General features: G+C 38.0%; 2 protein-coding genes across 14 annotated transcripts; one reads left to right on the top strand and one right to left on the bottom strand.

Moving 5' to 3' along the window:
- Positions 1-26,433: 26,433 nt before the first annotated feature.
- LOC110724399 (mitochondrial import receptor subunit TOM6 homolog) lies at positions 26,434-33,951 on the top strand. 13 transcript variants are annotated; one of them, XR_002511966.1, is made up of 5 exons: positions 26,434-26,977; positions 27,167-27,351; positions 27,819-27,929; positions 28,606-28,680; positions 28,959-33,951. XR_002511966.1 is itself a non-coding variant. In XM_021903819.1 (3 exons), the coding sequence occupies exon 2, from the start codon at positions 27,172-27,174 to the stop codon at positions 27,328-27,330; it is 159 nt and encodes a 52-aa protein (XP_021759511.1). In that variant the 5' UTR covers positions 26,445-26,977; positions 27,137-27,171; the 3' UTR covers positions 27,331-27,351; positions 29,524-33,951. The 13 variants fall into 13 exon arrangements, 1 of the variants encoding a protein (XP_021759511.1); XR_002511967.1 differs by having other exon boundaries at positions 26,436-26,977; positions 27,172-27,351; XR_002511964.1 differs by having other exon boundaries at positions 26,446-26,977; positions 27,137-27,351.
- A 3,777-nt stretch (positions 33,952-37,728) lies between these two features.
- Positions 37,729-44,408, bottom strand: LOC110724398 (U-box domain-containing protein 4-like). Its single transcript, XM_021903818.1, has 2 exons — positions 43,028-44,408; positions 37,729-38,366 (listed from the first exon to the last, which is right to left on the bottom strand). The coding sequence occupies exons 1-2, from the start codon at positions 44,024-44,026 to the stop codon at positions 38,301-38,303; spliced, it is 1,065 nt and encodes a 354-aa protein (XP_021759510.1). The 5' UTR covers positions 44,027-44,408; the 3' UTR covers positions 37,729-38,300.
- Positions 44,409-72,089: the final 27,681 nt, after the last annotated feature.

Below are 72,089 nucleotides of genomic sequence, written 5' to 3'. Positions count from 1 at the left end.
CTTACATCGACAATGTCCTCAAGTGCTTTGAGGAACATGTCCGGGAGATAGGAGGTAAGACTTTCCTTCCAATCTTCCGGGATGGAATTTGCCATAAGTCGTGAGACTTTCTTGCAGCTGGAGGATCATTCTTCATGAGCCTCATTGGTCATGATTCCTTTAGAGTAGAAGCTTGGAATGGGAGTGTCTAGAGTGTACTCCAAGGAACAATTCCAGAGAGTTTTCCTGAGTTCCTCCTCCCATTCCTTGAAGTTGACCAAGTTTAAGGAAAAGGCTAACTTCTCGAGGAGTACCGGGCACATATGGTAGTTGTTTGAGTTACTTGCAGACATTGTTCTACAATTGAAAGAATTTGAAGTGAAAAACTATTCATGTACTCAATAAATTAAAACATTCGAGCATATTTTAAACTTATTGAGCATTTTATCCACGCATTTATAAAATTGTCCCTTTTAGGCGAGAATAAAATGATTCTGAGATCCCAAAGATCAAGAAATGGTTAAGCATGCTTTGGCTTGTCTTAATCATTAAATATCTTAAGGTAAGCAATCCAATTCCTAATAGCTCCAAGCTACTCTCGATTTGATAAAATGTCGCATCTAATGCATCCTTGACATTTTATCTCTTTTGCCACGACATCTAAGGACTCCTTACTGATATCGTTGAGCTTAACCAAGACAACTCGTATACCTAGTATACCTTACGTTCCTAGGGAAGTAGTGATGTCTCGCTTTGGCGTAGTCCATCACGTACGCGCATTAGTTCGGTAAGTGTTGTTCTTGGAACGGAAAATGTTAGCTCAATATTATTAAAGGACCTAGGGTTTCTATGTTGGTTGATTTAAGTGAACTTAACTAATCATCACAACATAATAGAAATCCTAGACATGCATCTAGCAATAATATATAATAACAAAATATATAAGGCATAAAATGATGCATTTGGCAACTAGCATGACCCCTTGAAATCTTCAATTTCCATGGGTCTTCATCTTGGCTCGTCTTCATCGAAACGCCGTCTTGAGACATCTTGGTCAAAATAAAATAAACTAGCTAGAACGACTAAGATTAATCTAATAGTACAAAAATGCTTAACGGCTCGCAGACCATATTTAGATTTACAAAAATACATAACGGAATGCAGTCCGTATTTTCTATCCTAGTCGGGCCCCACTAGTTGCCATTTCAAAGACCTGTTTTGAATAACAATCTTCCATTCATCCATTCACTATGTGTGAATGGCCCATGCAATTTTACGAAATACATAATTAAACACACAAAACTAGTAACTAACTTAGGTGGTTCATCCGATTAACGCGCCTAATTAAAACTAGTCAAAGTTGTTTAATCCATTATTTCTAAAAGGCTCAAGTAATCTACTAAGCTCCCACTAAATTCCGCATCCATACTTAATTAATCCGATTAATTAAGTTGGCATAACCCAAAATTTGTCAAAAATTTTGCAAAACCGAAAATTGAGGTTTTTAACCTCGTTAAAATAATTACTCAAAATATTTTAAAGACGGGATAATGCAAAAATCATAGCCCAAGTTTTAAGCAAAAACGCCCCAACATAACCCTTTGAGGATGCGCACCATGGCTGCTAGGCAGCCCATGGCATGGCGCCATGGTGCGTGGGCGAGGCATGCTATGCCCAGCAAGCATCGCTGCTAGCGCCAGCTGCCTGCTAGCATGCTGGTGCTTGCGAGCAACTTGCGTGCTCGGCTGCCGCCTACTAATGCTAGCCAGCATGCGCTCATCACAGCCCTGGCCAAGCCTACGCAGCTGCGCGTAGCTACCTTCCCTGCCACACGCAACAGTGCATTGCCCTTGCGTCCACCATAGGCAGCCTACATGCGGGCTGCTAGGCAGCCTGGCTGGCCTTGGTGACGCTTGCGGTTTTGCATCGATTTGCGTGCATTTGCTCAGAATTTTAATTCCGATTTGTGTGTGACATGATTAATTCTAAATTACATTTTAGAATCAACTTGAGGGAAATTAAAACTAAAACTAAGTCCAACTAAATAAATTTAAATTTATTGGTGCACAAGTCTAAATTATCCAAAAATTTTATTTTTGAACAAAATTAGGTCTTTCTTTATGTTTAAAATAAAATAAGCTTTGTGCATAATTAATCTTGCCAATATGCAAATTAATAATGGATATGACAAATGGGAGTTGGAAAAATAAACTGATCATCTAATGATAAAAATTTCCAACTTTCATACTTGTGTAAAATACCAAGATTACATCTTCCAGTATGAAGATTAATCAAATTTTACTCACAAGTATTCGAACTTGATGGCTTTTAATCAACCAAACATGAAAAATCTAAACTTTGTTCAATATGGAATTTAGGGTTAGGGTTCCAATCATTTAAACCTTTAAAGATTAGAACTTTAACATTTTAGGAACTTAAACTTACAAGTTCACAACAAGCTTTCACATTTTGTTGAAATTTATTTGCAAAATTTGTGAAAAACAAGTTTATGTTAAAAATGGTATATCAACTTAAGCACTAATAAAAACTCCATTATTATGCTTAAGGATATTTTTAAAACCAGTAGATTAGTGATGCAAATGTTCATTTAATCTAACCTTGTAATGCTTGCATTAATCAAGGCTTAAAAAGAATTAAAATTTTCGTTGAAAAATGAAAAACCCCAGAAAAAATGGGTTTCTGGTTCGAATTTGGCTTCTAGACAGCCCTGAAATAGGGTTGAAACTGTTTCAGAAGGTCAATTCCACCCAAAATTCACTATTTTTGAGCCAAAATCTGGGTTTGACAGCCAAATCAAGAATAAAACCGAGTTTTAAAAACGAGCTTCTAATCTAATTAGAAGAACATGAACCAGAAAAATAAACTCTTTTAAAACACCTTAATTAATAAGTAATTGCAAAAATTAAAAGGAGCATGGCTCCGATACCGCGATAGGGTTTCGTAGTGACCCGACACTACGCGGAAGGAAACCCCCCCAGGACCCGCCCCTTAATTAAAGCAATTAACAAGCATAATAAACATAATTAAGCAAGACTAAGAACAAGAATTATACCTTTTTTGCGTGCTTCGCTCCCAAAGAGCTCTTACTTCAAAATCCCGAAACTACGAGATCTCCAAGGCCAAGGCTAGGTGGGGGGGACCATTTGCCTTGCTAATGAGTGATGGCCAAGGCTAGGTGGATGGACCATTTGCCTTGTTCCCCAAGGCCCTTGATTGGTCCCCACAAGCAAGCACAAAACCGGCTCAAGGAGGGCTGGCTGGATGCCAGCTAGCGTGCAACCTAGCACTGCCAGCTAGCACCAGCCAGCAGCCTTGCATCCCCAGCCAGGCAGTGCGTGCTGGTGCTGGGCGATGCTTGGCACAGCTGCGTGCTAGTGCTGGGCTGTGCTAGCGTGCTGGCACTGGCCCAGCACTCCCACACATTGCCTCGCACACACTCGCATCCCTCACACAGGCTCTACGCATAGCCATGCCTGCCAGCCCCTCACACACGCAAGGCCTAACATGCGTGCTGCTAGCGAGCCACGCATGCTGGGCTTGGTGCTGCTTGCTAGCTTGCTGTGCTTGGTGCTTCCATGCGAAGGCACGAACGCAAGCACACAGCTATGCGAATGCTTGGTGCTGCATTGCGATGCCCTCCACGCACACGCACACACGCACTGGCCTAGCTATGCGATAGTGTTGTGCTTGTGCGAGGGGCCTGCGATGGTGCATAGCACTCAGCCACGCATGATGCGGTGCAGTGCCATGCGAAAGCACGCATATGCGCAGCCATGTTGCTACGATGCTGCGATAGGCTAAGGCACAAGCACACGCACACACGCAATGGCCTAGTCATGCGATGGTGATGTGCTTGTGCTGCGATGGTGCACCTTGCACACCTAGTGTGCTCAGGTTTGCGCCTAGCCATGCTAGGTGCATGCTAGCTCGGACTAGCCTAGCATTCACATGGTTAGACCATTGTGGTGCTACGGCTACGCTCGTACTGGTCACTTGTGATTTTGCGACGCTCGGCCTCGACGCCCTAGGCTCAATATCCGACGTCTGTATTCGTAAAACTCTGTCGACTCATTAAATCCTTTCAGATTAATTCGTCGTCTCGGATCGGTGATTCGATTGGGTTCGACCCAAAGGGTTTAGTTAAGATTAAGTTGTAATATCAATTGTACCTTGATATTACTGATCGGAAGCGGCCTCCACCTAGGCATTCCGATCACTTGATCTTACTGAAGAATTAACTCTGTAATAATTCTGAACCCTCTATCGGAATAATACACTTGTTGGAAGGACATTCCTTTCAAGTCATTAAAGTATTACGAACAAAGACGTCAGATATCGAGCTTAGAGCATCGAAACCAAGCGCCATAAGTTGAGTCGAATTTAGAATTCGACAAAACGATAAATCAAGCAAGCGACAAGTACGATATAAGCCGTAGCCATGCGAGTACTAGGCTAGCCTACGCCACCAAACACACCACAAGGCATGCCGCAAGCCAAGCATGCATGTGCGTGCTAGGCCGAGAATGCTTGCGGGGCTAGTGCTCATGGTCGTAACCAGGATAGCAGATGGCACGCCATGCATACTAGCGTGCTAGCAATATAGGCCTCGCACCCAGCCACTCGCAGAATGCAGCATCTGGGCATCGCCCAGCACTCGCATAGCACAGCACACGCATCGCAACAGCAGCAGCCCGCATTGCATGCATGGCTTGCTTGTTGGGCGTATGCAAAGGCAGGCTAGCCAGCTAGCCCAGCCTTAGTCCTAGGCGCTAGCTGGACAGCCTTGGCAGCTAAGGCAGGCTGCTAGCCTGCTGTGTGTGGGCTAGCATCCGGTCAAAGTGGGGACCTGTCATGGTGGCTTGCCTAGGGAGTAAGTGGTGTTTCCCCCCCCCCCTCCTAGTGGTCCTCACCTACCCTTGCTCACCATTTGCCACTTGGTGCTGTTAATTCATTTGCATTTTAATTTGTTTTTGGATTAAAACAAATTGAGCAAAATGCAATTCTCCCACATTGATGGGAAATGTGAAATCAAGACTCCCTTCCCTATAAATACCCATGTTTTGGGTTTGGGACCGCTCGAGTAGGGGTCGAGCGTGCGAGGCATCGTAGGCTTACGCACTTGCAAAGCTAGAGCTTTCAATTAAGAGCTCGTAAGCGAGCGAAGCATGCGTGAGGGTAAGATCATCTTTTCTCTTTCTCTCTCTTTTGTTGTTTAGTTATGTGATTGCATGTTTAGTTACATTAATTAGTGTGCGGGTCTTGGGCGGGTTTCATTCCGCGTAGTGTCGGACACTACGAAACCCAACAGCGGTATCGGAGTCACACTCATTTTAATTATTGTAACTAATAATTAATTAAGGTGATTTAAAATGGATTTAAATTTCTGGTCTTGCTTTCCTATTACATTAGAAACTCCTTTTTAATTAGTTTTAATCTCGTATTTATACTAAATTTTGTTCACGAACCCAGATTTTGACCCAAGAATAGTGCATTTAGGGTGGAATTGATGTTCTAAATCGTTTTTGATCTTTTTCTAAGGTTGTCCAGTAGCCAAAATCCACCCAGAAACATGTTTTTTGAGGGGTTTTTCGTTTTATACAAAAATTTTAAATCTTTAAACCTTGATTAATTATGACATGTTAAAGGTAGATTATATGTATGGTTGCATCACTAATCTACTGCATAATAAACCTTGTTAAGCAAGTTTATGAAGTCATATTTGGTGCTTAATTTGGTAAGCTCATTTTTCACATAAACTTGAAATTTCACATTTTTGCAAATCAATTGCTTCAAGTGTGAATGTTTATGGTGAATTTGTAATTTTGAAGTCCCTTTAAAATGTTAAAGATCCAATCTTTAATTGTTTATTTGGTTGGAACTTTACTTTCGAAATTCCATGTTGAACTAATTTTTGAATTTAATCATTTTTGAGTTGATTAAAGTCCTAAGAGGTCAAAACTTGTGATTGAAATTTAATTAATCTTCATATTGGAAGATGTAATTTTTCAAGTTTACAAAAGTTATTGTTGGAAATTTTTCATTGAATGAATATGTTCATTTTCCAACCCATTTAATTTATTTGTCAAATATCATTATTAATTTATGTTTGATTAAATTAATTATGAGTATAGCCCTTCAATTTTGAAGCATCAAGATGAACCAAAAATAATTTAAAGAACGGTTCTTGAATAATTTTGGTTTGTGCACTAAAATTGAATTTATTTAAGTTAGACTTGTTTTATTTTCATTCTTGCTCAATGTTGGCTCTCAAATAAATTTAGAATCAATTTTATGTCACACATATATCGAAATTAAATCCTGAGATAAAAGCACGCAAATCGAGGTAAAGATCGCCCAAGCACAACCTACGGCTAGCCGGGCTACTCACGCAGCCCACATGTGGCTGCCGAGGTGCGCATGAGGCTACTGCTGTGTGGCATGTTAGGCTAGGTGCACGCTTGTTGCTACACTCATAGTGCGGTGTGTGCGTGTTTGGTGCATCGAGGATGCGAGGGTGATGCGCACAAGATGCTACGATAGGGGTGCGTTGGTGCTACGATGTGTTGTTAGGCAGCATAAGCTCGCATGATTTAGGACCTTTGAGGCCATGTTTTGTGTGTGTGCAAGTCCGCTGATGTAGTCGGTGTTACACGTATGCGGCATTGGACTCACTCCTACGTGCTTGAGCCACAAGTGGTTATACGGGTGCGGCCACGCAAGGCACCTCGAGCCTTGGAGCTAAGCACTTAGGCATCGTAAAGCATCGTTGGGCTATGTGTTATGCGATTTTTCCGTTTTAGTTATTTCATTATTTTAATGAGGCTAGGCCTCGATTTTTCCGGAAAAATAATTTAGCAAAATTTGGGTTAACCGGCTTAATTAATTGGATTAATTAAGTTGGATGTGAATTTAATGGGAGCTTCGTTAATTACTTGAGCTAATTTTATTACGTTTTAATCACATAATCGGTTAACAACTTTGACTAGTTTTAATTAGGCGCGTTTATCGGATTAACCACCTAAATTAGTTACTAGTTTGCGCGTGTTATGAATTGTTACTTGTTTTTCGTTGTAAAATGTATGGGCCATTCACACATAGTGAATGAATGAGTGGAATGTATATTGTATCACAGGTTTTGTGAAAATGGCAACTAGTTGGGATTGATTAGGATAGTAAATACGGACTACGATCCGTTATGTATTTTTGTAAATCTAAATATAGTCTGTGTACTTGTGTATTTTTGTACCTTAATTTTTAGATTAGTCCTAATTATAATAACTAGTAGTTGCATATTTGGTGGAGATGTCTAAAAGAAGGCTTTTCTAAGAAGACAAGCCAAGAGGATGCATCGAAGACCCTTGGAGGCTTGAAGACTCAAGGGGCCATGCTAGTTGCCAAATGCATCTTTTACTTATGTTTTTAATATATAATTATGTTTATATATGAATGAATGGTATGATAGATGCATGTTTAGGATTTCAAATGTTGCAATGATTAATTAAGTTCACTTAAATCAACCAACATAGAAACCATAGGTCCCTATAAAATTGAGCCCAATTTGTAATTCCATGAACAACACTTACTGAACTAATGCGCATAGTGATGCGCTTCGCCAAAGCGAGGCATCACTACTTCCCTAGGAACGTAAGGTATACTAGGTATACAAGTTGGTCTTGGTTAAGCTCAACGATATCAGTAAGGAGTCCTTAGATGTCGTGGCAATGAAGATAAAACGTCAAGAAAGCATTATATGCGACGTTTTATCGAACCAAGAGTAGCTTAGAGCTATTAGCAATTGAATTGCTTACCTCAAAATATTAAGTGTTAAGACAAGCCAAAGCATGCTTAATCACTTTTTGATTTTTGGGATCTTGGAATCGTTTTATTCTAGTCTAAAAGGGACTAATATTAATGCGTGGATAAAACGCTCAATAAGATTGAATATTTGCATGTATGCTATAAAATTCAAACTTATTGGTTTTATGAATGGTTTTTCATTTCAAATTCTTTCAATTGTAGAATCATGTCTGCATCTAACAACAACAACTCAATGTGCCCGGAACTCCCCGACAAGTTGGCTCTTAACCTAAACTTGGTCAACTTCAAGGAGTAGGAAAAGGAACTCTGGACAACTCTTCGGAATTGTTCCATGGAGTACATTCTTGATATTTCCATTCCAAGCTTCTTCTCTAAGGGAATCATGAGTGATGAAGCTCATGATGAATGGTCTTCTAATTGCAAGAAAGTCTCACGACTAATGGCTAATTCCATCCCAAAAAGAATGGAAGGAAAAGTTCTCCTCCTATTTTCCGGACATGTTCCTCAAAGCACTTGGGGACGTTGTTAATGTGAGAGTCACTAGGAGTCTCAATGGCAACTATGATGGACTCGTGTTTGATGTGACTAGGTCACTCTCAAACATGAAGATTAAGCCACCGGAAGAGGGTGGCCTTGCTAAAGAGAGGTACTGGCTTTGGTCAAGGGTTTACAATACCAAGTTGAGACCCGGTATGCCCCTCCAACCTCATGTGCTTAAAATCACTAGGCTCTTCAAGCACATAGAGCTTCTCGGAATCCCATTGGAGGATGAGATGGCGGGTCATATCTTGCTTGCATCACTCCACTTGGGCTATGATGCACTTAGGATGCATATAGATGTGGGAAAGGAGATACACTCTTTAAGAGATGTAGTATAACTACTACGCCAAGCCACCTCCTATGGAGCAACCAAAAGGCCCTTGAGAGCAAAGAAGATGGAGTTCAAGAACAAAGTGAAGATGCGATGCTTCTATTGTTGTGGGCAAGGCCACTACAAAAGGGAATGCAAGATCTTCCAAAGGGATGAGGAGGAAAGTAATGTTTCATCTACTTCAAGTATCTTCATTAACACTTGTGTATAAAGCTAATCATAGGTATTGGATACCATGTTTAACTCACTTTATGCTCCCATTTTCAGGGACCAAGTGAGAGGGCTTCACAAGTGGATGTGCAACTACGAGCGGACAATGAAGATAGTCTTTCCTTCATGCTTGTACGCACATTATTTGTCTTTAGCTTGTAATGAACTAATTCTTGTTTTATCATGTCGTTAAACATATTTTGATCTATGGCGTTAGACGCCGGGTTATTTAATCACAAGACTATAACAATGATTGTTTTTCGAATGTCTTGCTTATATGTTCAATGAAAATTGCATATGTTATATGTAACTAGACAAACAAGTTTATAATGTTAATGATACCACCAAAAGAGCTAAGACCATTGAGTCGAATCAAACCTACTTGTGGCATTGTCGTCTTGGCCACATTAACATCAAACACATTCGACTTAAAGTCGTTTGAAAATTGCGAAGGATGTCTATTAGGCAAGATAAATAAAGCAACCATTCTCCAAGTTAGGAGAAAGGGCAAGTTACTTATTAGGTCTCAAACATACGGATGTATGTGGACCAATGAGTACACTCGCAAGGCAAGGTTATCGATATTTCATTACCTTCACCGACGACTATAGTAGATATGGTTATGTCTACCTTATGTCGAAAAAATGTGAATCTTTTGAAAAATTCAAAGAGTTTCAGAGTGAAGTGGAAAATTAGCTTGGCAAGAAAATCAAAGCACTTCGATTGGATCAAGGTGGCGAGTATTTGAGCCACGAATTTGACAATCATCTAAAAGAAAATGGCATTCTCTTAGAGGTAACACCTCCCGGAACTCCACAATGGAACGGAGTGTCCGAAAGGAGGAATCGAACCTTGTGAGACATGGTCCGATCAATGATGGGTCTTAGTGATCTTCCTATCTCTTTCTGGGGACACGCACTTCTAACCGCGACACTAACACTGATCTGAGCTCCGTCAAAAGCTGTCGAAAAGACTCCATATGAATTATGGACGAAGAAACCTCCACAGGTGTCTTTACTAAAGATTTGGGGTTGCGAAGCATATGTCAAGAGATTAATTTCTGACAAACTTCACCCAAACTCAGACAAGTGTTTCTTTTTGGGATACCCAAAAGAAACTAAAGGGTATTACATCTACAATAAATCCGAGAACAAAGTGTTTGTTGCTCGTGATGGTGTCTTTTTGGAGCAGGAACACCTTTCCAAAATGACAAGTGGGAGGAAAATCGAAGTCGATGAAGTTCGCGAGGACGAGCAACAAAGTCAACCTGACAAAACTGACAATCAAAGTGCTTTAAAAGCAGCTGTTGACAATGGTCAGAGTCAAATCGACAATGCAAGTGCTCAACTTATTACCCTACGTAGGTCGCAACGGCTAAGATCTCAACTAGTCAGATACCTCGGTGTTGTCTTAACTGAAGATCAAGACATCCTAACTATGGATGGAGATGAGTCAACGTCGTACAAACAAGCTATGACGAGCCACAACTCTGCAAAATGGCAAGAGGCCATGAAATCCGAGATGGACTCCATGTTTGAAAATCAAGTCTAGGACTTGGTTGATTTGCCTGAAGGTTACACACCTATCGGTTGCAAATTGATTTTCAAGTTGAAAATTGACAAAGAAGGAAATGTATTTATATACAAAGCTAGATTGGTGGCATAAGGTTACAGGAAAATTTACGGCGTTGATTATGATGATACATTTTCGCCAGCTGCCATGCTTAAGTCCATCTCGATTATCCTAGCAATTGCCGCATATTATGATTATGAAATATGGAAAATGGATGTCTAAACCGCCTTCCTTAATGGGATTTTGGAAGAAAACTGTGTACATGACACAGCAAGAAGGTTTTGTTGATTCAAGCAATGCTAGGAAGTATGCAAGCTTAAGAAGTCCATTTATGGACTAAAGCTGGCAAGCAGAAGTTGGAATATGCGATTTGATGAAGCCATTTGTAAGTTTGGATTTATCAAGAATCCAGATGAGTCTTGTGTTTACAAGAAGGTCACTGGGAGTGACATCTCATTCCTCGTCTTATATATCAATGACATATTGCTCATTGGAAACAGCATTCCAATGTTGGAGTTTGTAAAGACTTGTCTTGGAAAGTGTTTTTCAATGAAGGACTTGGGAGAGGAACTGTACATATAAGGCATCAAGATCTATTGGGATAGATCTAAAAGGATGATTGGATTGAGCCAAAGTACTTATATTGATAAGGTACTGGCATGATTCAACATGGAAGGGGCCAAAAGAGGGCACCTACCCATGTCACATGGCATAACTCTCAACAAGAAGCAGTGTCCACAGACACCAGATGAGCGAGAGAGGATCAATCATGTATGCCATGATATGTACTAGGCCGGATATATTGTATGCCTTGAGTGCTACGAGCCGATACCAATCAGACCCAAGAGAGGCGCATTGGACTGCGGCCAAGAAAATCCTAAAGTACCTGAAAAGGAACAAGGATAAGTTTCTGGTCTATGGTGGTAGTAATGATTTGGTTGTTGAAGGATATACCGACATGAGCTTCCAGACTGACAGAAACGACTCTAAGACACATTCAAGGTACATATTCTGCCTAAATGGAGGAGCATCTAGTTGGAACAATGCTAAGCAAAGCACCACTGCAGATTCTACAACTGAAACCGAGTACTTAGCAGCTTCGGAAGCAGCTAAGAAGGCAGTTTGGATTCATAAGTTCATTAGTGAACTTGATGTTATACCCTCCATAAAGGGTCCGATAGATCTTTATTGTGATAACAATGGCGCTATTGCTCAGGCCAGGGAGCCAAGGGAACATAAGAAGGTCAAACATGTCAAGAGGCGATTTGACATGATAAGGGAATGGAAATCCGACGGTGAAATCAGAATTTGTAAGATTGGAACGGACGACAATGTAGCCGATCCACTCACTAAACCTTTGCCTCAAGTGAAGCACAACAAGAACATTGAGGCAATGGGAATCAGGCACGTTGGAGATTGGCTTTGATTTTCCTGTTATGTGTTTTAATTAATTGTGAGGTTTTAATGTAAAACACTATGTTGAACCATTCGGTTTTAGAGCAATTAAATTTTTTGCAAATTTATTATTACTCCATTTCTATTTAATTGTGGTTTAAAATTAAATAATGAGTCCATTCGATTTGTGAGAATATTCAAAAAAGGGTATCAAGACCATGTCTTGGATAAAGAAACACCTGTTAAGTGAACATTGAAAATTTCAATCAAAATCATCCCTAATCAAGGTCATTTAAACAATAGACGATTAATGACCACTTGATATTAGTGTGTAGTATGATTTATAGCACCATTTCTTGTGCTACAAGGACATGATTGTCATAAATCATTTGTACAAGTATTGGTTTCGAACTATACCGGATCAACCTATGAGAATACTTTAAGAGATTTAAAATCGTCAAAAGTATATTTCTCATTATAGCTATCGGAACCTTTTTCCTCGACCATGATTATTGTAAGTTCTCTTGTTTGAGTACTAATCCGTTTTGATGGTGTCAAACATCTGCCGTAAATGGGGATTATAACGGCAACACTCGGGCGGCTAGGTCCTCTTAGTAAGGGAAGCTAACAATACAAGACTGGGAATGTCCCCCTTTTTAATAATAGGGAACATGTCTTTGTTCTTTACTAGGCCTCTCGAAGAGCGAGACTGTGAAAATGCATGGCCATGCTCAGATGGATTTTAGAAATCATCTGCTAATTGGCGATTGAACTCGGAAATCGAGAAACACTTCTAGACGTAATAAGGATAACGAAGAATCTTACCTCATAGTTTATGAAGAGACATTAAGTGACATAAGAAATGGGCTATACACTAACTGTGAACTTGTCGGGAAGGACAAGTGGGAGATTGAAAGGAATGGTGTCCTTCCAATAAGTGTATTATTCCGATAGAGGGTTCGGAATTATTAGAAAGCTAATTCTTCAGTGAGGTCAAGTGATCGGATTGCCTAGGTGGAGGCCATCTTTCGATCGGTAATATTAATGTATAATTAATATTACAGCTTAATCTTGACTGAACCCTTCGGGTCGCACCCCAATCGAGTAACCGATCAGAGACGACGAATCAATCCGAAGGATTAGATGAGTCATTAGAGTATTACGAACAAAGACGTCGGATATCGACCTTAGAGCGTCAAAACCGAGCGTCAGAAGTCAATTCAAATTTTGAATTCGACGAGACGGAAAATCAAGCAAGCAAAAAGTACGAGCTAAGCCGTAGCCATGCGAGGGCTAGGCTAGCCTAGGCCACCAACCGCACCGCAAGGCATGCTGCAAGCCAAGCATGCATGTGTGTGCTAGGGCGAGCATACTTGTGGGGATGGTGCTCATGGCCGCAAGCAGGCTAGAAGCTGTGCTAGCATGAAGGGCCTCGCACCTAGCCACTCGCAGCACGCAACAGCTTGGCATCGCCCGCATTTGCACAGCATAGCACACGCATCGCAATAGCAACAGCCCGCATTGCGTTCATGGCTTGCTTGCTGCGCGCATGCGAAGGCAGGCTGGCCAACTAGCCCAGCCTTGGTGCTAGGCGCCAGCTAGGCAGCCTTGGCAGCTAAGGCAGGCTGCCAGCTAGTTGTGCGTGGGCTAGCATCCGATCAAAGTGGGGACCGGTCTTGGTGGCTTGCTTGGGGAATAAGTGGTGTTTGGTCCCCCCCTCCTTAGTGGTCCTCACCTACCCTTGCTCACCATTTGCCACTTGGAACTTGTTGATTCATTTGCATTTTAATTTGTTTTTGGATTAAAATAAATTGATCAAATGTAATTCTCCCACATTGATAGGAAATGGGAAATCATGACTCCCTTCCCTATAGTACCCATATTTTGGGTTTAGGAAGAAGCACTTGAGTTGAACTCAATAAGACATCTCCTTATAAGTAAAAAAACCTTTAAGTTCGTAATACTCTAGTATTTCCTTGGTCTAGCCCTGACTAATCTTTGGGGTATTAACCGCTCGGGTCGGGTCGAGGGTGCGAGCCGTCAGAGGCTTACGCACTTGCAAAGCTAGAGCTTTCAAGTAAGAGCTCGTAAGCGAGCGAAGCATGCGTCGAGGGTAAGATTGTCTTTTCTCTTTCTCTCTCTTTTGTTGTTTAATTATGTGATTGGATGTTTAGTTACATTAATTAGTGTGCGGGTCTTGAGCGGGTTTCATTCCGCGTAGTGTTGGACACTACAAAACCCAACAAATAAGACTATCTAATTTCTGGCAAATAGAAGTTAATTGAGCTTGCACAAAGGATACAGAGTCGACATGATGTTTCTCTTTGTTTGCAAAACCTTTAGGATTCTCATATTGGGAATTATGAATTACCATCTCTTCAATAATAGTGTCTGCTACATCCTCTTGAAGATTCATAAATCTTTCTTTTGCTGCAGAGTCTAGGATTGATCTTGAAGAATTTCCAAGCCCGTTGTAAAAGGCTTAGGTCAACTGCCACTGTAAATCCCATGGTGAGGGCATTCTCTCTGCATTTCCTTAAATCTTTCCCAAGCTTCATATAAAGACTCATCAGCTTCTTGGGCAAAATTAAGGCTTGAGCTCCTTAATAAAGTTGTCTCTCTGTAGGATAATACTTATTGTAGATAGCTAAAGCAAAAGAATTCCAATCAGTAATACCAAGTGCAGTTTTATTCAATCCATTATACCACAATTTAGCTTTACCGCACAAAGAAAAGAGGAAAAGAATCTCCCTGATTTGGTCCTGCATGATCCCAACTTGTCTGATGATATTGCAATATTGAAAAAAATCCAAAATATGAAGATTAGGGTCTTCATGATTAGCTTCGCCAAATTGCTTCCTTTCAATCATAGTAATAAACTTGGGTTTGATTTCAAATTATACACCTTCGAGATCTAGTGGAGGAGCAAGATGTGGAAGATCCGTCAGGGACGGCTGCAAATAATCGCTTAGCTTGCGAGGTGGATGAGCAATCATCTCTAATTTTGGTTCAAAAGATACTTCTGTGTCACTAGAATCAGATGGAGGGTCCACAGGAATGTTACTCTCGAAACCTGCCAGAATTTGTTTGTAGAGATTCTTTTGTCTATGAAAAGAGCGCTCGATCTTAGGATTAAATGGAATATAACCTGATCTTAAACACCTGGGCATAAGCAATGAACTAAACAACAAATATGAGAAACTGTCCCAAAGAACTTACATTCTCTAAGACAAAGGAAAGTAATCTAGACTACAAATATAATTAGAAATAAAAATAAAATTGTTTCCCCGGCAACGGCCCCAAATTTTGATAGGCTAAAGTCGTATCACCTAATCAAAAGTAATTTCTAAAACCACTAGCAAAAATAGATACGGAAGTAGGGTCGAATCCACAAGGAAACGGCTTTCTTCTACTCCTAAATAAATATTATAATCTAAATTATCGAGAAACAAATAAGGTTTGTATAAATTAATCTAAGGGAATATTCAATAATAAAAAACCTAGGGTCACAGGTTCACCAATAATTAATATTCTGGGATAAAACAAAACAATCAACGATTGACATTGCAAAAAATAACATGATTAACAGGCTCTTGCAATTTATTAATCGACATAGATCTTACAGGCTCTCGCAATTTACTAGACCTAAGTTCATATTGAAAATAGCCTTTAATATCAAATTAACATCTGCTCAATTCATCAATTCATATTGATATACATTCACAATCAAATCATATCTGCTCGATTCATAATCCAATTGCAAAGAATTAAAATAATTCAATAAGAAATTATCATGGAATATCAATAGCCAACCAAAATAAATTATCCCTTCATATTAATTATGTATCCCCCAAGAACCCTAGAAATAAACTACTCACACATATTTAGATCTAAACTAAACAAAGAAATTAAAGAAGACATGATTGAAATCAAAGCAAAAATAAAATAACAATTAAAATCAAAGCGATAAACTAAGCAATAAAAGAGACGAGAAATAATACCGAATGAAGGAAAATTGAAGTTGCATTAAAAGGGAAAACTTGAGTTCAACAATAATCTCTCAATAAAATCTTTCTAAAAGCTTAAGAAAAAAAATTGTAATCTTAAAACGTAACTAATAAAATCTTACAAAAGTGTTTTTATATTAAAACCCCAAATTACCAAAAACGACAAGTCTTAAAACACTTAGGAAAAACATGCGCCCGATCGGGCGAACGCCCGATCGAGCTCGCCTTTTTCTTTTCTCTACTTCGTTGAGCATCCGCCCAATCGACCCGGTCTTTTCTTGGCCAAGTTTTCCTTTTCTTTTTTTCCTTTTGGGCTTCAATTGCTTGTGGCACAATTTCTTCTTCCTTGGTCCATTACTTGGACCAATTTCACGAACCAAGCCCTTGATCTCCGAAATCCTCGATCTTGGGCTACAAAAAACGGTCATGAATGTGATCATAAGCTCTAATATCTCGTTGTGGCCGGAAAACCATAAAACTCACCAACAATCGAGGAAATTCCTACAAAAGAAATGTCAACTCTACAAAGCACTCGAAACCACATATTAGTTTACTAAAAATAGCTCCGCAAAGCTCAAATATGCATAAAAATGACTGTGGACGGGGGATAAATTACCAAATAAAACACATATATCAGCGCGCGCCACCTGATGCGGCAGAATCTTAGAAACCCTAAATCTCACCCATTCCCTACAAATATAGGTTCATTAAGAGCTTTAAAGAGACAGAAAAATAGCCTAAAAGTCAGCAATAACATCTTTGTGAACTTATGTAATAATCAACCCTCTTGTCCTAAACACTCACCCTTTAATGGTTTTGTTATTACGGTGGAGGTTTCCCAACAAGAAGGTGTCCATAAGCATTCTAAACGATGATCTATTAAGGAAAAGTGGTAATTCCCGAGCACTTAGATAAATCACATTACTTTTCTTGTCCTAAATCACTTAAGTTAATTAATTAGTGTTGTTTGATCACGTTAAAATAAACATTTAAATAATTAATTTGACATAGTATACTTTCGTTTAACAAGACTAGAATTGGACAAATTAATTGATTGTTTTATCACCTAAGCTAAAGCGAATCTTGTTTATTATTGTTCTTTCACGAATTTGGATAAATAAGACTAACGACATTCGTTGTAATGTAATCTTTATGTGATTGATGCGTGTAAATAAAATCAACTAACTTAGTTTTAGGTACCACGTTGCATATATTGTTTGGTGATGAAATTATGAAAAAGGAAGAGTTAGTAGAGGCCGCACTTGGGCTAGGATAGCGATACCCCCCTAAAGGGAACGTTATTTTAGTCCCCTCACTCCCGAACTTATTTCTGGTACAAGTAGACCAATTTGGGCATGGGTAAACATATGATTCGTGTTAAATATCCCTTGAACTCCACTAGGGAGAAAGGCATGAACGAGGTTTATGAGTCGACTTCCTATTAGTTTCTTACAAAAAAGCGTAAAGATTGAATCAATTCTAAATTCAAGGTCCCCCAAACAATCATGAATTCGAATCCTAACACACCTTCAAAAGCGTAAATTCCAATGCTTTTAAAGGGCCATGGGCAAAGAGGAAGTGGGATCACCAACGAAGGGCTACCCTCCTCACAAATGGAAAAATTGAAATGAATAACTCACTTTTGCCTCATCTTCTCAATACAATCCCACCTTTTCAAAATCTGGAAACAATTCCACCTTTAACCATCATCTGCTAAAATAAGTCCCTTGACCAGTTTGTGAGATTGGTAACCGGTTTTAGAGGTGACTTGCCACGTGTCACCTTCTAATTGGTTCTTTTTTACAAATTTAAAAAAAAAACAAATTAGTAAAAAAGAACAGCCACCCCTCCCTGTTTCCTTCATTCTTCCCCTCTTCCCCAAGTGAACCACCTCCTCCCTAGGTACCTCTTCATCACCGAAGCCAGCCCCTACCACACTCTACACCATCCGACTCATCCCCACACACTTCCATGCCGGCCAACCCATCCCCAGCCCCTCGAGTTCTTTCTTTTCCTCTATTGAAAGCGGGAAGGGTAGAGGTGGGGTTTCGGCGGATTTTGGGGTGAGGTTTAGGGGCAGGGTTTCAGGGTGTGGTTTAGGGGCGGAATTTTGGGGTCATGGTGAGGATGAGGTATGAATTTAATGCCTTGTTGCTGTTGTAGGTGGGGCCAGAGATGTGAGAGAAGGGCGGTAAGGAGGGCAAGCTGCTTTATTCGTGACTCAAATTGTTGTTGTAGGCAACGGTCGAAGATATGGGAATAGGGTGAATAATGGTTGTGGTATGTGGAGGTGGCTTCTTTGGAGATGCTAGTACGCGTGGTTGTAGTGAAGGCAGAGGTATGATGATGTGATTGGTGATGTCGTGATGGTTGTTACGTGGCCACGGTGGAGAGGTTGGGCGGTGGTAATATTTGGTGGTTGTTGTGTTGATTCACTTGATTATTGCTTCTATTAGAGATGCGTGAATGAGGGAGTTGTGAGAATGATGGTGGGGTCAAGTGGTGGTATGGTGGTTATGATATGGTGGTGGTGGTTATGGTGGGCTGTCGTGGTCCATGGAAGAAGGTGATGAACATGGAGAAGAGAAATTAAAAAAAAATATGTAATTTGGTAAGCAAGTTGTAGGTAAAATAGACTGTTATAGAGTAGATTGAGGTTAAAGCTAGAATTGTTTTTAGATTTCGAAAATGTGAGATAGTTTTGAAAAGATGCGGCAAAGGTGGAACTATTTGTTTCAATTTTTCCAAGTTTAATTGACTTTCAACATGTCAAGACTCAATCTATAAACCTTAAGAAAGATGGGAAGTTGGCCACTGTTCTTAGTAATAGTAACTCGTGGAGCTATTACATTAACACCCCCATTGATTAATAAGAGTTAGAAAAATGGAGAGCACCTAAGAGCGAGAGAAAAACTTATCGAGTGAGGAAAATGATATTTTACAAAGATCTAACAAGAAATTTAAGCGGAATTTTGAAGGGGATATCAATAATAATGTATCTCATTCTATGGAGAACAATAGTGAAGACATGGAAACAGATTCCTTTGTGAAGGAAACGCCGGGAATTGGGGTGAAAAACCCTAATGCCATTTCCTATAGCCAAGTTGCTAGTAGTGCAAATTGTCGCGTAAATCCTATGTTTGGAGGTGAGGAATTTGAGGATAATATTTTTGATGATGATATTCCACAACCGGAATATGATGATGAGGAAGGTTGCCTTACAATTCTGCTTACTAGAGAAGAGAAAAAATGGCTTCGTAGCCCATGGCAGAATGCCCTAATCCTCAAGTTGTTTGATAGGAAATTAGGGTATGAAATGCTAATGAGAAGATTGAAGGCAAAATGGAGTTTGAAAAGAGAGACTGCGCTGACTGATGTTGGCCATTCCTTCTATGTAGTGCGGTTCAGTAGCATGGATGATTATGAATTTGTTATGAAAAATGGTCCTTGGATGATTGGAGATAGTTATTTGACCATTAAAAAGTAGGTTCCTAATTTTTTTCTCTGATGAGGAACAGATCAAAACTCTCACAGCTTGGGTGAGAATTCCCCAATTATCTGTTGAGTACTTTGACAAGGCCTTTCTATTCAAAATAGGGTCGAAAATTAGAAGGGTGATCACGATTGATAAGAATACTGAATCAATTGATCGAGGCCAATATGTTCGCTTTTGCATAGAGGTTGATTTAACCAAGCCACTGTTGTCAAAATTTTGACTAAACGGTAGAGTTTAGAGAATTCAATAAGAGGGGCTGCACATGATTTGCTTTAAGTGTGGTAGACTAGGGCATAAAGAGGAGAGTTGTGGTGCCTTTCAAGACCCTAAAGTTGACGAGCAAAAAGAACCTGCTAAAATTAGCAGTGACCGTGGCATCTTTGATCGCAGCCAAGTGATTATGGAGAAACCAGAGATGCAGGACAAGTATGGGGCATGGATGCTTGTGTAAAGGAACACGAGAAGGAATGCACCCAGGCCAAAGGTTCAAAACCTGGAAAAAGTTGCTATTGTTCAACAAGGGCAAATTCAAGAGAATGTCCCAAGAATCAAGCTACTCAAGTGTGGAGGCCACGCAAAGATGGTACATAATCAACTGATTCTAGGAAAAAATCAGGGGAAAATCAGGGGTCTCAATTTGCTGCGTTGGAAGTTGAGGATATCGATTAAGGAGATGTGATTTCCAGGATGAACGTAATGTCATAGCGGTTAAAGTTGTTGTCCCTTCTCATGGTGAGAATTCTTTGTTGCATAATGCTATTTGGGTGCTACTGATTTGCATAAGGAAACTGCTCAAAGCGAAGATGATATTATAGAAAGTAATGATTCTATAGTGAATTTGGGAACTCCTAATGTGGGAAAAGATACTATAATGGAAGAGAATTTTGTTAATTTAGGTAATCCTGAGCATTCGATTGGTAAGGAGATTAGGATGGAAAAAGATAATTTTTTATCTAAGGAAAATAATATAAAAAAAAGATATGATAAACGTGGCAGAAAAGATTTGAGGGTTCCTTTATCAAATCATATCTCTTAAGCCTATGAAACCGCTTGGAAAAAAGAGGAGAATAGAAAGCTTCATTAAATTCCAAGTGAGCGATAGTGATAAAGAAAATTCCCTTGAGATTGCATCGCATACTCCTTCAGCTCTAATGCAAGCCACAGAAAGGAGTATAGGTGAATTTGGTGAGGTGAGACATTATGAATCCAGTGAGAGTCCCAATCACTATGGAGACAAGAGTACCTCCGAAATACAAGTCCTTCAAAGATTACCAAACGGAGGGACCTACGATGGTGACAGTCCATCCCCTAGAAAACAAGATAAATCTTGTGGTGTCCACGTTTCTCCCCCCGGCTCACAGAGTCCCAGAGATGATGATGTTGTTCCAGATTCCGTTCGAGACAAAAAGGCCAATGAAAGCACTAAGGGAGGTGTACCTCCGCATGTTGCTTAATGTTCTTGTGAACGTGTTTGATAGTTACCCCATTTTTCCAGAATTTAATATGTCAATTAAAGTTCTAAAATGGAATGCGTAGGGTGTGGGTAATAAATTGACGATTATTCGTGAATTGGTAAGAATTAACGACCCGACGGTGTTGGTTCTAGTTTAAACTCATATGAGTGGCAACCAAGCTACTCAAATTTGTAATTGAATTGGGTTCTCAGGTCAATTAAGAGTCGAAGATCAAGGGTTTCAAGGTGGGATTTTGTTATTTTGGCGTGTAGAGAAGGTAGAAATTACCCCCAATGGAAAACACTCTCAGCATCTTACAGTTGAAATTTCAAAAGTAGGTGACACACCATGGCTTTTCTCATCAATATATGCGAGTCTGGATAGTACGATTCGTAGGGAGTTGTGGGAAGAGTTGGAAAAAATCAAAGAAAGATATTCTGGCTCGTGGCTCTTGGGAGGAGATTTTAGTGAAACCATGAACATGGATGAAATGAATAGAGTAGGTGGATCGGAGATACAACGTAGATGCAGAGACTTTTCGAATTGGATTGAAGATAACGAATTAATCGATTTGGGATGCTTGGGGCCTAGTCACACTTGGTTTCGTGGTACTTCTCCAAAGACTTTCAAGTTAGCTAGATTGGATAGGGGGATTGCAAATGAAGCTTGGAGGATGAAATTCGATGAAGCAGCTGTCCGTAATTCACTTAAGTCCTAATCTGACCATTGCCCTATCTTAATTAGTAATACAGGTTTTTCTGCCCTTCCTACGGCCTTGATACCCTTCAAATTTCAAGCGACATGGTTTAATCATCAAAAAAAATTTGAGTTTGTGCAAAAGAATTAGGATGGCAGTGCGCCTCTTGTTTCTTTTTTGAAGAATTTTGTTGAGAAGTTGAGTAATTGGAATAAGGAGGAATTTTATAACATTTTTCGAAAGAAATTTGACCTTTGGGCGCGGCTCGAGGGTATTCAAGTTGAGTTATCTTATGGTCAACAACGTCATCTTGTTAGACTTAAAGAAAAATTGAGGAAAGAGCTTGATGATGTCTTGAAAGATGAGGAAATGTTTTGGTTCCAGAAGTCCCGTGTCGAGGCTATTTATGATTGTGACCACAACACTAGATATTTTCATATATCTACCATTATTAGGCGAAAGAAGAATAGAATCAAAACGCTTCAAGATAGTGAAGGGAATTGGGTGTCCGAGTGCATGACGTGAAAAAGTTGGTGGTGGATTACTGGGAGAGATTGTTCCAAGAAGAGGGAAATTTGTATGGGAGAGTTCACTTGTTGTGGGATTACTTCCCAGAGCTTGATAAGGATGATATGGAGCACGTGAAAAGGCCTTTTAGTTCGTGTGAATTGGTGGCTTCCCTCAAGAGTATGAAGTCCTTCAAGGCGCCAGGTCCCGACGGCTTTCAACCAATATTTTATAAAAATTTCTAGAATTTAGTCGAGCCAAATGTGGTGCGATTGGTTCGAGAAATTTTAGAAGGAAACGAGTTTCATAGTGGCTACAATGATGCATTCTTGGTTTTGATTCCAAAGGTCAAGGTCCCTCAAAAAACAAACCAATTTCGGCCTATAGGTTTGTGTAACATTATTTATAAATTGGTTACGAAGGTTATTGTTAATAGTTTAAATCCAGTATTGCCGAAGCTTATTTTTCGAACTCAATGTTCATTTGTTCCTAAGAGGCAAATCACAGACAATGTGATAATAGTTCAGGAGATGCTACATACAATGCAGAATAAACAAGGAAGAGATGGATATATGGCTTAAAGATTGATTTTGAGAAGGCTTATGATCGCCTCCGGTCGTCATTTATTAAAGAATCTTTGAGTGAACTTCGGCTGTCGATTCATATTGTGGAAGTTGTGATGAAATGCATTTCTTCTACTAATCTTTAGATTTTGTGGAATGGTGAACCAACGGAGTCTTTTAAGCCGACTCGTGGTATTCGTCAAGGCGATCCTTTATCTCCCTGTTTATATGTGATTTATATGGATCGATTAGCTCATTTGATTGAAAGGGAGGTAAAGTTGGGTGCGTGGATTCCAGTTCGAGCTAGTAGAAATGGACCCCCAATTTCTGATGAGTGCCATTTATGGAACTCATTTGATGAGTTTTTAGGTTGTTTTACCTTCTTTTTGTAGCTTTCTTTCTTAATAAATGCTTAGTTATATTCATTTTCTCTTTAGTTTCCTTATTCTTTCTTATTTTGTGCTTTTGTCCACTTTTGTGGATTTTCTAATGTTTTCTCCTTTACTTGTTCTCTTTTCATGGTTATAGGTATTGTACGAGGTTAGGGTCTTGATATTGGTGGTTTACAAAGTTGTAAGATGCCTTTGCAACGAGCTTATAGAATTAGGAAAGCTCAAGAAGTAAGAAAGTGGCATGCTTCAAGTTCTAGCTCTTGCGCTCTCAAGCCGCGCTCTCATGAGATCATGGTGTTGAACCCACCGTCAACTCCATTTGAATCTGCCATACTTGGTGACTATCATGAAGATATAGTGTGCGCACACGAGGACTCATTTGCGAGCACACGAAGCTACGAAGACTCGGAGAAACCCAAAAGAGCGCGGGCGCGCAACCCTGCTTCCGGGTTCATTTCGAGCTCGTTTTCCCGCCTCGTATAAATACTTTAAGACTCGATATTTAGAAAGAGTTTTTAGACATTATTTTCCTCATAATTTTATCTAGGTTGAGAGTTTCTCTCTCTAGTTTTAAGGTTAGTTTTAGGAGTAGATTTAGAGAGAGAAAGTGAAGCATTTCAATGGTGATTTGAGAGATTGATGATGCAAGGGTGACAATTGTATTGAAGATCTTTTCAATTATCAATGAGCACTTCTAACTCTATCTCATCTTATTGCTTTGTTTAATTTCATGTTTGTTTGATTTGGTTTTGATGATTGAATTTTGATTAGGTGAGTTGTTCTTCATATTTGTTGATTCTTGATTTCATTACTTGCTTGTTGATTAGATGATGATTCTTGAGTAGTTGTTTTGCTAGGATTTAGGTGAAACTTGTATGAGTGATTGTTTGTGATGGACTTGGGAATTATGTTAATTGATTGTTGAGATTAAAGTGATTAATGTAAGTTTGCATGTGTGTAGTTTGATTAGGCCTTGAGAAATATGCTAGATTGCATTGTGATTCCTGATGACATGACCACTTGATTTAGGATTTGCAATTGTTGATTGGATTAGATTGTGATTCTCTTAGTTTGTTATTCATTGAGGAAACCTAGCTTAATGATTAGGAGATAGCTCTTTGATTCCAATTTATAGCTCTTATCATTAGTCTTCACAACCATTGATTAGCTTAACCTTCCTAAGTTGTTGCAATTGTCATGATTACTTGTTGATCCCCATTCCTTAGTGTTTCATTTGTTTGCTTCTTTATTTTATAGATGATTAGTATTGGTTACTCTATTCTTCATCCTTGACTTCGATCTAGCTTAGGCGCACATTAGAAACACTTAAGCATAACCGTTCCTAGTGGTTCGACCCTTGACTTACCTCTATACTTGTATATAGGTTTGTTAAGTGATTATAAATTTTTTTTGGCTCTAGGGAGGATTAGTCAACAACTTACTTTTCCCTACGTCAATTTCGAACCTTGCATTTGCTGATGATCTGATTTTATTTGGTCATGCTTCAGTAGCTCAAGCCGAGGTCATGTTACATTGCTTGAATCAATTTTGCAAGACGTCGGGTAGTAAAGTCAACATTGACAAACCGAGGGTGTATTTTCTCATAATACAAACCTGGAAGTGCGTGAAGCTATTTGCTTTACCCTTGGTATGGAAGAAACAGGAGACTTAGGCAAGTACCTCGGAGTTCCTACAATTAATGGTAGGAAGTCCAAGAGGGATTACCAATATCTTGTGGATTATATAAATGGGAAGCTTGATGGTTGGAAGACTCGTACTTTATCAATGGCTGGATGAATGACCTTAATTCAATCAACTTTGAATGCGATCCCATTCTATACTATGAAATCCACTAAACTCCCAAGATCGACGTGCGACGATATTGATAGAAAAGCAAGGAAGTTTTTTGTGGAAGGAAGATGATGGCAGCCGCAAGGTTCACTTAATAGCATAGGATACGATCACCAAGCCAAAACGAGCTGGTGGGCTGGGTCTTAGAAATATGCATCAGTCTAATAAAGCGTTTCTAGCTAAATTGGGTTGGTACTTATTGGAGGAGCCAAATGCTTTATGGTCACGAGTTTTGAGGGCCAAATATTGCGATAATCGATGTGATTTCAATATGTTCAAGGAGAAGGGGAATGCTTCGAATGCTTGGCGAGGTATAATGAGTAGTATTGATATGGTCCGTAAAGGGCTCAATATGGCGGTGGGTAATGGTGGCCGTACTTTTTTCTGGCATCATCGATGGGCGTGTGAAGAACCCCTTTTAAACTATGTGGTAGACGAGCCCCCTTTGGAGCTTCAAGATTGCACTATGCGTAAGATGTAGGACAAAGATGTGGGTTGGAAGTTTGATGAGTTTGTTGATGATTTCCCTGCATCTATGTTGAAGGAGATTGCGGCGCATGAATTAGAAGAGGATGAGGAAGCTATTGAAGAGGTTTCTTGGAATGAAACCCCTTCGGGAGGGTTCACTCTGATCTTGGTCTTAAATATTGTGCGTGAGCTTAATGGAATTCTTGATACAAAAAAAGATGGTTGGGCTGAAATTTGGAAGCTGCCAATTCCGCAAAAAAAATCGTTTCTTTATATGGATGGCCTTACAGGACAGGTTAATGACTAATGTTGCAAGATTTATTCCAACATTAACGGATGATCCTAGGTGCCTGATTTATGGAGCAGATGAAGAAAATGTGTATCATATCTTGCGGTTTTGTCCTACAGCTCGAATGTTGTGGTCTAAGTTCGGGGTGAAGGCTTGAAATATGCAAGACACGCTAACCTTGGAACAGTGGTTGATGCTTAACTTGGATAAGCATAGAGCTAATATGGGGAGGTGAATGGCCGAAGACTTTTGCGGTGAGCTGTTGGTGGTTATGGATGTGGCGCAATGCCAGAACTTTCCATGATGTGCCTAATATCCCTTTTGATTAGGTGGGGTTCATTTTTGCTCGTGTTGGTGAGATAAAGAGAGTTATGGCTAAGGATTCTTCCCAATTAGGAAATGGTAGAAAATTGCAAGTAGAAAAACTCATTAAATGGTGCTTCCCTAGAGAAGGTTGGGTTAGACTCAATACGGATGGTGCCTCGAAAGGCAATCCAGGTGATGCCGGAGCTGGGGGTATTATCCGTGGGCATAGAGGGGAAGTCTTTGAGGTGTTTGCGGTTAATTGTGGGAGTTGCACATGTACTAGGGCTGAGTTGATTGCTATTCTTCGTGGTTTAGGTGTGGCATGGGATAGGGGTCATAGAAAAGTGCAACTTTCGGTTGACTCGGAGGTGGTTGTTCGCTTTTTGGTAGATGAAGTTCCTTCCAACTCTCCTTATATTCACATCATTCGGCGATGTAAATCTCTCATCTCGTATCGAGATTGGGAGGTGACCATCCATCACTACTATAGAGAGGCTAATCGGGCTGCTGATTGGCTAGCTAATTTTGGAGTGAAGGCGAGTGAGAAGGTTACCATGTTTGAGGCGATCTCGAAGGATGTTCATGCTATTTTATTGGAGGATTTTAGTGGTGTGGCTTGGCCAAGATTGGTGCTGAAGAACTAGCTTAGGCCTAGTATAGCCCGGTTCTTGTTTTATTTCTTTAGTTTGTTTCGCATTTTTTATTTCGTTGTTTGTTGCGTGTGTGGTTCTTTGGGGCTTGCCCCTCTCCTTCACCAAATAAAAAATTAAAAAAAAAACCTCCCCCGAAATTAATGGAATTCCGGAATTGGCCTTTATTCTAATTGGTTGATGCTTGAGTGCTTTCTCACCGACTTTCCTCACCTACTTCCTTCGCTCTCTTTCTTCTCATCTCAAAAAAAAAAGGCTGAGAGTTTTTTGGGGAAACAAGGAGAGAGAAACCTAGAGAGAGAAAATATGTCTTCCTTCAACAACGATGGCGATGAGCACAAAACCACCGATCATTCCTTCGACGATGGTTATGGGGCTTCCATTCTTCTCAGTGTTTGGATTTCTCAGGTTTCAGCGACGCGGTTGCTAAGGTTTTTTTCTCTTTCTTGTTCTAATTGGTTTGGTGTTCATCTCTTCGATTAGATTTTACCTCTCATATGAAGGTTGTTTTTTTTTATTTCTGGGCTTTCGTGCAATTTTTCGATTGAATTTGATTTCAAATGGTTCTTACTTAGCAACTTGCTACTAAGGTATCTCTTCATTCTCATGGTTTCCTAAAGCAAAGATGTTCGGAGGAATGTTCCTGAAGAAACCAAGCAAGGAAGAAGCTCTGATGCAGCTTCGATCCCACGGATTGATGTTCGAAGCATGGGTTGTTGCTATTCGGGTTAGTCCTTATGTTCTTCAGTATTTCCAGAAAGAGGAGATCACTTTGGATCTTTGATTCAACCCCACCAAATTTAAGGTATTAGTCTTATAAGTTTTCAAGATATTGACTTTATTTGATTCTTAATTTCACTTATTTTACATTATTTGGGTGTTTTAGATGTTAATAAATTAATTTTTGATTTAATTTTGCTCAATGTTTATTTTAGCTAAGAAGGATTAGAATTGAACGATTAGGGTTTTTTGTGTTGATTTTTGGATATGCTTATTAAAAATGCACTATGATTAGCTCTAACAGCATTAGATTGATTAGTTGGGAGTCAAGGCTTTTGATATCTCTTTCCAATTGGAATACTGGATTGGTTATCAAAGTTGTTGATATCACTTTCTAATTGGATTGGCTATCAAAGTTGTTGATATCTTTTTTTTATTGGGTTGGTTCATTATTATGGGAAACAAAAATTTAAGATGTATATCTATGTCAAAGTTGTCAATATCTTCTACTAAATTGTGATCTCATGATTTTTTATTTCCATAACATATGAGATTTAAGGATTACAATGATAAGGGAGGGGATGGTGTCAAAGATAGAGGATTTTGAAGAAGCTCAAGGATCTGCAAAAACATCCTCCGACTTCCTGCAATGTGCCAGTGCCGGTATACTTTTTTTAATTTGCTTCAAACTTAAACGCCCATTTTATCCTCTTAATAATGGAGTCACTTTAGTATACTCTAAGATATTGTCAAAATTTTAGATTGATTGATTGACTGAAACCCCCCTCTCTTTTATTTTTCTTCTTCAAATTCTATGAATTTCGACAATACTTCCAATTTTCTTGTCAAAGTTCCCCGATTTCATGTTCTGAAGATTTTGTAATTTGGGTGTATCTTCAATGCCTCATTGATTAACTTAGGGCTTGTTTGGCATCGTTTTTGGTTTTTAGTTTGCAGTTTTTTTAAAACAAAAAACCAAAAATAAGAAACAAGAAAAAGGTGTTTCCATTTTTATTGTTAGTTTTAAAAATTATCATGATTTTATTAAGTTTGACTAATTTTTTATTCATTATATGACATATATCATATGATTTTGAAAAACAAAAAATCAAAAAGCAGAAAACCACAGCAATGCCAAACGAGCCCTTGATGACTCAGTTGCTTGAATTGATCCAATTTTGTTTAGTTAAGTAGATTTATTAAGTTTGGTTTGATTTTTGAGGTACCCATTTTTAATTTTTTGGATTGAATTTTAGTTTAAAATTGATCAAAATTTTCAGCGTTTGATAAATCTGGATTTGGGTGTGATGATTAGTTGATAATTTTTCATGCTCTTTAGGGTTTTGGAAGTGTGAGAAGCTTATCTGTTGACTGAATTGAGGAGTAAGTAGTTGATTAAATTATGTGTGTAAAGGTGAGCAATTTCTCAACTTTATAGAAAAATATTCTGTTTGTTTGTAATTTGACTTTTACTAGAAAATGGTGGTTAGGTTGCTAGATTTATTGCTTACTTTGTTTGATCTATGTAATTTTTACTTAGGTTATATGATATTGTTGCTTTAATCAATTAATTGAAAGTTGAAAAGCTATTTGATGGGTCAAAAATTGAAAGGATTTTACCATGCATTAGTAAATTATTTTATAGATTGTAGCCGATACATGTACCAACCAGTTTAATGTTAAATGATGAAGGTTTAGGTAGTTTGAGCATAATTTGGAATGAGACACTGCTGTTCAGGAGCTATTCGGAAGAATGAAGACAAGATTGCAAAAGAAGTAAGGGGAAAAATTGAAGGGAAAGTTTTTTAGTGGCTTAAGACCATGTAGAAGTTATGTATAATGAATTACATTGAATTATACGCTTTCACGCTAGCATTCCACTGCACAGTCTAATTTCTATGGTTTAATATATTTTCATTTATTAATATAATATTCAAATTGCTCGCTGTTATTGAAATGAAGTGTGACAATTTGTGGAATTTTTCAGCGTTTGATAAATTTGTATTATTGATTGTTGGTTTGTTTATCACAATCAATAATAATCACTTTGTGGAATTTGTTTTTGTATTGTTCAATTTCAGATTTCTTTTATTTGGTTGCTCTTGTAGGTTTTGGATTGGTTCATCCTTTGTGATGGGAGGCTATTTTAAATCAATTGCTTAAGAATAATGCCGGCTTATTTGACTGATTTTTTCTGTTTGATTTACTGAATAATATAGCCTGGTTTGTTGTTTATTGCTACCTTCTTCCTTGTCAGGGCTTCTGGAGCAAATGCGGAGATTTGTTTCTACGGATTATACAGGACAATAAATATGTTTAAAGGAGCTCTTAATGGTTAAGGCCTCAGCAAATCGGCAGTTAAGAATTGGGTGGTAACTGATCCCATCCATCTCTAATTTTGTTCTAATATTCAACTAATTGATGTAATTAATTGGGGTAATAGCTTATTGTGTCAAATTATGGCTAATCTCAAAATAATGAGCTATATTGCTTGTTCCTTTTCTACATATTTCAGTATGCTCTTCCCTCTCTCTCACAAAGTTAATACTGTGTTTTGGGTTAATGTGCTTTCCTCCTTATTGAAATGAAGAAAGCTTCAATTGTAAGGGTGATTGTGAAATTGAGTGGGAATTTAGGGAATGTGAAGGAGTTGATGAAAAATAAGGAATTTGTTAAAGAGGCAAAAGGGGTTAGGAATTTGAAAATGGCATTAAGGATTGGTGATGTTGATGAGGAGAGAAAAAACAAGGAGGTTTTTGTTGATGGTTTGCTCAGGAAGCAATGGTTGCCTGCTTTAAGGAGGCAAACTTAGTGTAATTGATGTAGAGCTCTTAGAGATATGAGTAGAGAGACATAGTGCTTTTAAAAGTCCATTTTGTTTCTCTTTTTTGATCATCTAATCTTGACTTGATTTTATTAATACTTAATCCTTTAATTTCAAAAAAGTTTTAGTACATTCTAAAAGCAATTGTGCTTTTAATTAATCACGAGCCATCCTATTTTAATCTGCATATTAGAAGGAATGCAAGAGTAAAGATGGATTAGGTGCAGCATATTTTTTTAAATCTTATTTTACTTTGTTACTTCAAACAGTGAATGTGGATCATTTGATGCAGCCATCACCATAGGGAACATTAGTATCCATCTTTAGTTTATTTTGATGTTGATATGAGATTCATTTGGTTGGGGACTTCCAAATCATAATATCTTGTATATAGTGTCTTCCATTTTAATGAGATTAAGTACGTGATCAATTGTTTCCAAAATGCTTTCAATACTATTTGCGGTCTAGCTTGATGTCCTCTGCATCCTTTGGTTAATTGCTTTTTATTTGTTTGTGAATTGCCTCTGTTTCTTTTAATTTTGTAGGTTGTAAATATATTTTTGTTTTAAATTTGTTATGGTGGATTGAATTGATTTTTTGCCGATGCCCTCTTCAGGTCCAACTACAGTCAGTGTTGGTATTACTGGACTCTTGGGAAGCAAGGGTTTCTCTTGGTTATCTCTTACTCCTTAAATTTGCTTTGGTTCTTGTATTTTAATGCTTATTTTTTTATCTGTGCATTTTTTTATTAGCCATTTTTGGACATTTAGCTAAGTCGAAATTACAGAATAAACTTGATCATATTCTACATTCAAAAAATAAACCCAAAATTTGGGCAAACAAACAATTCAAATCAAATAAGGCTTTTCTATGGTAGTATCAGTTTATATTTATGGAAATCAAGAGGATGTGAAAGGAGCTAGCACATGGTAATATCAGTTTATATTATGAAAATCAAGAGGATTTGAATTGCGAATGCTCTATAATTTTCAAATGTTTTCTTTAAGTTTTGATCTGATGAAAAGCTACTATTAGTGGGTAGATACTGGGAAAACACTAACCAGCTTTTATCATTTTCCATGATTACCTTTCGTTGCCATTAGTCATTACTTTCTGAAGCTTTATTAAATTAATTTTATAATCTGTTTTCTCGGAGAATGAAGATAATGATTATGAAGCAATTAATTTATAATCAGTAAGGGACGGTGGGTAAAAAACGCTTCGACAATTACAAGCTGAAGAAGATGAGGAGGAAAGGTTTCAAGCAGATTTGGAGAAAGCTGTACACAGTTCTTGTCATTTACCATTTGTTAACTTGCTTTGATGCTATCTTTAAATTGATTTGTTGACATTTTTTTTGCTGGTTTTGTTTTATTTGCTCACAGGAATAATGAATTAAAGTGCGAATGCAGCGATGGAGGCGGCATTGATGAGAAGAAGAAGAGATGTAGTTGAGAAGGATGGCAATCCAGCCGAAAGCCATGATGATTTTTTTGGCTGCCTTACCAGAAAAAGACTGTTGGTATTGGGTCTTTGGTTATGATTTTATGACATCTAACAATTGCCAAAATAGCAAGATTTTTTCTTTTCATGGTTAGCTCTTTGCCTGATTTTTTTTCCTCGGTTGCATATTTTCTCCAATTATTCAATTATTGAATCTGCGTCTTTTAATCTATTTTATGTAATATATATCAACTTATTATTAGTCAAATTAAATTATAATGATACTAAGATTATTGCCCCTGGTGATGTTGATTCTGTTTCATACTTTGGAAGTCAAACATATATGAGTTGTTGCTATTATATGTATATGGATGAACTCTGGAGTTTGGACTTGGATTATTTTTGAATGTCTGGTTTATTAGTGCTAGCAATTTCCTGGATCGTAGTGTTATGCTATTAACCAAGAATTGAGTAGAGTCAAGTGATTGAACGCCCTGGTTTCCATCAGCTCACTACCTAGGTCGTCCTGGGTTCAAGGCTCCTGTCCCCTTCTCCCTGGACATTATTCCACAGTAGCCACCTTCTACAGGCCACCTTGATATAGGGATTTAGTGAGAGGGTAATTGCGCACCTGATTTGGAAAAACAGTATTAGGCTATCAAATACTGCATAGTTTGTTCACTTGTGCTGATTTTACTTCATGTGATTGATTTGTCCCAGAAAAAAAACTATGTTTGTACTCAACAGCTTTATTAGAATTTGAACTTTTAATCTAACAATTGTTAGGTTTTATATATACCCAAGCTTTGTTATGACATTGCCATTTCTTCTAGAAATTGTCTATTTGCCAAACCAATTAGGTAACTAATAAGGATAGAAATAGTTGCCTTAGTGGCAATTAGTACAAATTCTTTTTATTGATTGTCGGGCAGCAGAATTGCAGAGTGGTTTGTATCTTGAAGAGGTAATAATAATAAATACAGCTTATTGGTACATGGTGTCCTAATTAACTGATTATCGGGTATTGACTGAAATGTATTGTATATTTGTTTTATTTTTTGGATACCTGAATGCAATTTTTGATGAAATGTATGGTAAGCTACATTTTTACAGGTCAGGAAACATTGTTGTAGAGATGTCCAGAGCTGGAAAACATCGAAGGAACAGGCAATAGATAGTACTATTCTAAATCAGATTTGTAAGATGTTTTTTTATTTAAGCTCCCTTGTCATATTATCTAGAATATCATAATGAGTCATTGAAGAACTCATAATTTTGCTCAAAAAATATTGTTGATCTTACATTAGTGTGTCACAGTTTCTGAGTCTAAATCTTTTGCTAACTACTTGGGGTGTGCTAAATGTTAGAGTAATCTAACCATGGAATACATCTCTGTTTAAATAAATAATGGCTAGGAGGGTTTGTTAAATAATTGCTTTTTTAACAAGAATGAATGATTTTTTTTATAACTTATGAGAAATAATTAGGGTTGTTTTAACCTTCGTATAATCTAGTGTGATGGTGTGTTCTATGTATCCCTCAGTTATTAATCATCCCTCAGTTTACATGTTCGAAAATCATTTTGATTACATGTCGAATCAGTTAGAAGGTAAAGATTTTGAGAGTCATATTGGCTGTCAAAAGTTTACTTTTTAGTTAAAATTGGCATGAAATTAACAAAAAACTGTAATTTGTGTGTTAAGAAATTGCCTCATACCTTAAACTGTTCTATCCATTAAGAGTTAGAGGGATGGCATGGATGATAAATATAAGTGTAAAATTGGCTTATACAAGTAGGAAATTTTTTGTGTCAAAAAAAAAAGTAGGAAATTTTTAAAAATGAGAGAAATTGAAATTATAAAAAAAATAATAAATAAATAAATAAATAAAAAGGATAACACTTTTAAGAACATATTTAAAGTTAAGTTGAGGAATATTGAGCATTTGAGCGTCTAAACATATAAGTATTAGTGTATGAGAAAATAAGTGACAGGTAAAAAAAGTTTTTAGGAACAACTATCAAAAGAGGTATAAAAAGCATATTTGAGGCTTCTGTTAAAGAACAAATATATATAAACATCTCTAATCACTAATGTATTAATGCTTCAACATCCTAGTTGAAGTCTAACTATAAATTTTAACTATTGTTTGTCTGTAGTCTATGACATTCAAAATGGATTGGTAATAAATAAAAATCAAATTAAGAAGTTGTTTTTAATATTTGGAGTAAGGATGATATTAGGTTTAATAATGGGGTGAAATATCTTGTAAATGTTTTCGAATATTTTTCTCTCTAATTTTGAGAAAAAGAGTACCAAAAGGAGCTACTAGGTGCCAAAAAAATTAAAATCATTTTGAAAGAATCGTGCTATATTCAACAGTAAGTGTTTTTGTTTGTTTTTTTTTTTTTTTTTTTTTAGAGAATAGAACAGAGACACGAAGGATTAGGAAAGAAAAAAAAAGAGTGAGAAAAAGAGTTTAGGCCAATAAAGGAAGGAATGAGTGAATTGGGAGCAATTGAACCTATAATTTTTGAAAGCCATTTAAAAAAAGAGGGAATATGGAGCAAAGTTAGAAAGGAGATATATTAAAAGGAAAAAGTTAAAGATAGATTTTATTAATTAATACTATTAAAAGCCATTAAGTAGTTATACGAGAAAGAAAAGGCATTATCATTTATTCCATGTTTACACATGCACAATAGTACTCTTAAAAATACATATTTAATCAACCAACCAAATTAGAATTAAACTTAATTTATATTGTTCAAAGCCCTAAGAGCACTTTCCTAAAACAACACAAAAACAACCTGTTTATGGTAGTAAGAAAACAAATTTGAAGATAAATATTAATTAAGCGGATAAAATTTGCAATAAGGCAAAAGCTAATGAACGCCTTGGGGACATTGGATAAACTAATTAAAAATAGAAATATTAAAAACATTAATTACATCGATCGACATGTGATTTTTGCATGTATTTTCAAATTAATATCATTTTAAGTACTATTTTAAAGGATTATTTGACGCCCTGAGGGTGTTAGTTAGTTAGATCCTTGTTATAAACTTATTGATTAAATCATAATAAACATATATCAAGAGTTAGGGATTGTAATAAACTGAAATGCTCAATCACAAAAAAACATTTCCCGAGAGCAAGCGGTCAATTTATTTCACCAAACTAGGGGACCACGCCCATAGATTTTTCTTTATTTTTGTCAACTTTGGTAGCTCCATGAATCTGGAATGATATGCTTTTGCATATCTCATATTTATTTGATGAGAATGTCATAAATGACTATATCTCGAAAAAGTAAAGGATGAAGGAAAGGAGAGAAAGAGAGATTATAAATACATAAATTAGGATGTATAATATTTAATTATAATAATACAATAAATGTCATTTCACTAACTGCATCAATTAATAGGCTGCTATTACCGTGCGAACCTAAGCACTATAATCGTTCAAATGTAACTAATTAAAATAAACCAAACTTACGTGCATTTTTATAATTTCCGAGATAACAACACACAATTAACATTATCTATATGTGTTTATCTTTATATTTTTGCTCTTACTATTATTCACAAAGTTTTTCCCCCAAATTTACTGCTTCGACCTTTATCATGTTTCCATAATGCTTGTCACTTAACCAAAAATATTACATCGTATAACAATAACATATAAGAACTCAAATAAAACATAATCGAAGGTAGTGTATGAGAATGCTATATATACAATAGACACAGAGAGAGCGCGATGGGGGATGTGTGAAAGAAAGATGCATCGAGTGAGGGGGGATGGGAGAGAGAAGTAGAGAGAGAAAGAGAAAGAGGGGGAACGGGTGAAAGGGAGATGCGTCGGGAGTTGGAAGGGTCGAGAGAGAGAAAGGGGCTAAGAGAGAGAAAGAGGGCATGCTAAAAGAAAATAGGGTCTGGAAAGAGAAAGAGCATGAGAGGAAAAAGGACAGGGAGAGAGGAGCCGAGAAAAGAGAGATAGAGAGAGAATGAAGAGCTGGAAGAGAATTGAAAAAGAGTGAGAGAGAAAGAGGGTCAGGAAAGAAAGAAAGACAGGGGTCAAAAGAGACAAAAATATAGCGATAAAGAGAGAAAGAGATAGAGTGATGATTAGGGATGTCAGTAGGGAGGGTTAAATAGGAGACCCGCCTCATCCCCGCCCCAACGGGGCAGGGATGGGTCTTGGTTTGGCGGGTGATAGGGCGGGGATGGGGATTAAAACCATACCCGCCATGGGTGATGGGGCGGGGGTGGATTTTAGGTTGTACCCGCCCCATCTCCACCCCGCCCCACCCGCCCCACTTCGTACCCGCTCCATCCCCACCTACCCCACTTCGTACCCGCCCCATCCCCACATCCATATATTTTTAAAAACAAAATTATATACTTTTATACTATTTTATAAATAAAAAATCATGTAAAATAAAATAGTAAATATAATACTTTGTGATACACTTATATTTTAAACAAAAAAATGTGTAATATTAACAATAATTTTTTTCCTTTTGCAATCTTTATTAATTATGAAGGATTGTGTATTTGGGAGGCAGGGATTAGGCGGGTCTTAGGTGGGGATTATGTGGTGGTGGATATCCAAGTGGGGGTTGGGGTAGGGATGGTTTTGGAATTGTACCCGTCGGGGCAGGGATGGGGATGAATTTTAGACCCGCTGTGGGGATGGGGGATGGAGATAGGGATGAAAATTTTAGGTGGGGATGGGGATGGGAAGGCCAACATTTGCCCCGTCCCGCCCCATTGACATCCCTAGTGATAATGAACGAGAGGGACTGAGAAAGAGATAGAGGGGGGCTGAAAGAATGAGGGGGATAAAGAGAAGTCGGGTGAGATAGAAGGGCCGGGGGAGAGGGAGCAAGTGCAACCTAGTAATTTTCACAGCCTTTTAAAGGATGAAACAAGGACAAGAAAGATTAGGAAAGAAAGAGAGTGAGAGAAAGAGTTTTGGCCAATAAAGGAAGGAATAAGTGAGAGAAGAGCAAGTCGACCAATAACTTTCAAATCCATAGAAAAAGAACAATTAAGACATGGTAGGGGGAAAAGAAAAGGAAAAAGAGAAAGGGACAATTTAGGGCAATAGAGAAATGAAAATGTGGGACTTGTTCCCCTATCACTTGCTTCTTAACGCCTTTTTCAAATAATCCTTTTTTTCCACTCATGTCCATTTTACTCTACTGTTCGAAACTAATAAGACACTTTGTAGAAGACGAGTGAGTAATTGTACTCTACTTAATACTTTTAGAGATACATGTTTATTAACTAATGAGATTAAAATTCAAGTTACACTACTACTCAGAACCCTAGTTTCTCTTTCGTAAAATAATACAATAACAACTTATTTATGTTAATTAAAAAACAAGCTTGAAGATAATGATTAAGTGAATATAACTTATAATGATCATAAACTTATAAATTAAATGTAATAAACATGTATCAAAAGCATTTTTGTTTATTGCTTAATTCATATACAATTGCACCGATTAATCCCCTAAATTAGGGCTGAGCAAAACTATTTGAAAATTCAATGATCCAATCTGCATCTGATCCAAAAATTATGGATATTCGATCCGAAAAAATTGGACATCGGATATTCAAAATAGTCACACACGATTAACATTAACAATATAACAAGCTTTTTTTAAAAAAAATATTAAATTAACCTTCCCTATTCAACATGTTAATAACACCCCAAACTACAAAACACAATCATAGTCACAAAGCTTTCATATCTTACCGTTGGAACATGTGCTTAGCGCGTGCTCTAACGACTCCTATTTAAAATAAATACCCCATAATTAAACATTAACTTATTCTTGGTTAAAGTACATATTGACTTTTTTTTAAGTTAACTAGGATAACATTGATTTAATTTTGACAAATTTCATTTGTAACCATGTCTCTTTCAACTTTCGTAGTTATTTATTTTTCTTTTTTTTTTAAAGCCATTAATAAAGTTCCTTTTCTGCAAGTTAATCTCATCATGAAGCAGATAGTACTTTCTTATCTTATGGCATTTGCTTTTTAATTAACAAATGATGGAAGTACCTAATCTTCCCTTGTTTATAGCTAAGGGGGATTAGGGAGATTCTTTTAAAAAAAAGGTTACTAGTTGCGGGAAGCTGCCAACTTTTTAAATGGAAATGCAAATTCGGAATACCCATTCATTTAAAAAACACAAAAATGTTTCCCACGATAGGAAACATTAATAAACCCAAATCAAATTAAAGAAAAGGAGACCCCAACATCTCTCATAATTTCTTTGCTCATTTGTTTCTCTTTACAAACCTGAAAACAAACTATTTACACTGTAATTTTTTTTATTTTTTATTTATTTTTTTCCGATTAATCTTTCTTTCTTCTATAGTTTTCTTTTTCTTTTCTCTTTTTCTAATCTCGCCCCTTCTAACTGACAAGCTATTGATTATATAATAATACTTCCACGGTCCAAAACAACTTTTACAAGCGTATATACACGCATTTGAGCACAAACCCTAGCTAGACTCCTTTTCGACGAGTTCCCATCCCCTGATTAGAAAGGACCCCTCGGTTAAGGAGGTTAAGCCCCTATTCATGACTTCGGGTAGACACACACATACACGCACACACACTCTCTGTCAAGAACACGTTTAAAAAGGGGGGCGGAGAGGAGAGGAGAGAAATATAGTAGTAAAGGAGGAGAATATAAAAGGTGGGTAAGGGAGACGCAGGGCATGTGGGACAGAATGGATTGACACAATCAAATGTCTCTGGCAGCGGCGTTGCCGGATCTTGGTTGCCGTAGAAGCTCAATCAATGTCTCCGCCTGTCCCACAATCAACAGCAACATCAGCATTATATTATGTCACAAAACTAACATCCAACAAATAGGGAAAGCCAAAATACAACAACAAGATAACATTCATACATACATTATATTCGCTAAATAATAGTGTCCCCTACCTCTTCGATGAGGAAAGGTTCATTTACATCGACACCCAATAATTTATGCTTAAAAGTAGACAGGTTGATTGGTCAAGTAGTTATGCCAAACTACATTATATAGCATATTGTAATAATCTCCGACATCTCACATTAATTGAGTTGTTAATAGTTAGTTTGTTACTTATAATTGGTATTCCATAATATTAGTAAACCGCCCATAATGATTTTCCTTGCAAAAGTTTAATGATTGTAAGAACATATTTGTAACAAAATACCTGACAATAATTTAGGAATAATAGTTAGGAGTATTATGGTTTAAACAAACTTGCAAAGTACTGTATAATTCTATTCACTCATAAAAAATATATATGTATTTAATAATAGTTTATGTTTTGCTTTAATAAAAACCTTATGAGTAGTCTATTATTGTTTTTTCTTAAGTGAATAATTCTATAAATCGGGTGCAGTACAATAATGTTTAATCTCCTAGTTTGATCATGATGTGTATTATTTTCACGAGAATACAGGGAATTGAAGAGAGTATATTGATGTAGGAAGTGCAAGTAAGAAAGAAACAGTGAAAATGTGAGTGAGTGTAAGAGGAAAGTAGTAAGAGAGGGCGAATATATATGTGTAAATATTGTGGCATAAGAGGGTAAAGTATTAATAAATTTTGCCAAAAATTAAACCAAGTTAGTGAAAGAGTAAAATACTTTAAGAAACAGGCTAATCAGAAAAGTGTCAAAAAAAAAAAAAAAAAAAAACATTTAGGAATGTTGGTAGTATTAAAATAGTCTTCTTAAATTGGAATTAAAAAAAGCTGCATCCATTTATAATGTAGGACAAAACACTAAAGGCAGCATTCGATCACATAACATACTGCATTATTTGTCTCAGAAAATATAATAAAATCAATAAGTTTACGACCCCAATAAATTAAAAAATACTATATAAGCTTACGTTATGAAATGATAAAGAATAGATATCTTCTAGAACATAATTCTTTTGTGGAGTAAACTCTTTTCCTCTTCAAAAGTTGCTTAACATCAACTCCCTTGTTCCTTATATTTTGCGCCGTTCTACTCATAAATCTCTGACAAAAGTTGAGCTATACAACTATCATTTATAAAACCCATTTATGTCACTCAAAATTTACCTATACAACTATCATTTGAGCAGGACATTAACTAATTCTATTCACTTTTAATTAACAAAACTCCTCCAACCTCATTCCTAATATAATGCTCTGTAAAATATATTAGCTATCTTCTACTTGAATTTTTTTGAAGGGATTTTACTTGAATTTTTTTTATTCAACTTTAATTTACAATATCGTTTTTTAAAATTCTCCTAAAACATTAGGACCGGGAGACAGTTCTATGCAAAGAATGGGTAATTGGGGTGACGATCACAATTAAAATTGGTAAGTTATAAATAGGAGATCCCACTAATTTTCCCCAAAATAATTGCAATACACGTGCTAAATATAAACCACTGAATAAAGGTCCTAGTTCTTCATCTATAATAATGTTTCACTGCAAATCAAAATAACAAATTTTTTAAAAAGTAAGCCAGATTCCTATGTATCACTCTTGAGTAGTCGATAGTTTTAAATAAAAAATTTATATTTTAAAAAGTGAACAAATTTTTTATGGCCAAAAGAAAAAGCGAATAAATATTTCAAACGTGCCTTCCATATGGAATACTTGAGATCGAAGTTACTTGAGAGCGAATAAATATTTCAAAATAACTTATCTAGCTCGCCCCCTCCCCCCCCCCCTCCCCCTCCCCCCTCTTAGTAAGTCACAATTCCAATAATTATTGTGGGGTCTACTTGTATTATTATTATTAATAATTTAATCTCTTTCTTTCTCTCTCCAAATTTGTTAACTTAAATAAAAAATTATCAAGTTAACTAATAAAACATAGAAAGTAAATCCCTAGGAAATCAAAGTTCCTATATTATCAATCAAACAAACTTAAGTTAATTCCTAGGAAATGGACAAGGGAAATTACTTCTATGAAATATAATTTCCCATGAGAACTCATCTTCCATGTCAACCAAATAACACCTAAATTATTATATCCATGTGAGTCGAAATCTGAATTAGATATTTTTCGGGTTGGGATTGGAATCGGATCGGATCGGATGAGGTTTAAACACCTCTATTTATACGGTTATACCCATGTATAATTCCATACATTGACAAAATTTATACCCACTTAATTTCGTAGGTTTCACTAGTTCACTACGGTATAATCAGTGGTGTACATTTCCTTCGTTCTCTAGAGTTCTATCTATTTCGTATAACACCACCAAAATATCAAGAGAAAAACTAAAATTAGGGTCTGTTCCGATTTACTGAAAACAACTGAACTGATTGGGACTAAAATGAAGGGAACTGAACTGAATAGAGTTGAAATGAATAGTTTGTGAGAGAAGGAAATTAGAAACTAAACTGAACTTAATCGAATTGAAGTGAAGTGATTGAAACTAAATTAAACTAAACTAAAATTAAGCTCAACAAACAAGCACTAAGTCCTTACTTTTTAAAACACCAAAGATAATGTGATTTTAAAAAAATTGTGGAAGTAAGTTGGTCAAATTAGTGGGGCAAAAAGGATTATAAAAGACACATTACTACTAGTCTACTACAGTTTTTTTTCCCCTTTTTTGAACAAAGATATCTTTGTTACACATTAGTTTTAATGGTTTGATCCATAATAAAACGAGAGACGTTGACCTTCCACACTTTACACGTTATATAGTTAGACTAATAGTAATATATACGAGTAAATATATCAATTTTTTTGACATAATTTTAAAATAATTGATCAATTTTGAAGTACTATAATATTATTGTCAATATTATTGTAAGAATATCTCCTATAAAAATGTAAAAAGAAAAGGTAAATAGGAGTTTTCTTAAAAATCAGAAAGTAAAGCGAGATGAGTGATGAAATAGGCGTCCGCTTGGATTTCTATGGTAGGTAAGAAATCTTTTTAAATTTGGTATAAACTAACAAAATGACAAGGATTTCTCCTTATTTCTAGCAAATTATACAACGGCGTAGTGATCCTCAAGCCTCCACCTCAACTTTCCACAAACATGACTCAGGAATCAGGATTTCCTACTAATTTACTCACTGTCGCTTTCTTTTCTTACTTTTCTGTCTTCTGTTTCACACTCGTAAATTATACCATGTGTCTTTCACTCTTTCCTCTTTCCCTCTAAATTATTTCCAACATCAATATCTTTCGTTATCAATAGACATATATAGTAAAATTTTAGTATGTCAAAATTATATACTGATATATAAATCACAAATAGAAGTCAATTAATTTTTGCAAATAGTTATAAAATCAAATTGAGTCAACCATTCAGAAAAATAGAGATAATTCTATTGTAATTTGAAAGGTAAAGACTATTTTTTTAATAATCAAAAATTGAAATCTAATCAAGGAAATAATATCTAAATGCGCCAGCTACTACAGTACTAATTAGATTGAAAATAATTTTACTAAAATACAGAGAATTTCTTTTCAAAAAAAATAATTACGGAGAATTTTATTTCAATTGAATTGACATCTCATTTAGTAAATTTAAAAATATCGATAGAGTACTTGTGAAAATACGGAAAAAGGTTAACAAACTGAAATTTATTGTAACTGAAAAACCTACCAAGAGTTTAAACGCAACTAACAAAATCATCCAGGATTTGCAACGGTGCAAATATTTCAAACATTTATTTGATGAGCAAATACTTAAAGTTAACAACAAAATAACCTTAACAAGAAATGTGAAGTACATTTCTTTATTAAATACTCTTAAGAATTGCTGGTCCAAATCTAGGACTTTTTCAAAGATAATTCATTCATAGCATCCAACAATAAATATAACAATGGCAATATTATGTATAAAAGTGAGAGTGAGGGATAGATCAAGTGGTTATAGCTCTTCTTCCGATTTCAAGTAATCTTGGCATCGATTCTCATCACTCACCCTTTTGGCTCTTTAAAAACCCCCAAAAAAAAAAAAAAATTGTGTATAAAAGTATAATTCTTAAAAATAAAATTAAAAAATCCGTAAGCTCGTTATTATAAGAATTTTGGCAATAGGCGGCAAATAAATATTACATTCTAATACTCTGTATTATTTATATCCCTAATAATACATTATTTTATAGGTATTTCGTGGTTACACAACTACACAAAAATAAAACATCTCCATTGTAAATTTGTACCTAGAATTTTTTTTATTTATTTATTTTTATTTATTTATTTATTTTTTTCAAATGTGTTAAGAATTAATCAAATGACTGATAAAATTAAAAAATGGTTTGCATTAGAATTTCAACCAACAATATGCAAGTATATACTTTATTAAAAAAAATTAAACAAAATCGATTTGAATTTGGCAACTTGCATCACTCAAATATTTTTTTTTTATTTTCTTATTTTTTTTTAAGAAAAATATCTAAAATGTGAAACAATAAAATAGTGAAGCAATAAATAGATACGGAGTAACAAGAACAACTAACCTTCCTCTTGGCCCGGCTAGTACCCGACTGAGACAAGGCAACCAAAGGCGGAATAGCACCTTCACGCGCCACCATAGTCCTATACACAACACTGTCTTCACATAATTGCAGCAAAATCGCGGCCGCAATCTCCTTTTGTCTATGAGACCCAACCTCAACTATCTCTACCAATACCGGAATCCCCTCCTCATCTACCAACGCTGACCTCGCCTCCGGCAACGACACCAATAAGCTCAACACAAACGCCGATTTATCCACCATATGAGACCCGAAATCCGCCATCAATTCAATCAACGGCTTCATGATCCCCGCTTCAACGGCCCTGATCTTGTTTTCTTTTACAGAACATAAAGAGTAAAGTGCAGTTGATGCATCCTTTTTAGCTCTAATTCCACCATTTTCTAATAGATCTACTAAAGCTGGAATTGCCCCTGACCGTCCGATCAATGACTTGTTCTCGTCGACCTGTGATAGCCGAAGAAGCGCACACGCAGCGTTCTCTCTAGCCGTTGATGTCCCAATCTTTAGAGCTCGAACCAACGGTTTGATTGCACCGGATGACGTTATATGATCTTTATTCTCGTCACAAAGAGATAGATTCAAAATTGCTGTTACGCCGTATTCTTGAAGCTGAAGGTCGGAGGAATTCAGGAGAGAAATTAGCGGTTTGATGGCACCAGCTCTGGCAATTTTAAGGCGATTTTCAGGCTTATTTTTAGCTAAAAGACGGATTTCCATCGCAGCTTGCTTCTGATCATCGACTGAAGAAGATTCCAATTCGGAAACTAAATGAGGAATTATTTCATCGGAGAAATCATCGGCGGCACTAGCGCAGGAAAGCCAGAGTTTGCGACGGCTTTCGGATGTCGCTGACGAGAATTCGCCGGACCTGTCGCTATTGCAGTCGCTAAAGGCGGAGGAAGAGTTATCGTTTATGTTAAGGTCGCTGAAATTACGGCCTAAGTAGGTGAAACCCGTCGGAATTTTCTCTGTTTCCATTGGTTTGATTCTGGATTGTTCTGAAAAATTGGAGAATATTGATGGATACTTTATTTAAAATAATGTTTAAGTTTAGAAGAAGTGTCTGTTATTCGACCTCATGAAGTGGGAATTGTGGAGTTGATGGGGTTGTTTGGGAAGTTAAGGAGGTTAGAGAAGTTGGCTTGGTTGGATTGGAAGATATAGGAGAGGAGAGGAGAGAGAATAGAGTTGGGGGAAAAGAACCCAGACTTGGTCATTGTGTAAAGGGGATGGTGAAGCAAGGGAGAAGGGGCCACCAATATTATTTCTCGTGGGCGGAATTGGTACAGAGACTCTATTAAACTTAGGCTCATTTTTCAATTAACGGTTTACACCATCAAAGTTTATTTTAGCAATCAATAACATAATATTAAAATAAACACCAAAAATCTCTGTTGACTTTCTCTCACTAAAAGAGAGCTTATCTCTCTAGAAAACTAGAGCCCCTTCATCAAGCTTCTTCACCGACTTCCATCCCCAAATTCATTAAAATTCAAGGTAGCATTAGAATTAAGGTTAGTGGAATCTCTGTTGACTTTTATTCTTTAGCGGTTTCATTTCCATGCTCGAATCGGAAATCGTAAGTGGCGTTTACAATTTTCCTATTGCTTTCTTTCCCCTTTTCAATTAAAATATCGAAACCTCAATTTTCCGACACTCCCAGTCAGAATTCGTCTTATTAAAAATCCCAAACTTCCTTTTTCCACCTTCATCTAGTTCTTGGCAGATTCGTGGACTATCGTCACTTTTTCAGTGAATCGAATTCAAGATTGGGTGTTAAACAAGTGGTTTAAATTTGGGGAAATCACAATCCAGAAGTTCAACAAAATCTTTCTGTTTCCGTGTTAGGATGCCTGAGACAGAGATGCTATGTTAAAGCGGGGGTCGATGGCATACCAAGCTGCTCTTCTGGTTTTCCAACCTTGGACTCTAGATAATTCTATCAGGGATATAATTTTTGACAAGGCAGACATATGGGTGCATCTTGATGAGATACCTTTGAACTTATGCAATATTAATGTTGTTAAACCAATGCTTTATTTGGCTGGGAACATTTTGTGTACCGATGGTCCTCTTCCAAGTTCAATTGGATGCTTGGCTAGAGTAAAACTCCAAATTCATATTTTTGAACCGTTGCTACCGGGTTTCTATTTGGACATTGGCAACTCTGAATTTAAGTGGATTAATATTAGATATGATAACATGTTTATTTTGTACTCTAGGTGTAATATGTTTGGTCATAAGCGGAATTCTTGTTCTTTGCCTCCTTGTACGCCTACTTCTGTGGTTGATAAGTTCGGGTTGTGTAAGTCTGCTGTTCATCTTGCTCATAATCTATCCAACTCGAACATTGGCTTGAAAAGAACTAAAATATTCAGAATAACGAGAGTGAATCTCCGAAGTTTTTTCAAAAAATTCGTCCCACCCCAATCCCAGGGAAGCCAATCAAACAAAAGACCTCTTATGCTTGCTACACCATCTCTCTCCCCTTTGGAAAAACGGAGAATACACTCAGACCCAAACCTTGCTCCAAAAGAACCCAACCACAAACCACCTTATTCTAATTTCTTAACCCACAAAAAATCATCATCTAACAGCATTCTCGAGGCGGGGAAATATTATCATCTAACAGCGTTCTAGAGGCGTGAAATCATCATCTAACAACATTCCCGAGGCGGGGAAAAATCATCATCTAACAGCGTTCCAGAGGCGTGGAATCATCATTCCCGAGGCGGGGAAAAATATCATAACCATGTATGAGGAGTAAAGTGCGGAAAAGTAAAGGATCTCTCTCGAATTCCAAGAGAGAATCTGCAATGTGTAGTTGCTCAGTTTGAGGTGTCAGATGTCTGACTTTCTCTGATAGAGAGTTGGTGTGTATTGAATATTTCTGAATAGATGTTCTTAGGAGGGTAACATCTCCCTTTTATAGGGTGTTGGAAAACATGCCCAATATTAGGTTTTAGTAAACCTAGGGCCGATTGGGCTTTGCCTGGAACTTTGGGCCGTAGGAGACCACTTGCTCAGTTGGCAATTTTGCCTGCCACGTGTTGTGACTTGATTGGTCCACCTTGGACCTCTCACGAGGTGACACGTGGAGGACTCTGATTAGTCCACGTGGATGACACGTGGCAAGGTAACATTGGTCCACGTGGTGGGGAAAAATCCCCTAATCAGAACTAACATTTTTCTTCAGGTATCAGCGTATACAGAGTGATTTAGGATCGCAGAACGTCTTGAATCATTCTCCGTCCCTATAGAATACTTTGACTATCGTTTTCGAAACTGACATTTCTACAAACTCAGTCAAAGTGGGGGCTTCTGTAGACACCTGAAAATGTCTCCCCAAAACCAAACCCGATGATGAATAACCTTTCACCGCTATTATTAGGCGGGTCGAGTATTTAATCTCGCGAGTGTTTAAAATCCATGTTCAGTCTAACACAGTTTACATATTCTGTCAAAAAATCAGTCAAACCATTTATTCAAACTCAGTCCAACTCATATCCTAGCCTAAATCCTTTTAATTCATTTTGTGTTATTTATTAATTTAGTCCGATTAATAAATAATAAAACCTTAAGCCTGAAATTAATCCGGAATAGCTGAAACCGCGCATAATATATCACGTACTTAATTATTAAGCAAGAAATAAATGAATCTGGACTGTTTTTAAGAAAACATGTGTACCATGTCACGAAAGACACACCGCGTCACAGTATTCCGCACCGTGTCGCGGTATATTGCACCTTCTGCGCCGTGTCGCGGCACACATGCCGTGATGCAGCATTTTTCTAGGATTTCTTCGCGGCGCCTTTTCACTTCTAGGGTTTCGTGCTTCACCCCTCACATTTTCTCTATAAATACGAACCTGATTTCCAGTTTTGGGGCATCAAATCATTCTCTCTTCCACTCTTATACACCAAAAAATATTCTCTTTCTCCCTACACTAAAAATCATACTCTTTTCCCTCTTTAGACTAAATACTAGCCTCCCTATTCTCTCATAATACTTCCACTAAGCACTCCAAGGAGTCCATACTTGACCCAATGTTTTATACTTAAACCAAGGCGTGAAAGATAGAATTAACTGAGGGTTTGGACCAAATCAACTCTACTTTTTATTTAATTTAATTATTTCAATTTGATTTATATTTTTATTGAAGTTACTAACAATTTATTCATGATGTAGCAATTCAAGGAAACGCGGTAAGTGAGTAATTAATCACTTAATTACTCTTATTTTTATTATTTATTGCTAGTATCATGATTAGGGTTATTATTATGATTTGATTTGACTAACAATATCATTGTTAAATTGCTTTCAATGTTGATGTTTATTCTATTGTTTATTGTTGATCACTATATTGCATGTTCAAAGGGAATATGTAATTGAAGATAACGCCTAACAAGATAAGTTGGACGACCGGTTTAGTTTTCTTTTTAATCTTGTTGTTTAATCGAAGTGATCACTAATAATTAGAATTATGTGTTGCATTAATATTCAACCAATTTAGCTTAATATTAGTTTTGAGCAAATTGGATCTTTGTTTGCATGACTTTGAGATCACAGGAAATAATTTTCGCCATAAGAATCGAGTAGAGGCTAATATGGGCGAATGTGACTCCATGACTTACTTCGTACCATCATCCCCGATCCTCTTTTTGTGGTTCCGAACCATATGGAGTTAGTAATTTCATGGATTATGAATGGGAGTAACCTTCACGGGTCAATCGTTGTTACCTTTCGTTGTCCCTTAATCGTGGTTGCCTTTTATGATCCGTGAACGGTTTACAAGTTCCTTAAAAACTTGTTGGTGGCTCCCTACTTTGCTTTGTCCCTAACCGTGTCCCTAATCCTATATATGTCAATTCCCACTTCCTATGAGTGCCAAGCATATTCACAACATGCTTAACGTAGGCGCGCTTCGAACGACGCCTACACTAGCTTCGTAGTTTATAGAGTTTTAACTCGGCCTTGCTTGCTAAGCAGAGTTGGCGTATATATCGTCATCCTTAACTCTTGGTTTCACGTGTATTATCGGCAAATTATTCCTCCCTTTAGTCTTTCCAGCCTAGTAGGGTTTCACGGTCTTCATGGGGCTGTCGGGGTCTTCTAGCTGGTATGTCCATTCTAGCTTAGGGGATTGCATGAAAAGTAGGGTCGAGGACTCAAGTTCATCTTCTCCAGGATATTTGGTCCCTTGGGGGACCTGTTTCCTTCAAATGTGGTCTGGGTGAGTCGGATGTTCTGACTCATGTTTCTTTTATTATTGATCTGCGTTCATATGCGTGGGATACTTCTAAGGTCCATCGGTTTTTCGACAATGTTATGGCTTCGCGTATTTTGTCTACTAGCCGCCCTCATAAACTGATGGATGATTTTTTTTACTGGAAATTTACACGTGATGGTTAGTTTTCCACTAAATCGGCTTATGCATTGATGATTCGCCAGTCCATGGTGTCAGTGGCTTGTGATCCAGTTTCAGCTTCATGGTGGAAGTGATTTTGGGGAATACCAATTATGACCAAATTGAGGATGTTTTGCTAGAAATTGCTTCTTGATGCCTTACCTCTTTCTACTACTTTGCATTCTCGGGGACTTCCTGTCAACCTTGTGTGTTCTTTGTCGTGATCACTTGGAAACGACTTCATATTTATTTCGGGATTGTTTGTTTGTTTCTCATCTCTTGACCACTAGTCCCTTGGGACTCCAGAGTACTTCTTTAAGTGTACACTCGTTTACTCACTGGTTCATAGAGCTGATTTCTAGTTATGGGAAGTCTCGGAATTGGCATAGTCTAGCTACTTTGGTCTCTATTTTGGGTGGGTGTGCCCGAGCTTGTCGGACTTCGTCAGCTTTACAGTCGGAATTACAGACTTGCTTATGGGCTCTTCTAGCTGCTAGACGAAAAGGTTTTTTGAGACTTCTACTCTATATGGACAACACAGTTCTGGTTTCCATGTTATGTCGTTCGTGTTCGGATGATATTTCTTGTGTTTGGTTATTGGGGGCTATAAGAGATATTCTGATACAGTTTAATTCCTGTTGGATTCGTAAGGTTCCTTGTCTCTGGGTTGCTCCAGCTCACTAGTTGACTACTCGTGCTCGTCAACGCCGTTTTCATTCCTGGTCGTTTTGATTGTTATTTGTTTTGGTTTCCTTTTTTTAGTTCCTTTGTTGTTTCGTGTTTTTCTGCTTTAATTTGCTCTCATATTGTACTTCTGTTTCGTTATATGAAATCTTTTTTTTTTTTAAAAAAATAGACACTAGGAATGACACGTGTCACTTCCTAGTGCTGTATTTTCCCTCCAAAACTCCCCCTACCCTTTTAGCAAAAAACACCTTTTATTTTTGGAATATTTGCATAATAATACAACTATAATAATATTATTTCAAATCTTATATATTATCTTTACATAAAATGTATTTCTTTTTATTTCGTGTTCTTAACTTTTCCATATATATTTACTTAAAATATTATTCCAACTCTTTTTTAATTATTGAAAAAGTAGGTACAAGATACTATCATTATCGTCTGGACATCTTTTAGACGAAGTATTATTGAATTTTTTTCTTCTTCATTGTAGTTCTAAGAATTTTTGCCTTATTATTTTATTTTTCTATATGCATTGTATTTGTCGTATATTATTATTCATGAGTTGCCTCATTTTTAAATTATATCACAATTAATAATGGAAAAAAGATTGTTACTACCGTGCATCGCACAAGCACTAATCTAGTTTATAAACTAAGAAAGTCACCAAACAATTTCACCTACAACCAAATTACGATTTTTGGCCACTTTCACCGAAATATGACGTTATTAATTATATATTGATAAATAAAATATAATCCCAGATAGTACTAGTTTGAAATCATTTCTTGATATAATAATGTCATATTCTGGTGTCAAATTTTGATTGCAATTTCATATGCTTGGTGACTTTTTTTGTTAATAGTTATTGGTGTGTGCGCCATGCCTCCCCCCCAAAAGAAACGTACTTAGCGAAATATACTTTTGATGTATGTTTACTATGGATTAATTAATATGTTATTCCTGTGTTGTTTTATGAAAGGATTTTTGGGGAATTCCCCAGTATCGTAAGTTCAATTCTAATATGGTTAGTTGGCTAAATATGTTTTTTTTTCGAAGAGTACTATTTGAACTTGTAAATATAGAATGCATGACAATGCATTTTCTTTCTTTTTTTTTCAAAGAAAGAGAGGAAAATTCTTCTTTTCTCTCTCTAACGGAGAGCTTCTCTCACTAAAACGTGAGTTTGTGGCAAACGTGAGTCTTTTCATCTTCAACTCTATTTTCTATTCAACATTCAAAGCACTGTTACATGCAACCAATGAATGCTCAAGATTTCACTCATGTCTGAAGATTGTAAGATAAATCTTTCGACTTCCCTCTCTGCCTTTTCTTCAACTAATGTTGTGTAAGCTATCTTTACACTCTTCTGTTCTCAAATCTTTCTTGTTCAGCCTCTCTAAATCATTGCAAGTACAAGAACAAGTAATCTATCTTCTGGGTTTTTTTTATTTATTTATTATTTTTTTAATTCACTTATTTGACACTTGGATGCCATGCATTTGTGCTTCTTCTAATTCAATCCTTTCTAAGTAGTATAAATAGAACCTTGTTGTTGTAGTTCTTGCTCATCCATCTCTTATTCTTCCTTCACTTCTTGTTCTTTCCCCCCTTCTTCTATTTGGCTAATATTCCTCCGTACCGTCACTCGAATTACTTGGGTGATTCTACTTCTGATGATACTTTACAAATGGGTGGGCTAGCTGAGGCTCCCCAAAATTTCAACTTTCTAGGGCCAATTAACTACAATCAAAGTGCAGTGGGCATGTTTGTAGGGCCTAGTCCTCCGGCAGTAGAATATGTTCAAAATATTGTTGATACTTGATGGAGAAGATGAGGAGTCATTAAGGTTCATAGATTTGGCCTTTACTATATCTTTGAGTGCAATAGCTCCGTTGATCTTGCGGCTATCACCAGATTCCGCACTGCTTAATGGCAGAATCATTAATGAAGGTATCACGATCTTTTATCCCTCAATTTCTTAATTTTGATTCTACCAGTCTGTGGGTTAGAATTCACGGTCTTCCTTTCCTTTATTTAACTCGTGAGTGGGCTGCACAAATTCTTTCTCATGCTGGCTACAAAAATAATTCGAATTTACAGGGTAAGGTTTCTCACCATCTGCTAATTGCGGGTTAAAATGGTGGTAGATCTCAGCTAACCCTTAATCCTTGGTTGTTTTATAACCTTGGAAGGTGACCGAATTATTTGGGTTCACTTCCGCTATGAGGAAATTTTTGCTTTTGCAAGAATTGTGGTTTTGCAGGACATTCAAGGAAGTGTTGTAAAATTCGAAAGGAGTTGGCTAAGAGGCGACTTAAAAGTGTTGCCGCTTTGGAAAATCAGGGAATGAGGATCCTCTATGGCCCTCGTGAATATTCCTATTGTACGAATGTTGTCAAGGGCTTGCCTAATTATAGGTGTTATAGGGATCCGGAGGCCAATCTGGTGAGGCCAAAGGAACCAGAAGATGTTCCTATGGAGGACAAGAACCTTACTGGGGATGGCGATTCTAATTCAGATGATTTTTCTAATGATAGTGCAGGGAGTGATTACTCTAAAAAAATATTATACAGGGTTTGAGCAATGAACAGGGCACTCTAATCAATCTGTTTCTCAGGTCTACAGCCCACCAAGAACAAGGCGATTCTAATTCAGATGATTTTTCTAATAATAGTGCAGGGATGGCGATTCTAATTCAGATGATTTTTCTAATGATAGTGTAGGGAGTGACTACTCTGAAAATTATTATACAGGGTCTGAGCATTGAACAAGGCACTCTAATAAATCTGTTTCTCAAGTCTACAACCCAACAGGAACAAGGCTGGGCTTGAACAACGATCCTTATGCGGTCTTCTATCCTTCTATTTAGGCTCGCAGAAATGGGCAGGCTAGGGCTCTCTCCTTCTCTAAATTCTTGGTTTGGGAAGCTAACAATGAAAGACTGGGAAAGTCTTCCTATTAACAATAGGGAACATGTCTTTGTTGTTTACAAGGCCTCTTGAAGAGCGAGACTGTGAAAGTGTATGGTCGTGCTCAGATGGATTTTAGAAATCATTTGCTTATTGACAGTGGAACTCGGAAATCGAAAAACACTTCTGGACGTAATAAGGATGACGATGAATCTTACCTTATAGTTCATGAAGAGGCATTTAGTGACATAGGAAAAAGGCAATACACATAGAGCACACTTGTCCAAAAGGACAAGTGGGAGATTGAAAGGAATGGTGTCATTCGAACAAGTGTATAATTCTGATAGAGGGTTCAAAACTAATTAGGAAAGCTAATTTTTCAGTGAGGTTAAGTGATCGAAATGCCTAGCCGGAGGCCACTTCTGATCAGTATTGTTAATGTATAATTAATATTACAACTTTCTCTTGACTGAATCCTTCGGGTCACACCCAATCGTGCAACCGAACAAAGGCGAAAAATTAATCCGAAGGATTAATTATGTCGATAGAGATTTTACGAACTGAGACGAAGGATTCCGAGTTTAGAGAGTCGAAGCTGAGCGTTAAGAGCCTAGTCGAATTTAGGAATCGACGAGACAAGAAATTAGTCATATAACAAGTCAACGCTAAGCCGTAGCCTCGCATTGGCCGAGCCATACGAGTGCTAGGCTAGCCATGGCTGTGCCGCAACCCCTACATGCTTGTGTGTGCTAGGCGTGCTGGCCGAGCATGCTTGCGGGCTGGTGTGCCCAGCTACTCGCACACCAAGCACGTTCAGCTAGGACCAAGCTCGGTGCGCTACATAGAAGCGCCCAACGACAAGTAGCCCGCATATGCGCACAACTTGCTATTGCTGGCTGGTGCTGCAAGGCCGAGCTAGGCTTGCCCAGTCGAGGGACCAGGCGCCAGCGTGGCTGCCTTGGTACCCAAGGCAGGCATCCAATTGGCCGTGTGTGAGCGTGCCGGTTTGTGAGTAAGAGGGAATGCCTTGGGGAGTAAGGGAGGTCTAGTCCTCCCTTGTGGTCCTCACCTGCCCTTTTTCTCTCCTCTTGCCACTTGTTGATTGCTAATTGATTTGTAATTTAATTTAATTTAAAATTAAATTAATTACTCAATTTTCTCATTTGAACAACTCTCCCAGATGGAAAGTTGATGGAAACTTTTGGGAGCATTTCGCTATAAATACCCACCTTGGCTAATGGGATTCCTCACTTGAGTTGAACTCAATAAGGTATCTCCCAAAAGTGAGAAAGCCTTTAAGTTCGTAATACTCTAGTTTATTTTGGTCTAGCTGAAAGGAATAGTGTCCTTCCAACAAATGTATTATTCCGATAGAGCGTTCGGAGTTATTAGAAAGCTAATTCTTCAGTGAGGTCAAGTGATCGGAATGCCTAGGTGGAGGCCGCTTCCGATCAGTAATATTAATGCATAGTTAATATTACAGCTTAATCTTGACTGAACTCTTCGGGTCGCACCCCAATCGAATAACCGATCCTAATCGACGAATCAATCCAAAGAATTAGATGAGTCATTAGAGTATTACGAACAAAGACGTCGGATATCAAGCTTAGAGTGTCGAGACCGAACGTCGCAAGTCGAGTCGAATTTAGAATTCGACGAGACGTGAAATCAAGCAAGCGACAAGTTTGAACCTAGCCGTAACCTTGCATTGGCCTAGCCATGCAAGGGCTAGGCTAGGCGAGGTCACCAATTCATGCGCATCATGGGTGCCTAGAATCCCCTAGCACACGCACATCGCATGACACAAGCATTGCAAGATGCGTGCATGCGTGTGTGTGGTGTGGCTGTGCATGCATGGCTAGGCGTGCTAGCATAGCAGCGCTAGCCATCGCATCGTGCTAGGCATGGGCTAGCACAGCCCGCAAGCATCGCAAGCATGGTGCCTTGCGTGCTTGCTAGCATGCTAGGCCAAGCACCCAGCCATCGCTAGCACCAAGCATCGCACATGCTAACAGCGTGCTGCGCATGCAAGTGCTAGGCTGTGCGTGCTTGCTAGCTAAGCTGGGCCAGGCATTGCTGCATGTTGTGCTCGCGTGCCAGCGTAGGGGCACCAAGCAGCAACACGCTATGCGTGCTAGGCATCACATAGCAGCAGCCCAGCACCTCGCAGAGCAGCGCATAGGCATCAGTCCAGCATGCGTGGCTTGCTTGCAGCACGCATGCATAGGTGTGCTGGCTAGACAACCCAACCTTGGTGCTAGGCGCCAGCTGGCAGCCAAGGCAGGCTGCCAGCTAGCCTAGTGGTGGAGTGGTCCGGTTTTTGTGTGGGGACCAATGGTTAATGCTTGGCTTGGGGAGCAAGGTGAGTTGGTCCCTCCTTGGTGGTCCTCACCTACTCTTTCTCCCTCCTTGTGCCACTTGTAGTTGTTTGATTGAATTGCATTTTTATTTTGTTTTGATTAAAATAAAATAGAAGAAAATGAAAATCTCCCACATTGATGGGAGAATGGAGATCAAGTCTCCATTCCCTATAAATACCTAAGTTTTGGGTTTTGGGAAGAACACTTGAATTAAGAAAACCTTAAGTTCGTAATACTCTAGTTTTTATTGGTCAAGTCGCGACTAACCTTCGGGACTAAGACCGTTTGGGTCAGGTCGAGGGTGCGAGCCGTAGGAGGCCGTCGCACTTGCAAGGCTCGGGCTTTGAAGTAAGAGCTCGTGAATCGAGCGAAGCACGCGTCAAGGGTATGGATGTCTTTTCTCTTTCTCACTTTTATGTTGTTAATTACGTGATTAAATATTTAGTTGCTTTAATTAGTGAGCAGGTCTTGAGCGGGTTTCTCTTCCGCGTAGCATTGGACGCTACGAAACCCAACAACGGTATCGGAGCCGCACTCATTTTAATTATTGTAACTAATAATTAATTGAGTGATTTAAAATGGATTTAAATTCTGGTTTTGCTTTCTGATTAGATTAGAAGCTCGTTTTAATTAGTTTTAATCTCGTATTTTTACTAATTTTGGCCTACGAACCAAGATTTTGACTCAAAAATAGTGATTTTTGGGCGAAATTGATGTCCTAATTTGTTTTTAACCCTATTGCAAGGCTGTCCAGAAGCCAAAATCCACCCAGAAACATGTTTTTCGAGGGGTTTTTCGTTTTTGACGAAAAATTTTAAATCTTTAAACCCTGATTAATTATGGGTTATTAAAGGTAGATTAAATGTATGGTTGCATCACTAATCTACTGTAATTATAAACCTTATCAAGCATGTTTATGAAGTCATAATTGGTGCTTAATTTGGTGAGTTAATTTTTCACATAAACTTGAAATTTTCACATTTTTGCAAATAAATTGCTTCAAGTGTGAATGTTTATGGTGAACTTCTAATTTTGAAGCCCCTAATTTTTTAAAGATCCAATCTTTAATTGTTTATTTGGTTGGAACTTTGATTGCTAAATTCCATGTTGAACTAATTTTTGGATTTAATCATTTTTGGGTTGATTAAAGTCCTAAGAGTTCAAAACTTGTTATTGAAATTTAATTAATCTTCATATTAGAAGATGTAATTTTTTAATTATACACGAGTTATTGTTGGAAATTTTTCATTGGATGAAAGGGTTTATTTTTCCAACCTCCTCAATTTTGTCAAATCTCATTATTAATTTATATTTGATTAAATTAATTATGAGTGTAGCCCTTCAATTTTGTAGCATAAAGATAGACCTAAATTAATTTAAAGAATGGTTCTTGAACAATTTAGGCTTGTGCACTCTTAAAGTTGAATTTAATTAAGTTGGACTTATTTTATTCATTTTCCTCTATTGATTCTAAAATAAATTTAGAATTAATTTTATGTCACACATATATCGAGATTGAAATCCTGAGATAATAGCACTCAAATCGAGGTAAAATCACCCAAGCGCCACCAAGGCTAGCCGGGCTGCTCATGCAGCCCACATGTGGCTGCCTAGGTGCGTATGGTGGTGCTCTACCTCAACTTGGTGCTTCTGTGTGGCGGGCTGGGAGTGCACAATTGTTGCGTCCTGTTGTGTGGTGCGTGGTTGCTCGACTTTGCTCGCAAGAGCTGCTTGTCAGCAAGGCAGCGAGCCCCACCAGGCCCAGCTACACACTACCAGCGCTAACACGCATGTTGCGATGCTGCTGGTGCCAGCAGGCGTAGCGTGCCTTGCTAGGCAAGCATGCTTGCGCCCAAGCACGCACATGCCGCAACCTTGGTGCCTAGCAAGCCTAGCCCCATGGCTAGGATGCTAGGCACTCGGTTTTAGTGGGCTGATTTTATGTTACATGGGCTATGAGTTTTGCGAATTTTTGCCATTTTAATTTTATTTAATTATTTTAACGAGGCTAGGCCTCGATTCTTCCAGCTCTTGCAAAAATAATTTTGACAAAATTTGGGTTAACTAACTTAATTAATTGGATTAATTAAGTCGGATGTGGAATTTGGTGGGAGCTTCGTTAATTGACTGAACTTTTTGCGTCTTAATCACATAAAATTTTAACAACTTTGACTAGTTTTAATTAGGCACGTTAATTGGATTAACCACCTAAGTTAGTTACTAGTTTGCGCGTGTTATGCATTGTCACTTGTTTATCGTTGTAAAATGCGTGGGCCATTCACATATAGTGAATGGATGAATGGAATGTATATTGTTTCACAGGTTTTGTGAAAATGGCAAGTAGTGGGGCTCGACTAGGATAGTAAATACATACTGTGATCCGTTATGTATTTTTATAAATCTAAATAGGTCTGCGTACAATTGCGTATTTTTGTACCTTAATATTTAGATTATTCCTAGTTGTAGTAGCTAGTAGATTTATAGTTGGCGGAGATGTCTCGAAGACGGTGTTTCTAAGAAGACAAGCCAAAGAAGTTGCATCGGAGACCCTTGAAGATTTCAAGGGGTCATGCTAGTTGCCAAATGCATCTTATACTCATGATTTATATATATTGTGTTTATATATGATTGAATTGTATGATAAATGCATGTTTAGGATTTCAAATGTTAAGATGATTTATTAAGTTCACTTAAATCAACCAACATAGAAACCCTAGGTCCCTATAATATTGAGCCAAATTTGCCATTCCAAGAACGACACTTACCGAACTAATGCGCGTGGTGATGGGCTACGCCAAAGCGAGGCATCACCTCTTCCCTAGGAACGTAAGGTATACTAGATATACAAGTCGTCTTGGTTAAACTCAACGATATTAGTAAGGAGTCCTTAGATGTCGTGGCAATGGAGATAAAATGTCAAGGAAGCAATAGATGCGACGTTTTATCGAACCAAGAGTAGCTGGGAGCTATTATCAATTGGGTTGCTTACCCTAATATATTAAGTGTTAAGACAAGCCAAAGCATGCTTAGTCACTCTTTGATTTTAGGGATCTTGGAATTATTTTATTCTCGCCTAAAAGGGACTAATGTTAATGCATGGATAAAATGCTCAATAAGATTGAAAATTTGCATGAACGCTTTAAATTTCAAACTTATTGGTATGAATGGTTTTTCATTTCAAATTCTTTCAATTGTAGAAACATGTCTGCAAATAACTCAAACAACCAGTTTTCTTTACGCTCATTTCTCGACAAGGAGAAGTTGAGTGGGCCAAATTTTATTGATTGGCAAAGGAACTTGCTTATTGTTCTCATGCAAGAGCAAAAGGAATACGTCCTTGTTGAGGAAATGCCCGACACTCCCAATGAGGAGGTCACTCAGGCTGCCCTTAACCAATGGCAAAGTGCCAATCGGGATGTCAAGTGCATCATGCTGGCCACTATGTCTCCGGACCTTCAAAAGACTTTCTTTGAAATGGAGACAGCTTTTGAGATCAATTCTGAATTTCAGAATATATTTCAAGAGCAGACTCGAACTAAAAGGTTCGAAACCCACAGGCAGATCCTTGAGAGCAAGCTTAAGAAAGGAGAGCCAGTCAGCCCACATGTTCATAAAATGACTGGATTATTTGAGAACATGGAAAGGCTTGATGCTGGGTATTCAACCGAGATGGAAATTGACATCATTCTCCACTCGCTGCACAAAGGCTATGATCAGTTCAAGATGAAATATAATATGCACAACATGGAGCAAACTCTCACCAAGATTCATGGTATGTTGAAGTAGGCCGAGCAAACCCTCAAGGATGAGAGAAAGCATGACATTCTCATGATGAGAAAGGGCAAGCCGTCTAAGCGCTCGGGCAAGAAGAGAAGCTTTAAAGGGAAAAAGAAGAAGAATTTTCCGCCTAAGTCAAGTGCTGCTAAGAGCGGAAAGGACAAGAAGGTAGCATCTTCTAAATCCGATTCCAAATGTTTCTATTGCAAGAAGAAAGGACATTGGAAGCGGGATTGCCTCAAATTCAAGGAAGATAAGAAGAACGACACCGTTGCTTCTTCATCAAGTATTTTTGTTATAGACTTAAACTTCACTAGCAAAACATCATGGGTATTAGATACCCGATGTGGCTCACACCTTTGTTCCAATGCTCAGGGACTAAGGATAAATAGGAGGCTAGAGAAGGGAAAGGTCGAGCTTCGGGTCGGCAATGGAGCAAAGATGTCTGCCGTATCCGTTGGAACTCTCAGTTTGTCTTTTCCCTCTGGGCTTGTTTTAGAACTTAACAATTGTTATCATGTTCCAAGAGTTACCAAAAACATTATTTCAATTTCGGCGTTAGACGCCAAGGGATTTGAATTTCGAATTAAGAACAATAGTTGTTCATTTTATTTCGATAATGTTTTATATGGTAAGGCATATTCAGAAAATCAAAAAATGGTCTTTATGTGCTTTCTCTAGACAAACAAGTTTATAACATTGATGATACCGCCAAAAGAGCTAAGACCATTGAGTCAAATCAAACCTACTTGTGGCATTGTCGTCTTGGCCACATTAACATTAAACGTATCAAGAAACTTCTTGAAGAAGGTGTTCTTGATTCATTCGACTTAGAGTCGTTTGAAAATTCCGAAGGATGTCTATTAGGCAAGATGATAAAGCAACCATTCTCCAAGTTAGGAGAAAGGGCAAGTGACTTATTGGGTCTAATACATACGGATGTATGTGGACCAATGAGTACACTCGCAAGGCATGGTTAAAGATATTTCATTACCTTCACCGACGACTATAGTAGATATGGCGATGTCTACCTTATGTCGAACAAATCTGAATCTTTTGAGAAATTCAAAGAGTTTCAGAGTGAATTTGAAAATCAGCTTGGCAAGAAAATCAAAGCATTTCGATCGGATCAAGGTGGCTTGAGCCATGAAGTCGACAATCACTTGAAAGAAAATGGTATTCTTTCAGAGTTGACACCTCCCGGAACACCACAATGTAACGGAGTGTTCGAAAGGAGGAATCGAACCTTGTTAGACAGTTCTATCAATGATGGGTCTTAGTGAACTTCCTATCTCTTTTTGGGGATACACACTTCTAACTACGGCACTAACTCTGAAACGTGCTCCGTCAAAAGCTGTCGAAAAGACTCCATATGAATTATGGACGAAGAAGCCTCCGCGGTTGTCTTTTCTTAAGATTTGGGGTTGCGAAGCATATGTCAAGAGATTAATTTCTGACAAACTTCACCCAAAATCTGACAAGTGTTTCTTTGTGGGCTACCTAAACCAAGGGGTATTACTTCTACAACAAATATGAGAACAAAGTGTTTGTCGCTTGTGATGGTGTTTTTTAGGAGAAGGAACACCTTTCATTCCAAAATGACAAGTGGGAGGAATATCGAACTCGACAAAGTTTGAGAGGTCGAGCAACAAGGTCAACCTGACAAAACTGACAATCAAAGTGCTTTAGAAGCAGCTAACTAATGACATTGATCAGAGTGAAACCGACAATGCAAATGCTCAACCTATTACCCTGCGTAGGTCGTAACGGCCAAGATCTCAACCAGATAGATACCTTGGTATTGTCTTAGCTGAAGATCAAGGCATCCTAGTTATGGATGGATATGAGCCAGAGACATACAAACAAGCTATGACGAGCCCCGACTATACAAAATGGCAAGATGCCAGGAAATCCGAGATGGACTCCATGTCTGAAAATCAAGTCTGGGACTTGGTTAATTTGCTCGAAGGTTACAAACCTATCGGTTATTAATGGATTTTCAAGTTGAAAATAGACAAAGATGGAAATGTATCTATATACAAAGCTAGACTGGTGGCAAAAGGTTACAGGCAAATTCATGGAGTTGATTATGATGAAACCTTTTCGCCAGTCGCAATGCTTAAGTCCGTTCGGATTATCCTAGCGATTGCTGCATATTACGATTATGAAATATGGCAAATGGATGTCAAAACCGCCTTCCTTAATGGGATTTTGGAAGAAACTGTGTATATGACACAGCCGGAAGGTTTTGTTTATCTAAGCAATGTTGGGAAGGTATGAAAGATTAAGAAGTCCATTTATGGACTAGAGCAGGCAAGCAGAAGTTGGAATATGCGATTCGATGAAGCCATTAGTAAGTTTGGTTTTATCAAGAATCCAGATGAGTCTTGTGTTTACAAGAAGATCAGTGGGAGTGACATCACATTCCTAGTATTACATATGTCGATGACATATTACTCATTGGAAACAGCACTAAACAGTTAGAGCCCGTAAAGGGCTGGCTTGGTAAGTGCTTTTCAATGAATGACTTGGGAGAGGCATAATACATATTGGGCATCAAGATCTGTAGGGATAGATCTAAGAGGATGATTGGATTGAGCCAAAGTACTTATATTGATAAGGTACTGGCACAACTCTGTTGGGTTTAGTAGCGTCCAATGCTACGCGAAAGAGAAACCCGCCCAAGACCCGCTCACTAATTAAAGTAACTAAATATTTAATCACATAATTAACAACATAAAAGAGAGAAAGGGAAATGACAAAAAATCCCCTTGCTCCCAAAGCAAGGCCACCAAGTATCGATCCCCACCAAGACTCAAGAGCAGCCCACGCATAGCTGGAAGCTAGCCTGCCTTGGCTGCCAAGGCTGCCTAGCTGGCGCCTGGCACCCTGGCTAGGCTGGCTAGCTAGCCCGCATACACATGCACGCAGCCAGCAAGCCACGCATACAATGCGGACTGCTGCTGCTGCTGCTATGTAGCGTATGCTAGGCGCTGCTTAGCACAGAAGCACGCTTAGCCTCAGCACATAGCATGCTGCAATGCCTAGCATGCAAGCATGCACACCCATAACGCATAGCATGCTACGATGTGATGCGTGGCTGTGTGCGAGAGGCTGTAATGCGTGAGGCTGCTATGCTAGCACACATCTCCATAGCACAACACGTATAGCGCGCTGCTGCTATGCTTGAGCTAGTGATGGTGCGACTGGGTGCGTGGCTCAGCACACTAGTACGCTAGCATGTGCTAGCTGCTAATATGCTTGCGGCCCTGTGCACCAGCCTTGCTTAGCATGCTTGCGGTATGCCTAGTGATGTGCATGGCATCTTAAGCTAGCCTAGGACTCGCATTTCTAGGCAAATGTGAGGCTACGGCTTTGCTCAAACTTATCACTTGCTTGATTTCTCGTCTCGTCGATTCGACTCGACTTACGACGCTCGGTCTCGACGCTCTAAGCTCGATATCCGACGTCTTTGTTTGTAATACTCTAATGACTCATCTAATCCTTTGGATTGATTCGTCGACTCGAATCGGTTACTTGATTGGGTGTGACCCGAAGGGTTCAGTCAAGATTAAGCTGTAATATTAATTTCACATTAATATTACTGATTGGAAGCGGCCTCCACCTAGGCATTCCGATGACTTGACCTCACTGAAGAATTAGCTTTCTAATAATTCTGAGCCCTCTATCGGAATAATACACTTGTTGGAAGTACACCATTCCTTTCAATCTCCCACTTGTCCTTCTGGACAAGTGTGCATTTAGTGTATAAACTCTTTTTCCTATGTCGCTTAATGTCTCTTCATGAACTATAAAGTAAGATTCTTCGCCATCCTTATTACGTCCAGAAGTGTTTCTTGATTCCCGAGTTCGTGTGTCAATAAACAAATGATTTCTAAAATCCATCTGAGCACGACCATGCATTTTCACAGTCTCGCTCTTCGGGAGGCCTTGTAAACAACAAAGACATATTCCCTATTGTTAATAGGGAGACATTCCCAGTCTTGTACTGTAAGCTTCTCTTACTAAGAGGACCTAGTCACCTGAGTGTTGCCGTTATAATCGCCATTTACGGAAGACGTTTAACAACATCAAAACGAGTAGTACTCAAACAAGAGAACTTGCAGTACTCATGGTCGAGGAAAAAGGTTCCGATAGCTATAATGAGAAATATACTTATGACGATTTTTAAATCTCTTAAAGTACTCTCATAGGTCGATCCGGTACAGTTCCAAACTAGTACCTGTGCAAATGATTTATGACTATCATGTCCTCGTAGCACAAGAAACGGTGCTATAAATCATACTACACACTAATCTCAAGTGGTCATTAATCGTCCATCATTTCACTGTTCACTTAACAAGTGTTTCTTTATCCAAGACATGTTCTTGATACCCTGTTTTGAATATTCTCATAAATTGAATGGACTCATTATTTAATTCTAAACTAGAATTAAATAGTTAGTGGAATTTTATTAGTAAAATTTTATTCCTCCATGAATTTTCCAAACGTTTCATCTTATGATAAATGGTTTTTCCCCAAATGTTTTAAGAGTAACACTCTTCACAAAACATTTATAGAAATCACACCCATATTTAATATGCTTGATTTCTTTCATGCAATCTGGTGAATGTTGTCGTTCACTTATTGCATAGGTTTAGCTACTATTACTTTGCAAATCTTAGCATCTTCATTATCGAACAATTTCATAATAAGATGATAAAATTTTGAGAGTGTTATGGATCATATGTGATTTAGGATTTATTGTCCAAGTGATGGCTCCCACTCATTTTCATGACTTGATATATTTCAACTTCACAACCTACAATCAATGTTCTACAACGAACTTTCCATTGAACACTTTCTTATTATTGCCTTCAGGCAAAAATATTCTCAACATATATTTCAGTAAACATTCTGATGGTGCTTTGCTCGGATTTCATTCCGAACGGCTCACAATGTTTTGGGAGACCCTAATCACTTGTGATTATGGAAATTTACCTTAAATATCCGCACATTATACATGGATGCGCGTCCATGTTACCATTCTCAAGCTACGACGCATTCTAGCTTGTGCTTAATAAACGACTTCCTTATTAAGGATCTAATCCTTGCTAAGGATGTGCTTGCAACATAAATTCTCAAATTACATTTGTTTCCATGCGTCAAGGACTTATCCCCCTTTACTTATCAAAGTACTTTGGATTTTTTCTTGATCATAATCTAACGATTCATCACTTAGATTTAAATTGATTTGTATTTTATACTTCTCATGCTCTAAGCATGTAAGCTGAGTGACGACTCCATATCATAGCACACATGATGGTTTTAATTGCAGAATTATTCCTAATATGTTCCATTTATGTGACCTTTTAGCTCATCCAGTCTCACTAAGTCCTTCTAAACTGTTTGCTATGTGATACGGTTGAAAGTCTCTAATAGAGTCTTTCTTGTTTGACTTAGTATTTGCCCAGCTTATACTTAATTTAAACATTTACTTAGTTTTATACATATGGCTCGAAAGCCTTTTCAAGTCCTTCATGTTTAACACGGTAAATTCCTTTACTCGTTTAAACATTTCATTAAGTCTATCCAATAGATCTTAATTCATACTATGTACTAAGTGTCGCCTTTTGCTTGGTCCATTGTCAAAAATCCTTTCAAATCTAAGCATTTAGCATTTGATAGTCATTTCACAATAGAGTTCATAAACTTCTTGTTGGACCATACAAGATTTACTCTTGCTCCCACTAAACTTCTTGTTTATAAGAATTTCTATGATTCTCCACAAGTCAAACCTTTTATTAACTTTATGAGAATACATGTTCCAATTCCTACATGCAATTCTTCACTTAATCCCATAATGGATTTCTTGAGCTTGCTTTCTAGAATTATTTAGAATTACAAAACCCTTAGACTATTTCCATAGTCTCTTCCAAAATCCAATTTTAGGAAGGCGGTTTCGTATTTTTCCATATTTCATATGTGCAATTTTGCTAGAACAATCACGAAAAGAATTAAGCGTTCCGATTGGTGAATAGGTATTTATTAAAATCATCGCCGTGAATTAATTGTATCCTTTTCAACCAATCTAGCTTTGTATGCACTATGCATTTCACATTTGTCAGTTTTCTTCTTGAAAACTTATTTGCGATTGATGGGTCTTTCACCCTTCATGCAAATGTGTCAAGTTCCAAACATGATTTACAAACATGGAGTCTATTTCGGATTTTATGGCCTCTAACCATTATTCAGAATTTAGATTTGTCGTAGCTAATTTACAAGACACTATTCCCTCACCATCCGATGGTTAATAGTATGCTTGTATGTCTTAGGTTTATAGAAATTTATAGGATTCAATCCAAGCCTTTGGTGAATCCTATACCTATATGGGTAATTGCATCAAACACTGAGTTTTAAGGTGCTTTTAAAGCCCTTTGATTATATTGATCTTACTCCACCACTTCTAAAGTTTTGTGAGTATTGAATTCTCATTTAAGGCACTTGTAAAGTCCTTTGAGTATTCTTGATCAATCATTCTCATGAAGCCCTTCTAAAGTCTTCGGAGATTCTCAGTTTTTATTTGTTGCTAATGTCGATGGTCATCGAGTTCACTTTCCTCCTACTTGTCGTTTTGGAAATGTGTTACTTTCTAGAAAAACTCCACTTAGAGCAACAAATACTATGTTCTCAATGAGGTTGTGGAGGTAATGCCCGTAGTCTCACTTGAATGCTTACAAAGAGACATGTATACTGTCTTTGGGTAAAAGTTCATTGTGAAACAAACAGTTAGCTCCTTTTCGAGCTACCTTAGCTCTTATTGAGCCACTTAACTCCCACTGAGTCAATCAACTCCCACTGAGCTAAGAGCCCTAAGACATATACTTGAAAAGACGCTAGAAACTATTTCTATCCATAACTGAATGGTGTCCTATCATAGCTTCGAAAATTTTGTTTAGTGTAACATTAGTCATTTGTACAAATCTTTAAGAACTTTATAGGAAGGAATGTGATCCATCATCATTCGAGTAATTTTCGAATGGCATCGAGGTCTCCGTTAAGACATTCTATATTCTTTGTGGAGCTCATTATGAGATTTTAATTTCATAAGATTGATATGATCACTCTTGGCTCAAGCAAACATCGCTCAATCTAATCTAGACGTTTTGATATCTTGCCAAGTCGATTCTATACTTCACTGAACATTTGAGACACTCAAGGTCCAGTTTGTTCACATTTTATGAATGTAGCAACATTATTTCAAATTCTTGTGAGACGTTGAAGTAATGGAATCCTCTTTAGCTTTTGGGGTCAATTGTCTATGCCAAGCATAATAACTCCTTTCTTTGTAAATTTCAACATGTAAGACTTGCTTGTCTTAGAACGATTCCGAATCGTTCAACTATCAAGAGTCTATCTAATAGAGCCTTGAGTATGTTCTTGTCGATGTGACATTGCTAAAGATGTTTGGAACACAAATCATGTCCATTATTTGAACTTTTGAGTTTTCATGTCAGGGAAATGTTTGTTTATAATCAAGCATTCTTGACTCATGGGTTAGACAACCATGCCATTCGAATAAAACCCGCAACTATTGCTCTTTTATTGAATGTGAGTCTATTTGTGTGTAAACGGATCGTTTGCTAAATATGGAACACAATAACCATTATTCGTTCCAGCCTTGGCTCAAAAGGACTTTAAACAAAACAAGTGACCTTACAACTGATGTAGCACTACTTGTTCCATTCTAAGCTTGTAAGTCAATAACTTAGCTTGTCTTCAATGGTTTGAGGTCACTTTCAAAGCGGAACACTCAAGCAGTATCCAATACTTATGAAAATAACGAATTGCTAGGTTGACCATAATAACATGAACTCATGGGTAGAAAAAGAATCTTATTCGTTTCTTTTGTTCCTTGCTTCCTAAATTTCTTATCATACACCATCTCATAACTTTAAGAATCATTTCTTTAAATACTTTGACCTTTACACTTTGTTAGGAAAAATTAAGCATCTAATGCGCCGTGAAACAAAGTTCCATCTTTTCCTTCAATTCGTACTTGAATTGCTACATTAATGAGTCATATTCATTGGTGTATGAAGCGAAAAGATATGTTAGTTGTCAACTATTGAAAATTTGAGTTTTCCAACTCAATATTCCATGTTCATCAAAATTACCCAGTATTTTGAATACATGATATCCAACCGTCCTTTTGGACTTAAGTCATAAAAGTCAATTATGAGAGGTTGTATTTTAGAAATGCCTTTCCATTCTTTGAGAACCATTCTCAAAAGATTTCCTTTACCAATCATTGAAAACAATATAATTTGAATTAGAATTCTACAAATATAAGTGCAAAGTATAACCATTTATCAAGTTCATAACATAATAAGTTTGAAATTCATGCAAACTTTCAATCTTGTTACGCGTCTTATACACGCATTAAAAAATTAACCCTTTTAGGCAAGAATAAAACGATTCCAAGATCCCAAAAATCAGAAAGTGATTAAGCATGCTTTGGCTTGTCTTAACACTTAATATTTTAGGGTAAGCAATCCAATTGCTAATAGCTCCAAGCTACACTTGGTTCGATAAAACGTCGCATCTAATGCTTCCTTGACATTTTATCTCCATTGCCACGACATCTAAGGACTCCTTAGTGATATTGTTGAGATTAACAAAGACAACTTGTATACCTAGTATACCTTACGTTCCTAGGGAAGCGGTGATGCCTCGCTTTGGCGTAGCCCATCACCACGCGCATTAGTTCGGTAAGTGTCGTTCTTGGAATGACAAATTTGTCTCAATATTATAGGGATCTAGGGTTTCTATGTTGGTTGATTTAAGTGAACTTAATTAATCATCGCAACATTTGAAATCTTAAACATGCATCTATCATACTATTCAATCATATATAAACACAGTTATATATATAAAACATAAGTAAATGATGCATTTGACAACTAGCATGACCCCTTGAGTCTTCAAATCTTCAAGGGACTCCGATGCAACTTCTTTGGCTTGTCTTCTTAGAAACGCCGTCTTCGAGACACCTCCGCCAACAATGCATCTAAATATTAAGGTAAAAAATACGCAATGGTACGCAGACCGTATTTAGATTTACAAAAATACATAACCGATCGCAGTCCGTATTTACTATCCTAGTCGGGCCCCACTAGTTGCCATTTTCACAAAACCTGTGAAACAATATTCATTCCATTCATCCATTCACTATATGTGAATGGCCCATGCATTTTACAACGAAAAACAAGTAACAATGCATAACACACGTAAACTAGTAACTAACTTATGTTGTTAATCCAATTAACGCACCTAATTAAAACTAGTCAAAGTTGTCAAATATTTTAAGTGATTAAAACGCAATTAGTTTATGCAATTAACGAAGCTCCCACTAAATTCCGCATCCAATTTAATTAATCCAGTTAATTAAGTCGGTTAACCCAAATTTTGTCAAAAATATTTTGCAAGAGCCGGAAGAACCGAGGCCTAGCCTCGTTAAAATAATTAAATAAAATTAAAATTAAAACCTTCAAAAATTACGCAAGAAACAATAGCCCAACTCTATGCCAAAAACGGCCCACCCAAAAAACGAGTGTGGGCTGCGTGCTTGGGGTGCTGGCATGCTTGCCTAGCAATGCATGCCACGCTTGCTGGCACCAGTAGCATGCTACGCATCATGCTGGTGCTGGTAGTGAGTGGCAGGGCTTGCTAGGGCTCTCGTGCCTTGCTGCTCAACAGCATTCGCAAGCACCTCCCAGCAGCCACGCGCCACGCACCACGCACCAAGCACACACACAACGTGCACCCAACCCGCCACACATCAGCACACCCTCGAAGCATGGCAGCCCACAAAGCACCTTGGCAGCCACATGTGGGCTGCTATGAGCAGCCCGGCTAGTCCAAGAATGCATTTTGGGCGATTAGCCTTGATTTGCGTGCACTTGACTCGGGATTTTAATCTCGATATATGTGTGACATAAAATTAGTCCTAAATTTATTTTAGAATCAATTTAGAGCAAAATGAAAATAAAACCAGTCCAACTTAATTAAATTCAATTTTAATAGTGCACAAGCCTAAATTGTTTAAGAACCATTCTTTAAATCAATTTAGGTCTATCTTGATGCTACAGAATTAAAGGGCTACACTCATAATTAATTTAACCAAATATAAATTAATAATGAGATTTAACAAAATTAAGGAGGTTGGAAAAATAAACCTTTTCAAATTTCCAACAACAACTTGTGTATAATTGAAAAATTGCATCTTCCAATATGAATATTAAATGAATTTCAATAACAAGATTTGAATTTTAGGACTTTAATCAACTTAAAAATGATTAAATCCAAAAATTAGTTCAACATGGAATTTAGCAATCAAAGTTCCAACCAAATAAACAATTAAAGATGGGATCTTTAAGCTATAAGGGACTTCAAAATTACAAGTTCACTATAAACATTCACACTTGAAGCAATTTATTTGCAAAAATGTGAAAATTTCAAGTTTATGTGAAAAATGAACTCACCAAATTAAGCACCAATTATGACTTCATTAACATGCTTAATAAGGTTTATAATTGCAGCAGATTAGTTATGCAACCATACATTTAATCTACCTTTAGCATGACATAATTAATCAAGGTTTAAAGATTTAAATTTTTCGTCAAAAACGAAAAACCCATCGAAAAACATGTTTCTAGGTGGATTTTGGCTTCTAGACAACCCTTAAAGGATCAAAAACGATTTAGAACATCGATTCTACCGAAAAACCACTATTTTTGAGTCGAAATTCGGGTTCATTGGCCAAAATTAGTAAAATACGAGATTAAAACTAATTAAAACGAGCTTCAAATATAATTAGAAAGCATAACCAGAAATTTAAATCCATTTTAAATCACCTTAATTAATTATTAGTTACAATAATTAAAATGAGCGCGGCTCCGATACCGCTGTTAGGTTTCGTAGCGTCCAACGCTACGCGGAAGAGAAACCTGCCTAAGACCCGCTCACTAATTAAAGTAACTAAATATTTAATCACATAATTAACAACATAAAAGAGAGAAAGGGAAATGACATTCTTACCCTTGACGCGTGCTTTGCTCCTATAGAGCTTGCACTTCAAAGCCTTAGCTCCGCAAGCGCGAGAGCCTCCTACGGAGTCCACCCTCGAGACCCGACCCGAACGGCCTCTACCCTAAAGGTTAGTCGGGGCTAGACCAAGAAAAGACTAGAGTATTACGAACTTAGAGGTATTCTCACCTAAAGGGAGATTGCTCATTGAGTTCAACTCAAGTGTCCCTTCCCAATCCCAAATGATGGGTATTTATAAGGAAGGGAGCTCTTGAACTTCAATCTCCCATCCATGTGGAAGAGTTGATAAAATGCAATTTATCCAATTTATTTTTAATTCAAAAATCAAATTGAAATGCAAGAGAATTAACAAATGACAAGTGTCAAGAGGTGAGCAAAGGTAGGTAAGGACCACTAGGGGGGACCAAAAATCCCCTTGCTCCCCAAGCAAGGCCACCAAGCATCGGTCCCCACCAAGACTCAAGAGCAGCCCACGCATAGCTTGCAGCCAGCCTGCCTTGGCTGCCAAGGCTGCTTAGCTGGCGCCAGGTACCTTGGCTAGGCTGGCTAGCTAGCCCGCACACACATGCACGCAGCTAGCAAGCCACGCATACAATGCGGGCTGCTGCGGCTGTTGCTATGTAGCGTACGCTAGGCGCTGCCTAGCACATAAGCGCGCTTAGCCTTAGCACGTAGCATGCTGCGATGCCTAGCACGCAAGCATGCACACCCACAACATATAGCACACTACGATGCGATGCGTGGCTGTGTGTGAGAGGCTGTGATGCGTGAGGCTGCTATGCTAGCACACATCGCCATAGTACATCACGCATAATACGCTGCTACTGTGCTTGAGCTAGTGATGGTGCGTGGCTCAGCACACTAGCACGCTAGCATGCACTAGCTGCTAGTATGCTTGCGGCCTTGTGCACCAGCCTTGCTGAGCATGCTTGCGGTATGCCTAGTGATGTGCATGGCATCTTGAGCTAGCCTAGGACTTGCATTGCTAGGCAAATGTGAGGCTACGACTTTTCTCGAACTTGTCACTTGCTTGATTTCCCTTCTCGTCAAATTCTAAATTCGACTCGACTTACGACGCTCGGTCTCGATGCTCTAAGCTCGATATCCGACGTTTTTGTTCGTAATACTGTTGTTGGGTTTCGTAGCGTCCAACGCTACTCGGAAGAGAAACCCGCCCAAGACCCGCCCCAATAATTAAAGCAATAAATCATGCATAAACATTATTAAACAATAATTAAGAGAAGGGATAAAGAAGTAATACCCTTGAAGCGTGCTTCACTCGTAAACCGAGCTCTAACTTTGAAGCTTAAAGCCTCACAAGCGTGACGGCCTCCAACGGCTCGTACCCACGACCCGACCCGAACGATCTTTGTCTCGAGGGTTAGTCGAGACTTGACCAAATATAAAATTAGAGTTTTACGAACTTAAAGGTTTTCTTAATAATAAGAGATGCCTTTTTGAGTTCCACTCAAGTTGTTCTCCAAATGCCCAATCATGGGGTATTTATAGAGAATAGCAACTTGCATCCCAATTCATGATCAATGTGGGATAGTGTGCATTTTCTACTAATTTATTAAATCAAAAATAAATTATGAAACAATGCAATCAACAATCAACAAGTGGCATGAGGAGAGGAGAGGTTAGGTGAGGACCATAACCAAAGGGGAGGACAATTTCCTTGCTCCCCAAGGCTTTGCTCCAAGCCTTGGTCCCCACAAATCCAAATCGGCATCAAGGCAATGGCGAGTTGGCAGCCTTCCTTGCTGGCTAGCTAGCACAACTAGCTTGTCGCATGCGTGCTGCGCGAGGCCTCTAGCTCGCTGCTGCTTGGTGCTGCCACGCGAAGGCATACGCACATGCCCATTGCCCAGCGTGCTTACTGACTGGTGCATAGTGCTGTGCATTGCTGGGCTACTAGCACTGCGCCTAGGCACACGTACGCACATACAACCCAACGTGCTTGCTGGCTGGTGCGTAGCGATGTGCTATACTGCCATGGCAAGCGCCTAGCAATGCGAGGCATGCTGCGCGCCTAGTGCTAGCAATGCACGCACACACGCACACGCATGGTGATGCGATGGTGCTGTGCTAGCTCGAGCTAGCCTAGCAACCACATGGCTAGGCCAATGTGATGCTATGACTTTGCTCGAACTTGTTGCTTGTTGATTTTGCGACGCTCGGTCTTGACGCCCTAGGCTCGATATCCGACGTCTGTGTTCGAAAAACTTTAGTGACTTATCAAATCTTTCGGATTGATTCGTTGGTTCTGATCGGCAGTTTGTTTAGGTTCGACCCGAAGGGTTCAGTCAAGACAAAGCTGTAATATTAATTGTTCACTAATATTACAGATTGGAAGCGGCCTCCACCCAGGCATTCCGATCACTTGATCTCATTGAAGAATTAGCTTCCTGATAAGTTTGAACCCTCTATCAGAATAATACACTTGTTGGAAGGACACCATTCCTTTCAACACTAATGACTCATCTAATTCTTCAGATTGATTCGTCGACTCGGATCGGTTACTCGATTGGGTGTGACCCGAACGGTTCAGTCAAGATTAAGCTGTAATATTCATTACACATTAGTATTACTGATCGGAAGCGGCCTCCACCAGGCATTATGATCACTTGACCTTACTGAAGAATTAGCTTTCTAATAATTCTGAACCCTCTATCGGAATAATACACTTGTTGGAAGGACACCATTCCTTTCAGATTTAACATGGAAGGGGCCAAGATAGGGCACCTTCCATGTCCCATGACATAACTCTTAGCAAGAAGCAGTGTCC

This window comes from Chenopodium quinoa, unplaced genomic scaffold, assembly GCF_001683475.1.
Source record: "Chenopodium quinoa cultivar QQ74 unplaced genomic scaffold, ASM168347v1, whole genome shotgun sequence".
In the NCBI taxonomy this organism is placed as follows: domain Eukaryota; kingdom Viridiplantae; phylum Streptophyta; class Magnoliopsida; order Caryophyllales; family Amaranthaceae; genus Chenopodium; species Chenopodium quinoa.
The sequence above is the reverse complement of the archived record's forward strand: the minus strand, read 5'-3'. Positions and strand labels throughout refer to the sequence as shown.

What these genes read in the sequence shown, in the direction of transcription:
- LOC110724399 (XM_021903819.1), top strand. Translation starts at nt 27,172, where the DNA reads ATGTTCGGAGGAATGTTCCTGAAGAAACCAAGCAAGGAAGAAGCTCTG.
- LOC110724398 (XM_021903818.1), bottom strand. Translation starts at nt 44,026, where the DNA reads ATGGAAACAGAGAAAATTCCGACGGGTTTCACCTACTTAGGCCGTAAT. An exon ending in CTAGCCGGGCCAAGAGGAAG is followed by an intron (nt 38,367 to 43,027) that starts GTTAGTTGTTCT and finishes ATTGTGGGACAG; the next exon opens with GCGGAGACATTGATTGAGCT.